Source organism: Hippopotamus amphibius, chromosome 3 (genome assembly GCF_030028045.1).
Source record: "Hippopotamus amphibius kiboko isolate mHipAmp2 chromosome 3, mHipAmp2.hap2, whole genome shotgun sequence".
Lineage (NCBI taxonomy): Eukaryota > Metazoa > Chordata > Mammalia > Artiodactyla > Hippopotamidae > Hippopotamus > Hippopotamus amphibius.
In genome coordinates, this window is record NC_080188.1 from 118,508,112 (window position 1) to 118,580,200 (window position 72,089).

The following is a 72,089-nucleotide window of genomic DNA, read 5'->3' on the forward strand; positions in this document are numbered from 1 at the left end:
ATAGTCTTTGAATACACTGGCAGGAAAAGGTGTTTAGAGGCCACAAGCTAGGCCTCAGGATACTTAATGTTATCAAGTTGCCCTTGCTTCTAGGCTTTTCTGTGGTCAGAGCCAAGAGGTACACATTTTGTCTTAAAAAAAAAAAAAAAGATGAAATGGTGCAAAGTTATACTTCCAATTCAAGTTTTAAAACCACAGGATTTTACTTAAGCTATTTGATTGTGTATTTAAAACTCCTTTCTACCTTCCATGCAAAGTCTTGCTTCATAACAACATTAGCATTTATTTACTTACTTGCCTTAACCTGTGACATGGTTGTGATACTTTCAAAATAACAATAGCAATATCACCAACAATAAGGTGTTGAATATAGTTTCAGATTTCTTTGGCCTTTTGTTTTTGGTTTTATTTCAGAGGGAGAGTGTTTTTCTTTGTTTGCCTTTATCCTTAGAGGATAGGCCACACTGAATGTACAGTCAACATTCTGCATTTTCAAGCCACTTAATTAGTGTGTTGTTCTGTGCAGCTATGTCACCAGTGTGATAGAATTGGACTCATTTGCCTTAGTTTTCAATTTTGATAGATATGTTTATTGATCTCTTTTTATGATTCTGTAAGACATTTACATGGTGAAAAGTCAAACTAAAAATCAAGAAAAATCTCACCTCTCTCCTTGCCCCTCCCCCATAAATTATAATTTTTATTACCTTGTGGTTTATTCTTCCAATCTTTCTTAAAGAAAATAGACATATATGTGTATGGAAAAGCAACCAAGTATAAGCAATTTTCTGGTTCCTCTTTTTTAAAAACTAAACAGTACACCCTGAAGATCTCAGACATTCCAAACCTCCCCCCAACCACATTATACCCAATTGTTTGGATGCCCTATTCCTTATTCAACACTTCCCTGTGGATGGTCCCTTCACGTATGTTTATATTTTCCTTTAACAAACAATATTGTAGTGAATAAAGCGTGTATTTTTTTTTTAATTTTGCCAGTGTATCTATGGGATAAATCCCCAGAAGTAGAATTGCTGAGCTAAATTGTATTTGTGTATGTCATTTGCTAGTTCCTGTCACATCCCCTTGGTAGGTATTGAACCAACAAAACTGAATTTTAACAGCATAGCAAAGTGAGTAGGAAAATGCAGCACTTCATCTCTCACCCACCTGGTGACTAGGCCAGCCTCCCATTGTTCCACCCAAGGGACAGGCCTGGATAAATCCCATGCAGGAACACCCAGGCCCTGAGAATCCTGGAATGAGACATAAAACTCCATTGTCTTTACTGTGTCTGGAATAACAGTTTAACAGTTAGCCTGTTCAGTCTCAGCCTGAGCATGAGTTCTGAGTGGTCTTTTCTATCTTCTTTGATGGATAATAAGCTTAAAAATGATTCCTTTGTATGTTTGGTTTGGTAGACAAAATGTTTCAAGGCATGGGTCCTATTGGGGAATTACATTAAATGATCAGCAAGTGGACATTATTAAATGCATTGGTTGATAGGAACCTGGTTTCCTCTTTTTACAAATGGAAGGAAAATTAATATGATTAAGATGCATTCAGACTCATTAATTTGACCAACATGAATTGAACACCCTCGCTCTCCCCTCTGTACTCTCACCTCTAGACCAGAAATAAAAACCTGCACAGCCTTCAGGCTGAATCCAGCACTGAGTTGTTTCAGGTTTGACCCACAGTATGTTTTTTTGTTTTGTTTTCCTCTGTTTTGTTTTTTAAAGAACTTTTATTGAGATACAGTCGACATACTATCAACTGCATGTATTTAAAGTGTACAATTTGATATATATTGTTTGTTATTAGCAATGTATATATGACAATCCCAGTCTCCCAATTCATACCCCTCCAAATCTCCCCACTTTCCCCACTTGGTGTCCATATGTTTGTTCTCTACATCTGTATCTCTGTTTCTGCCTTGCAAACTGGGGGATTTGTACAATTTTTCTATATTCTGCATATACATATTAATATATGATATTTGTTTTTCTCTTTCTGACTCACTTCACTCTGTATGACAGTCTCTAGGTCCATCCATGTTTCTACAAATGTCCCATTTCATTCCTTTTCACAGCTGAGTAATATTCCATAGTATATATGTACCACTTCTTTTTTATCCATTCATCTGCTGATGGATATTTAGGTTGCTTCCATGTCCTGGCTATTGTAAATACTGCTGCAGTGAACATTGGAGTGCATGTGTCTTTCTACACACTACGTTTTATGAAGAAGAGAAAAATATTTACTAACATTTAAAATCAGGGGTGTTTACATAAATATCCACACTTCTGGCTTCTCTTGAAAACTGGGCAAACCAGGCTGCTTTCCAGCATGGCAACTGCTGGTTAGAGCTAAGGAGAGACTGCCCCTCACTGGTAGCCTGCCTGTGTCCATGATGCCCACCCACCCCTTCCATTCATTTCTCTTGCCTCCTGGGCCAGGCATTCATGAAAACTGCCCTAGACTACTAGCTCCCTGATGATAAGGACCACCTGTGTCTTACTCATCTTTGACTTCCTAGCATATAACTCAGAACCCAGCACACAGTGTTCTCTGTAAATATTTGTTGGATGATATAAAGTATCTTGTGAATGCATGCATTGCATTTCTTCCCATAGTGAAACTCTGCAATTGTAATACTATTCTAAACTAGCTTTTTGATTCAGATTGGTATCATAAGTGCCCCTGATCTGTGCCATTTGTCCCTCTACCTAAAGCCACTCACTGGCATGTCACTGGCAGACCCTCAAATCTTCACTTTGCCATTTGGCCTCTTTTCTTCGTAGCAATCTCCTCTCCAACTGAGGACAGCAAGGCACATCTCATGAAATTCTTAGGAAGACCACATAAGGTCATGAATGTCAAGCATGGACCCCAGCATTCACTTTTTTTTTTTATCTCTTTATTGGAATATAATTGCTTTACACTGTTGTGCTAGATTTTGCTGTACAACGAAGTGAATAAGGTGTATTTGTACATATATCACCATATCCCCTCCCTACCAATGACTCCTTCCCACCCTTCCTATCCCAACTCTCTAAGTTATCACCTGTCATGGAGTTGCACTCCTTGTGTTATATAGCAGCTTTCCACCAGCTATCTTACATTTGGTATTGTATGTATGTCAATGGTACTCTCTCAATTTGTCTAAGCTTCTTCTTCAATCCCCATCCCATGTCCTCAAGTCTGTTCTCTACTTCTCAGTCTTTATTCTTGCCCTGTCCTGGATTTAACAGAACCAATTTTTCAGATTCCATATATATGTTTTAGCATACAGATTTTTTTTTCTCTTTCTGGCTTATTTTGCTCTATATAAGAGACACTAGGTCCATCCACCTCACTACAAATAACTCAGTTTTATTCATTTTTATGGTTGAAAAATATTCCATTGTATATAAATGCCCCATCTTCTTTCTCCATTCATCTGTTGATGGGCATTTAGTTTGCTTCCCTGTGCTGGATATTGTAAATAGTGCTACATGAACGTTGAGATATATGTATTTTTTGGATTATGGTTTTCTAAGGGTGTATGCCCAGTAGTGGGATTTATGGGTCATATGTTAGTTCTATTTTAAGTTTTTTAGGGAACCTCCTACTGTTTTCCATAGTAGCTGTACCAATATACATTCCCACTAACAGTGCAGGGGGGTGGTTCCCTTTTCTTTGCACTCTCTAGAATTTACGTTTTTGGATTTTCTGATGATGGTCATTCTGACTGGTGTGAGGTGATACCTCATTGTGGCTTTGACTTGCATCTATCTGATGATTAGTGATGTTGAGCATATTTTCATGTGTTTGCTAGCCATCTGCATGTCTTCTCTGGAGAAATGTCTATTTACATCTTCCACCCATTTTTAGAATGGGCTATTTGCTTTTTTGATATTAAACTGCATGAGCTGCTTGCACACTTTGGAGATTAAACCTTTGTCCGTTGCATTGTTGGCAAATACTTTCTCCCATTCTGAGGGTTGTCTTCTTGTCTTGTTTATGGTTTCTTTTGCTGTGCAAAAGCTTTTAAGTTTCATTAGGTCCCATTGGTTTACTTTTTGATTAAATTTCCATTATTCTAGGAGGTGGGTCAAAAAGGATCTTGATTTAATTTATCTCATAGGGTGTTCTGCCTATGCTTTTCTCTAAGTGTTTTATAGTGTCTGGCCTTACATTCAGCTCTTTAATCCATTTTGAGTTTGTTTTTTTGTATTGTGTTAGGAAGTGTTCTAATTTCATTCTTTTACATGTAGCTGTCCAATTTTCCCAGCTGCACTTGTTGAAGAGGCTGCCTTTTCTCCATTGTATATTCTTGTCTCCTTTTTCAAAAATAAGATATCTATATGTACATGGGTTTATCTCTGGGCTCTCTATTCTGTTCCATTGATCTATATTTCTGTTTATATGCCAGGACCATACTGTCTTGATCACTGTAGGCTTGTAGTATAGTTTGAAGTCAGGGAGCCTGATTCCTCCAGCTCTGTCTTTCCTTCTCAAGATTACTTTGGCTATTGGGGTCTTTTGTGTTTCCATACAACCGTAAAATGTCTTATTACAGTTCTGTGAAAAATGCCATTGGTAATTTGATAGACCTTGCATTGAATCTTTAAATTGCTTTGGGTAGTGTATTTTCCCAAAGTTGATTCTTCCAATCGAAGAACATGATATGTTCATCTATCTGTTTGTATCATCTTTGATTTCTTTCATGCGTCTTATATTTTTCTGCCTACAGGTCTTTTGCCTCCTTAGCAAGTTTATTCCTAGGTATATTATACTTTTTGTTGTGATGGTAAATGGGAATTTTTCCTTAACTTCTCTTTCTGCTCTTTCATTGTTAGTGTATAGGAATGCAAGAGATTTCTGTGCATTAATTTTGTATCCTGTTAGTTTACTGAATTCATCTATTAATGCTAGCATTTTTCTGGTAACATCTTTAGGGTTTTCTATGTATAATATCTTCTGCAAAGAGTGACGATTGTACTTCTTTTCCAATTTGGATTCCATTTGTTTCCTCTTCTTCTCTGATTGTTGTGGCTAAAATTTCCAAAACTGTGTTGAGTAATAGTAGTGAGTGTGGGCACTTTTGTCTTCTTGCTGTTCTTAGAGGGAAACCAGCATTTACTTTTATCACGTTAGTAGCAGTAGGTCATCTCCAAGTTGGCAAAAGTCTCTCCCCTCTTAGTTAGTCTGTGTGGTTCAGTTGCAGTTTTGCAGTCAAGCCCCAAGAAAGACATTTCATTAGAAATCTCTGTATTCTGAGAATTTTCTAAGTCCACAACTCACTGACACTAATGAGGGTAAAAATTGTATTGAGAGTTTCATATTTCTTATCAGTTCCATTACTTTCCTAAAGGGGAACATTAGGGAAGCTCAGAACTTATATAATTAGGAGCTCTTGGCCACCATGGCATGCTCAGAACGCGCTCTTTCTTGAGTACTTTGTCCCAGGAATGAAGCATGAAGTGGCTTGGGATCCACAGATTGGTGGGCCTCCCAGAATGCATAGTCATGTAAGTATGGGGACTGTAAGTGTCATCATCTCTCTTTCTGGAGTTTTTCTTTTCCTCTTATTCTTCCACTCATCAAGGATAGAAGGAACTATAATCATTCCTTGAGAGCCTTAAAATTCATTTTCCACATATTGATGAGTATCTTGCCATGGAAACAAGTATCTTGGGGTCAGCCTGCAGGGTTTCACAACTCTGTGGGTGCCAGTCACATCATGAGTAATGTGAAAATAGCGCTCCTTGGAATTGTTCAGTTCACAACCTCTGCACCTGTAGCTGTGCTCCTATGGAACAGCATTCCTCCTGTATTTGCATCTAGGTCTTCTTTGTGCTCTCTCTCCATTTCAGTGTGAATGTGTTTGTATCTTCATCTCTGTGTCTCTCTCTCTTTTATCTCTTCTATCATTTTGATGTCTCTGTGTATGAAGAACTCTCTGAGTTTCTGTTGGTTTTTTTGTTTTCAGTTTTGACTCTTCCTTGTCTCTCTAACCTCTTAAATTTATCTAATTTATACCATATCTCCTGGCTTTTTCTCCCATCCCTCTCTTCTTCCTGAGCCCTGGGGAAAGATCAGGAAGGCTTCTTCTGGGCTGTTTTACCTCTAACAAGCAGTGTGACCACAGCCAAGTCACAACCTCCCTACATGTCAATTTCTCACCTCTAAAAAGAAGATCACAATCCCCATTCTACCTGCTTCTCAGAACTTGTTTGAAAAAGATACAGTGTGATGGCAATAGCAATGGTAATGGCTGTCATTGTTGAGACTTCCTACATATCAGGTATATTATATCCAGCATCTCACTTAATACCCACCACATCCCATATGGGGGATAGGGGTTATTATATTCCACACTTTACCGATGGGGAAACTGAGACTCCAAGAGGTAATATGACTTACCCAAGATTACACAACAGAACCTCTATTCAAACCAAGGTCTTTGCCCTAATCTTTACATGACATCCTGATAATATCAGGGAACTCATATAAATGCTGAGAAGATACACAGCGTCATTAGAATGGAAGGTATGAAAGTCATACAATAACACAGATAACTGATTGCTGCCTCTTGTTTGTTTCCTTCACCATGTGAAAGACACTCAAGGAAAAAAAAAAAAACAAAAAAAAACTTCTGACAAATTTCCTAAAGGAGGACACTGACAACACATCCCAGAATACCAATGGTGATCAGAAAATTTCACTTCCACTCTTGAGGAACACCCTGGATGTGTTTTGGGAGGATTGTGCTCCACAGCTCCTGCTGGTGCTCTGGCCTAGCCCTGGGGTACACCTGGAGGGTCTAGACTGGCTGCTGGGGCTGGGGCTCCTGCAGGAAGCAGAAACATTGGGAGCAGGGACACCATTCCCAGAAGAGAAGGCACTCTCATCCTCAGCTCTTGATCTGTGGTGACTGGGAGCAGGAATACAATTACACACACACAGACACACTCAGAAACTTACAGAGACAAACAGGCATGGGCATTCTGTCTGATATCACAAACAGGGATTCTGTCTGATACCCTCAGACAAGATTTCTGTGCCCTTTAATGGCCACCGGCCTAGCGTGGGCATCACATGGCTGTGGTCTTAGTGTCAGTACCCAGTAGGGGGCCATGCTGGGAAACAGCTTCTCCCAGTTTAGCCCATGTCACCCTCCCAACCACTCTGAGCATCTGCTGCCCCAGAGAACCTCCATCTTCACTGTGTGGGTTGAAACATTGCTTGTCAGACACCAGACACAGGTCTCTGACTATTCCTCATGCATTTATTCACTCATTTATTCATTTATTCATTCACTCAGCAAACATATATTGTGCATCCACTGTGTGTCGGTTACTTGAGGGAGGCACTGAGGATACAACTTGCCTTTACATCTAGTGAGACAGACATACATGAAATTAGTCACACACATAATGAATTAGCACTTCTGGGCTTGCTACAATGTGGAAGAATCTAGAGCAAGTGACCAAGACAGGAACCTGATCTATTCTTGGAGGAAGGCGTCCCTGAAAAAGTGACATTTAAGCTGGAATGTGGAAGTTGAGAAGTAATTAACTGGACAAAGGGGATGCGGATCTTCTAGGAAGGCCAACCAGCACATGCCAAGGCCCTGAGTCACAAAAGAGCCTGGTGCATTCAAGAACTGAATGGAAGTCAAAGAAGGTTACATGAACAGAACAAAGGAAAACTGAGTCAGAGCATGAGCTGAAGGGCTGTTCTGGAGAGTCAGAGAGGGGCGCAGTCATGGGGGAAACTTCAGAGTGATCCTGGTGACTAATTGTCCCACTTTCTCTCAGCATCTTCATGAACGGGGTGGTTGTTGGTTGTCTCCATGGCTGCCAGGCCATTGTGGGTACCCCGTTGCTGCTTGTGCCAACTAGACAGGTCACCACCATCCAGAAGCTCATCCCTGCCAGGACTGTCAGTCAAGAGGTGAAGGGACATTCAACATGGTCACTCTGGGGCCCTCTACACATGAGGGATCAGCTGGGAAAACCTCTCTCTTCTTTCTCTAACATGGTTCCATGTAGCAACATTAATGGAAACTACTACACAGTGCCCTCTCAAGCCTACATCTGGAAGGTGAGAGGCCAACTCTGGGGGCTGGTTCTCAAATCTGGTCCTTACAGGAACCCTTGGGCTGATTATGGAATGAGGGGAACATATGCAGGCAAAGCCACACCACTGCAGATGGTGTTGAGTCCCTGAGGCTGGGCCAGTGCCTCCCACAAACCAACCATTTGAGAGTAAAGAGCAGTCTGGGATATCCATTGTCCTGGAATAGATGGAGACATCACCCCATGCTGGCATGGTGCGATGCACAAGAACAGGGGAACATTAAGGGCCTTTGTCCTCAAAGAGCTTCAGTTCCACCAGAGCCCTCAGATGGGTGAACACAGAAAGTCAGCTCTAGCAATCCCTGAAATAGGCCAAATGACCAGGTGGTTGGCTAGGGACAGTCTCAGTGGGTTGTCCCACCATAGTATTTAAAGTACTTCCTTCCCTTTTCAAAAGAATCCTGGTTGGCTGGTCAGTTACATGCTCCCCCACGTACTAAGCAGCAACTTCTGGATGCTCAGCTCCATTTCCCCCTCTGTGAGTTGGGCTACCAGACTGCTCTGTGGGGAGGTTGGATGCTCACATGAGTAAAGGGTGCACAGTGATGGCACAGCCCTGGCAGAGGGTTTAGACTTAATGTCAGCTCTCTGTGGGATTTTAGAGGAGGCTGATGGACATAAAGAAGGCCTTGAGGAAGACAGGGAATTTCAGTAATTCAAAACCTCCAGTCTCAAAGAGGCATGAGTAGGCCTGCTTGTTTTAAGGTAAAGTTACACTGGACTCTATGCAAATGGTATCCCTGGGGGCTTTGCCAATGGGTGTCAGGCCAGATTATGGGTGATGAGGGCTACAGACAAGAGAAGCACCAGGGTAAGTCATCCAGCCCAGCCTGGGGTGGGCATGAAGGGTGATCGTGGGTCCAAGGAACCTTTCTATAGGGGCTGAGCTCAGTTCGAAAGAACAGGCGGCTGTGAGGAAGAGGGGGAAGAAACAGCATTGTGTGCAGAGAAAACAGCGAGCATGGTTCAGAAGGAGAGAAATAGGGGAACTATGGGCCATTTTTGGTCTTTTTTTCTTTTTTTGGTTGCATTGAAGTAGAGTTGATTTACAGTCTTGTGTTAATTTCTGCTGTACTGCAAAGTGATTCAGTTATGCAGATATATATATATATATATACACATTCCTTTTCCATTATGGTTTGTCACTGGATATTGAATACAGTTCCCAGTGTGATGCAGTAGGATCTTGTTTATCCACCCTCTATATAGTAGTTTGCATCTGCTAATCCCATACTGCAATCTTTCCTTCCCCCACTTCCCTCTTTCAGGGAAACGACATGTCTTGGCCATTTCTGTTCTTGGATGGACACCCCACTTCTGCCACTGCTGAAAAAGCCACTTGGTTCTTATCAAAGGAGGGAAATAAAACCAAGAAGTCACTGGCTCAGGATACTCTGCGGAGCTGCAGGTAAGGAATCATACTGACTGGGATGTATTGCATCTCCTCTAGAGTCTTCCAGACCACTGCCTCAGCAACTTCCAAGGGGGCACACAGAACTTGAACAGGTTGGAGATTTGGATCCTCGGTGATGTCTTCCTGAGGCTGTATATCTTGGTTTTAAAACAGGGAAACAGCAGGATTGGCATGGCTCCCACCGTGTAAATGCTGGGGCAGCTTCAGGAATCAATCAGGTCCATTCCAAACACATACTCACTCACATGGAGGGCAATAGCAGCCAGGCATGGTGGTTGACTGTGTTTGTTGCTCTGCAAAGCCCTATTCTCAGGAAAGAATAAAAGACTCCGTTAACAATGTTGCTAATACAAATGCCTGCCTTTCTTTGGACCAAGGAGGTGCTTCATAATCAGGCAGCATCTAGAACCTTATGTGAACCACAATGGAGGAGCCCAACACCAGCAGGGTTCAAAGATGATGGAGATGTATTAGAAAGATATTGGGAATCTGGGAAGCAGGAACCAGAGCAGATCCAAATATCTCCATGACTGGGCCCAAGAAAGCATAAGCCATCTGCTCACTCTTTCTTCCCTCACACTTTCCCTTCTCTCATCTTTGATTCTCTTCACCTGACAGCTTTCTTCCATTAGGTTTCTACACATATATCCCTAAGGCATCTATCCTGAAGGAAAGAAACTCAGAAAACATCAGGTACAAGGGAGGGTTTTTATTGGTTCACCTCAGATCATGTGTTCAGCCCTGGCCCATCCAACCACGAAGGATGGGATACAATGATTGGATTTTCCTGGACCTGTCCTCCTGACCAATGTGGTTGACAGTTTATTCTAGCAACATGTGACTGGACCTGGTGAGGGTTAGCCCAATGGGACTGGCATGGTGGTGTTCTAGACCATGGGGGAGTTGGTTTTGGCCCATTGAATTCCACAACCTCATCATTCAGAGGGATAGTAAGGGGGTAAGAAAAATGGATTATATTCTTTCCATCTCAGAGGAACTTTGGCAATGGACTTCTACTCCAGGGGGTTTGGGGTGAGGCCTTTCCTCATGAGATGTTTCCACTTTGTCCCCACACCCCAAACACCTTCTCTCTTCCAGCCTTACCCGCAGTGTCCTTTGCAGTCCCACTTCCCAACTGACATGCTATGAGCACCCCTGGGCCAGCCCGACCCCACCAGGGCCCAGCATGTTCCTTCCCGTGGGCTCCAGCACTGTTGGGGAGGGTGTCAATCATGTAAATGGGGAGCCAGCGTGCACAAAGCCTTCAGCCTTTCTGAGCTTCTTCCAAGGCCTCAGCTACAAACCACTTGGTTTAAGCTGCCATGGTTTGGCACATTTGGAGTGGAAGCATCACTTCTTCCCACCTGGAGACAATAGACAGTGGTCTAGGCTGGGGACAGCAAGGGTCAGAGGTGCAGGGAGACCAAGAGGAGAGAAGGAGCAGGAAAAAGTAAATACGGTGGAAAACACACCCCAACACAATGCATAGTATGGGCCTTTACTCAGGCAAGACAAACATCAGCAAAAGGGATGTCTTGCTTCCTTCCTCACCTTTTCATTCAGTACAAATTTACTGAGCACCTACTGTGTGAAAGGTGTGGTGGTGGACCCTAGGGATAGAGGGCTCTCTGAGGAATGCACCACTGGTTCATCAGGACAGATAAAGAGACACCCCTCAATGGGGAGGGCCAGATAGAGAAAACAACAGAGGTGTGGGTCGGAGGTCAGAGGAGTGAGGGGCTTCCTATTCAGGGATTCAGGGAAAGGGTGGGGTAGGGCAAGTAGAGGACATTGACTTCAGTCTTGCCACCCCACCCTGAAACACATCGCTAAACCCTGCAGGTATCATGTGTGTGCAAATGTGCTCTATGACCATGGTTACTTGTGTCTGGGCCCTTTAAGATGGCACTGGATTATGACTGGCTTTTAGAGAGTGAAAGAGGACCAGTTGCAGAGCTGATAAAGGGAGGAAGGGTGGGAACTGAAGCAGTATTTTTTTTAACAGCAAATATTATGATCTGGGTTTAAAGGACTGTCAAACAAACAGTTTTTCCAACTCACTTTTCAAATTTTCTTCATGAAAACATAAGCAATGTCTCTGTGTTGGTGAGAAACCACCAAAAAGAGTAAGAATAATAGCTCAGGTTAATTACATATGCCATTTCACTGTCTCTCCATGAGCCCCTACAGGGCCATGACACCCATTGTACAGATGAAGGAAGTCTCCACCTATCTTCTGGCCCCAGTACTGGTGACAAACACAGTGTAGGCCCTCAATAAATACATGTTGAATAATTGAATGGATGAATTGGTAGATGTTTCCACTAGAACACATTACTGCATCCATGTTAGGACACATATGTTGTCAGAAGGGCTTACTGCCATAATATCAGCCAGCAAATCTCAGGATTTGCTTCCCTAGATGAGCCTAAGGCTGGAACTGGACCTGTGTCTGTTAATGAGCCCACTCTTCTTCAGGCTGTGTGTGTTTACAGTCTCTGCTACAAACATGAGGACAAATTCTGATCTTCATCAATCTTTTTTTTTTTTTTTATGTTTTATTTTCTGGCCACACCACACAGTATGTGGAATCTTAGTTTCTGAGCCAAGGATCAAACCAACATCCCCTGCAATGAAGGCACAGAGTCTTTACCAATGGACTGCCAAGGAAGTCCCAAAGTCTGATCTTCAAAGAAACAATTATCCCCCAGCTTCAAATTTTATCCATTAGCCATTGCAGACCATAGAGATTTATAGCCACCAGTGAGAGAAAAGTTTGAAAAAAACTGAATTATGTCTGTTCTTGAACACTTCTTGAAAGAGTGTATATTGGCACGTACTTTTGGAGATGACAGTTTCTTAGATTGTGTATGGTCTTTGTCCCAGGAATTGGGCTTCTAAGCTTTATGCTAACATGAAAATCACAAAATTTAATTAAGCAAAGGATTAGGCCTCAGACTCTCTTACAAAAGGCAAAATCTGGGACATCCAATGTCCCAATAAACAAAAAGTGTCCACATCACGAATAGGCCATCATGCAAACAATTGCCTGGAAATTGTATTTTTTTGAGAATATTTAGTGTTATAAGACATCATTCCAATATGTCATTGAGAGAAAAAAACAGAATACAAAACAGCATGATCCCACATTGGCTAAGCACATGGAAGATAGGGCAATGTACTCAACAGGCATGTACATCCTGGAGATTTTCTGCCTCAGTTCAAATTCCACCTGTGACATTGACCAGGCATGTGACCTTGATAAGTTCATTTCTGGACATCATTTTGCTATTCTGTAAATTTGGGATAAGGATAGCTCCTCCCTCACTGATCATCAAGAAAATGCAAGTCAAATGACAATAAGCATGTCCATTAGGAAGGTTGTTATCAAAACCAAAAGATAACAAGTGTTGTTGAGGATGTGGAGCCCCGTGCAGTGATGGTGGGGATGTAAAATGGTGTAGCCACTGAAGAACATAATGGAGGTTCTTCAAAAAGGTAAAAAGAGAATTCCTATTTGATCCAGCATTCCCATATATGGGTATTTTTTCCAGAAACTTAAATCATGATCTCAAAGGGATATTTACACTGTTGAGGTAGGCAATAGATGGGCCCTGGGCTGGACAGCTGGTGTTTATCAAGTGGAGTCAAATTGTAACTGTGTTCTCACCCAGACACTCCAAGGAGAAATCTAGCAGCAAAGGTGAGCTCTGCTGAAGTATAGAGATCACGTGCCCACTCCTGAGTTCAAGGAAATTTTCCCTGTCTACACATGCATAGGAAGGCTTCTTGGGGGTTAAAAAGAGAGGCAGCACAACCCCACAATAAGCTGGACATGAATCCATAGGACTCTTCAGTGGGATACATCTTAACAAAATATTGTGTGCCCATCTTGGAGAGAATCCTGGACCAGTCAGGTGTGGAAAATAAAGATATGTAGCCAAAGGCAAGCAAAGACTCAGATGGACTTTCCTATAAATGTAATTTAAATCAAAAATTTCCTGCACTCCTTGTTCAGAAAGCACAAACTCCTCCCTGGGTGTGTCTCTCTGCCTAGTTTCTGACCTACTGTGCTCCTTCTCATTAAAGAGGATGTCCATACCCTTTCTCTCTTGGTGTGTATTTCTGCCTTGCTTCTGTCTTAAAACATAAACTAGTTCTCTGAGTGCTCTTCCTTACATGGTGCTGTCTCTAATAGTAAACTTTGTAACTCCTTGTTCAGTTTTTGCTTCCTTGTAACATTTTTGCTTTCACGTGCTGTAAAGAGATAGGGAGACTTTGTTTCTAGCCTCTAACCCCTATTGGTCTACAGGTTACAATTCCTGGTTTGTCATCCAGGCTACCCAGGGTCAATTCCTGGGCAGGAAATTAAGACCTCTCTTCAGAACCACGCATGGCTGTCTCTCTCAGGTCATTTGGTGCCAAAACCTGGGAGTTCAAGGTAATCTACCAGTCTCACCCACACCCTCTCACTCAAGACTCCTTACTTTCACACTCTCTCCCACACCTCTGTGTTTTTCTTTTCCCCATATTACTTGCACAATAACTTTTCTTTTTACCTAATACTTTAACAGCATATAGGAAGGAGTAACAGCACCCTCTCTGCAGCCAAGCCCATTGTTTTCAGTGTCAAGTACAATGCTCAGGTCCTGACCCCCGTGAAAATTTCCCTTGTGGTCAACTCCAATTCCTCCCAGAGTTCCCTCCTTCACTCCAGACCTTGGCAGCCCATCAACTGTAAAGGACTATTTATTGGGCTGGCCATTTCCATGCAGCCAGCATCCCAGGCTTTATCTGTTGTCTACAGACCTTAAGGAAAAGTCTGGTGACTGCTCTGCACTGGTCTGGATGACCTATCCAGGTATGAAATGAGGACACCATGCACATGGTACCAAGAACAACCTGAGACCTCTGGTTAGAAATTGGTGAGGGGAGTAGAGGACCTCAAATCCCCATCAAGCAGTAAAATCCAAGGGAATTCGGGGGATGCTCTGAATCCCCTTCAGGTGACTCCTTAATATATCCAGGATGCTGGCTTACATTTCTAGGAACACACTTTGTTCTCAGTTGCAGGTTACTCAACATGGGAAAATGCCTGTCTAAGCCAGAAGAAACACCTCTGGAGTGTATCCTTAAGAGCCAGAAACTTCTTAATGTAACACTACCTGGCTTTATTTAAATTGGGGGATGGAAATTAGCATGAAAATATGACTCTTGTTAATAACAAGATCTTTATTGCCACAGGATGGGAAAATGCCTTGAGGTCCCCTTATGTTTAAGACTTGAGGTCATTTTATCAGAATCCTGCTCTATGTGGCTCCAAAATCAACCGCCTGAGGAATCAGAACAACTCTCCTAACCTTCTAAATGATCCCTTCTAACTTCTCCAAACTCTCAGGGAGCCACCAAGCTTCTACCACTCCTGCAAGTTCCCTTACTCCTCCAAATTCTTCTGATCAAATATAGACACCACCTCCCCAGAGGAACAATCTCTACTGGACAACCTTTTATCAGCCAGTCTACCTCTGTTATTAGGGTCAATCTGCACACTATTTGGTCTATCTTTTAGCTATGAAACTATGACTGCTAAAAGGAAAGTTTATGTTTTTGACACAGGATGGCCACAGTCTTCTTTAGACTCTGGAGAAATTTGGTTAAAATAAAGCGGTTTATGTTTTCTTGATTTTTTTGTTTGTTTTCTGTTTTGTTTGGTTGTGTTTTATGGCCAGACCATTTTGTATGTGAAATTAGAGAAAGCTAGCTTGTTAAGATATTTTTTTTTTCAAAAATCTGACCCTGAAGTAACAAAATTATGCCTAGGAGAAAGCTTGAAAGTAACTCTTATCATGTCCTTGGGATACAAACACAGTCCACTTGCCTGAGTCTTCAGCTTTGGGTTACTTAAAGAAAGAAAGAAAGAAAAGAGAAAGAGCTAAAGAGACATTTTACACATCATGTGAGAAAGTATGTCATCTCTGTTTCTCTGAATATATATTTCTCAGTATGTGTCTTTGTTGTTTGATAATATTGCTGAGGTTAATTTGTAAATGAACTCTAATTCATTCACTTTAAAAAAAGTAAGCACTTGCAAATCAAACAATTCTAAATGCCAGAGGAGTAACTAAAGATGTTTGTGATTCTTAGACACACGGCTCATATCAAATTGTAAAAAGAAATTGAGCTTTGGGAACCTATATATTTTTAGAGTTTATGAAATGTGTTCTTGAGCTTACTAATCAGAAAATGCCTATGTGACAAAAAGTGCACAACTGCTGTCTTCTTGATTTTCACTAGAGGTTAAGATTTTTTAAGGGGTAATATTTATGCTATACAATCAAAGCAAGTAAAGTTACAAGGGAAGCATTTCAGTGTGTAAATCAGGTAGGCTATATGTGGTCAAGGAGAGAAGACATAAAGGCCGGAAATGTTGCTGAAGAAAGTGATGATAAAAACTTATCCTATGGTTAATTGTTTATAGATGGGAAAAAATAGGACAAGTTCATATGGATCCAGAAAGTGATAAAGTTTTGTGGAAAAGTAATAGTGAAAAGAATTTAGTACATTCTTAAAACTGATTGAGACTAAATTAAAATTAATCAGGTAAATAAATTTTGTTATTAATTGTGAACTGATACCAGACTGAAATCTGGTTTTCTCTCTCTGTTAAGAGAACAAGTTTTTTTCTCTCTGTCTCTTCCCCCCCCCGACACACCATTTATCTTTTTCTTGATTGTTTTCGTTTAGAGAACAAACTTTTCTTGAAATGTTGCTTTTGATAACAAACGGTGTGAATTTTTTGCCATTAAGTGATTTATATTTCATTTTGAAATTTTTTATTACTTTGCTTAATGAAGTAAGTATTCTTTTTTTTTTATAATGACCTATAAAGATTATGGCACATTTAAGTAAAATTCATTTTGCTTCTACTGGAGTCACCCCTCATTGCGAGAGAAGACGGCCACTTGGCTATTCCTGGCTCCCTAGCAAAACTCATTTTTAGTTGATGGGATAATACCTTTCCCAGCTATATGACCAATGCTCTCACAGTGAAAAAAATGACCAAAAATTGCCTTCCACTTGGAGTATACATTCTACATCCTTCAGTGATTAAGGCACCTGCTTCTCAACAAATCATACACCCTCGAAACAGACTTCAAAAACTTCTTAAAATTATCACTGTCTCTATCATCCTGAATCATCAGGCAAGGTCAACAGAATGAATGGGAAAAAAATTGCACTCAGCACAAAAATTATTACATGCGATTAAATGAACTGCTAAATATGATTATATTTTTATGACTTGTTCTCTGACATATTACTGACTTCCTATCTTTGTTTTTCAGATATAGGGAAGCTCTTCTCATCAAGCTACTTATGGTTGACAACAATTCAGTAATTTACATGTGGGGTAAATTATTTTTTTTTTCTTTTCTGTTGACCTGGTCCCTCTAGAAAATGGAGACCACTGGGTTATGGCCACCCATTTCACATAAATAATTAAAAAAAACTGACTCCTGAGATGTACAGAAATCATAAAATATTTGGGGGAACTCTAGAAGATAAAAAATTCACATAGAAAAATGTGATTCAGGTCTTTGGCATGCTTTTCTTGGCCTTCAGAGGACTTGGGAAATTTAGTGTGAGACTACTTCTGAGGAGTTAGTCCAGAGACAGTATGGAGGCGCCTATGTAGTCAACAGAATAAACGTGTTGTAAAAACAAATTAGTCTTTGTTGTTTGATAAAATTTTTTTTAATTATGTTTCACTAAATATTATCTTAGTTTCATTAATTAAGGTCTGTGTTTACTAAGACTCACTTCCCAGGTAGTTCTTTCCTGTTTATGTCATAGTGTTAGAAAATTTAATTGAGTTATTAATGGGGCACTCTATGTTTCTTTCTGAAGCCTAACTTTGTAGTCAATCCTTTGATAAAGATCTGCTGCTTCATGATCTACAACCTGGAGAATAACACCAAGCTGTACTCATTCAAGTGTAAAGAAACAATTAGACTATGCCACGGTGAACTAGCCTAGTCATACTAGGAAATTGGCTAAATGCCTTATGGACAATGCCAATGTGTGCAAATTCCCTTAAAGATAAGGCTTAGGAGAAAACACACTAAGCCAGACAACCTGGCAATGTACTGGGTTTGCACATAGTCAAAGTTCTTAAATTCTTGGTTAGGACTTTACTAACACTACTAGCTAAGGATTGTTGTGTTTTTTTTTTTTTGTTGTTGTTGTTGTTGTTGTTTTCTTTTTTGCCTGTTGTAGAAAATCATTGTTTCTTACATTACAAAATGTGTGACTGAGCTTCTGATAAAATGATGATATACAGTCCCATATGAGATCAATAACTTTAACAATGTAACTCTAGATAAGGGAAGAAGAAACAATTGGGAATATTTTCCTAGACAATAAGACACTAGTAAGGCAGGAGGTCCAGAGACTTTAGGCTACTCACAAGGCCTAGTCCAGTAATAGTACATTGAGAGACCTATCCGTGGACTCTTCACTGGACCTGGGAAGGAGCATTCCTGACACCATGGGGCAAAATGGACATGAAATGGCTCCAAGTCAAGGTCGAATGTATGGCCATGAAGTTTCCTGCCAACTGGAAACTGGCACTTGCCGTCTGCCTCTACAAAGAATAAATAGGGAGCCACTGCAGCTGCTGACCCTCAACACGTCCTGAAAGCAGTTCAGGGCAAAGATCAGAAACATGACACTCTGTGCTTTAGGAAAACTGAAAGAACAGGGCTTCCGATAGTTAGATATTTCTGGGTAGGGATTTTTATGAGCTCAATTTCTTGCCTGTTCTCATACCTAGAGAAACACTAAAATCATTAAGAGTGACAACTGCTTTGGTTTATGTGTTAATACCGCATTACAAATTAAAACCCTAGAGCTTTCTGGCCTTTGGTTGGATTTGGGGCTTGGTGAAGAGTATGAGACTCTGGGGGAGCTCTTGATAATTAATGTTCCATGGTGTCAGGAGTTCTCAGTGGCCCAACATCCTGGACACTGCTCTGCTGTGTCAGAGGTCCTGGTTTGACCCTCAGCCAGCACACCAAGACCCTGGAAGCTGCACAGGATGGAGAAAAAGGAGGTAGAAGGAGAGCACAGGAAAAAAGGAAGAAAAAAAGGGAAGAATGGCAAAGGACAGACAGAGCCCCAATATTGGTGATAAAAGCAACTTTAACCAGTGAATATCACACAAGGAGATGTGCACACTTGCACTTGCAAAAACAGAAGAGGGAAAGAAACCAAAGAGAAGAAGAAAAGAGAGAGAAAAGAAAAGAAAAAAGGGAGTACTCATACAATTATAAGCAAATCTACATTCAGATATATACACTAAAGATTTAACTAACAAATACCTAAAACCAGAAACAAGACAAACACACCAAGAAGTCCTCCAATACTTCCAGCTATGGCGCTGCACCTGCTGTAGAGAAGACTGTGGAGAGCTCAGAATGTGACCTGGAATTTGTCCTGTGTGTATTTGTCCCAAGTCCCCAGTAGCCCCTATGTCTACACTGTCTGTTGTAGAAACACTCATCTATTCAGGTGATCCACAGGTTTAGTTTCTCTCAAGCCTGTTGTGGGTATTAAATCTGCTCCTCCTGCAGCTGTTTCCCTTTCTCATCTTGGTCCTTCAGTCCTCAGTGATCAGTTTGGGTTTTGGTCCCTTTTTTGCATATGAGTTGGTCTCCAGAGTTCATATATTCATTGGAATATTACTCAGCTATGAAAAGGCATGAAATTGAGTTATTTGTAGTGAGGTGGATGGGCCTAGCATCATTCATACAGTGCAAAGTAAGCCAGAAAGAGAAAAACAAATACCATATGCTAACTCATATATAGGGAATCCAAAAAAAGGTACTGATGAACCCAGTAACAGGGCAGGAATAAAAATGCAGCTGTAGAGAACAGACCTGAGGACACAGGGTGGGGGACAAAGGAGAAGCTGGGATGAAGGGAGAGAATAATATTGACATATATACATTATCATATGTGAAACAGGTAGCTAGTGGGAAACTGTTGCATTAAAGGGATATCAACTTGATGATGATGCGACTAGTTGAAGGGATGAGATATGGAGGCTGGAAGGGAGCCACGGGAAGGAGTGGATATGGAGATATATATATATATATATATATATATATTATATATATATATATATGCAAATACAGATGATTCACTTTGTTGCACAGCAAAATAATGGCACAATGTAAAGCAACTATATTCCAATAAAGAGCTTTAAAATGTGAAAAAAAAGAGAAAACTAGAAAACACTGATGAAAGAAATCAAAGATGAAACAAACAGATGGAGAGATATACCATATTCTTTGATTGGAAGATTCAATATTGTGAAAATTACTATACTACCCATACCAATCCACAGACTCAATGCAATACCTATCACGCTATCAATGACATTTTTCACAGAATTTGAAAAAAAATTTTAGAATTTCTATGAAAAAAGAAGTCCCCAAGTGGCCATAGAAAACCCTGAGAAAAAAACATGGAGCTGGAGAAATCAGGATTCCTGACTTCAGACTATATTACAAAGGCACATTAATCAAGACAGTATGTTACTGGCAAAAAATAGAAATAGAGGACAATGGTACAGGATAGAAAGCCTAGAGATTAACCACAGATGTATGGTCACCTAATCTATGACAAGGGAGACAAGAATAAACAATGGAGAAAAGACAGTCTCTTTAACAAATTGTGCTGGAAAACTGGACAGCAACATTTAAAACAATGGAATTAGAACACTCCCTAACACCATTCACAAAAATAAACTCAAGATGCATTAAAGACCTAAATGTAAAACTGGACACTGTGAAACTCTTAGAGGAAAACATAGGAAAAACAGTTTTTGTCATACATCACAGCAAGGTTTTTGGTCCACCCTGTAGAGTCATAAAAATAAAACAAAAATTAAAAAATGGGATCTAATGAAACTTAAAAGCTTTGCACAGGAAAGGAAACCATAAACAGGAAGAAAAGACAACCCTCAGAAAGGGGGAATTATTTGTAAACAAAGCAATAGATAGTGGATTAATTTCCAAAATATACAAACTGTTCATGCAGCTCAACATCAAAAACCCAAACAACCCAATCAAAAAATGGGCTGAAGGCCTAAATAGACATTTGACCAAAGAAGAGATACAGATGCCAAAGAAGCACATGAAAAGATGCTCAACATCACTAATTAGACAAAAGCAAATCAAAATTGCAATTAGGCATCACCTCACACTGGTCCAAAAGACCACCATCAAAAAACTCTATAAACAGTAAATGCTGGAGAGGGTACAGAGAAAAGGAACTCTCTTGCACTGTTGGTGGGAATGTAAAGTGACACAGACGCTATGGAGAACAGTATGGAAGTTCCTTGAAAAGCTAAAAATAGAAATAGCATACCACCCAGCAATCCCACTACAGGGCATATACCCAGAGAAAACCGTAATTCAAAAAGACACACGTACCCCAATGTTCATTGCAGCACTATTTATGATAGCCAGGACATGGAAGCAACCTGTATGTGCATCAACAGATGAATGGATAAAGAAGAAATGGCACACATATACAGTGGAATATTACACAGCCATAAAGAGGAACAACATTGGCTCATTTGTAGAGAAGTGAATGGACCTAGCGTCTGTCATATCAAGTGAAGTAATTCAGAAAGAGAAACACAAATATCCTATATTAACACATATAAGTGGTGTCTAGCAAAATGGTACAGATGAACCTATTTCCAGAAATAGAGACACAGATCTAAGAACAGCCATGTGAACACTTGGGGGAAAGGGAGGGTAAGATGAATTGGGAGATTAGGATTGACATATATACACTACCACATGTAAAATAGATAGTGAGTTGGAACCTGCTAAATAGTATAGGGAGCTCAGCTTGGTGTTCTGTGATGACCTAGATAGGTGGGATGGGAAGGAATGGGAGGGAGGTCCAAGAGGGAGGGAATATATATATATATATATAGCTGATTCATTTTGTTGTACAGTAGAAATTAACACAACATTGTAAAGCAATTATACTTCAATAAAAATTAAAAATGTTAAAACCTACTTCTATAAAACTAGACAAGTACTTATCTGGCTACAGGTCTCCTCAAAGTGCCAGGTGTCGACTGGGATTCAGGCCTATTTTCTTGAAAAACAAAATGAGATCTCTTTCTCTATTAATCCTCAGGTTGTCCTCCCCCAACTATTTCTAAATGAGTCTTTTAAACCTACATCAACCCCGATGGGCCAATAAAAAAAGACATTAAATATATACATGACCATGCCCAATGGCTCCGTTCCTTTGGACAGGATAACTGAAGCACTGACTCCATCTGGACCAGGATCAAAAATTGTTACCATAGGTAACTTGGTTCTTACTCTTGCTTTGGACCCTGGTTTCAATAATTCTTTTACTGATCTTTGGCCCCTTCCTTTTTAAAATTCCTGCCTAAGCTTTTCTCTGTCAAATTGCAACAGTTTCACATCAAGATGATGCTAATACAGAAACTCCAGCCACTGCTCAGTACAGAAACTCCAGCCACTGCTCAGTACAGATCCTGTCAAATTAACAACAGAAAGCACCCTGAGGCCCCTTAATAAGAAAGGGTGAGAGACAATGACCCCAGCTACGTAGGGTTTATGAGGCCATTGCCAGCCTGAAGGAAGTACAGAAGGTGGATCATCACCCTTCATACTCCCAATAAAGATTTGTTGGGGTTCATGTCTCTCGGAGGGTATTTGAGATAGGAGGTAGATGGGCCCCTGTGCTGGACAGCTGGTGTTTGTCAAGGGGAGTCAAACTGAAGCTTTGTTCTTACCCAAACACTCCAAGGACAAAGCTAGTGGCAAAATTGAGCTTTGCTTATGTAAAGAGGTAAGGTGCACACACCTTCGATCAAGGAAAACTTCCCCAACTGTACATACTTAGAAAGGCTTCTTGGTGGTCAAACAAGGAGGGAACTCCACTCCATAATGTGTGGACATGCGCCCAGAGGTCTCTGCAGAGGGATCTATCTTAGCAAGATATTGTTCATGCATCTTGGGGATAGTCTTAGGAATGATCAGGTATTGAAAAGGAAACAGGATATTTGGCCACATGTAAACAAAGTGAGGGAAACACTATCCTATGTAAGTAATTTAAATCCCCTCATTTCTGCACTCCTTGTTTGGGGCCCCCACTCTCCTCTGGGTGTGTATTTCTGCCCAGTTTCTGACTTATTACATTCTTTGTTCAAAATGCACACATTCTTCTCTGGTGTGTTTCTTTAACTAGTTTCTGTCTTAATGTGCTCCTGTTCATTAGAGAGGAATCCCATACCCTTTGTCTCTGGGTGTGTGTTTCTGCCCTGCTTCTATCTTAAAAAAATAAACCACTTCTCTATGTGCTCTCTGATATGTTGTGTTGTGTCTCTAATAATAAACTTCATACCTGTTTTCACAGTTTTTGACTCCTTGAAACATTCTTGCTTTCAAATGGGGGAAAGAGCTAGGGCAATTTTCCTACTAGCCTCTAGCTCAAGTTATCTGGATATTAGAATTCCTGGTTTTTGATCCAGTCTACCCAGGAACAATTCCTGGGAAGGAAATGAAGCTCTAACTTCAGGACTGCTCACTGCTGTCTTTCCGAGATCACTGTCATGTACATTGCTAGATCATTCACAATAGCCAAAATGTAGATAAAAACTTAGATCCATCAACAGTTGAATGGAAAAAGAAAATGTGGTGGAGACATACAATGGAATGTAATTCCAGATTTAAATTACAAAATACATATATTTTTTTAGCTGTCCCAGGTGGTATTTGCACCATGCAGGATCCTCTGTTGTGACATGCAGGAGATTTAGTTGCAGAATGTGAACTATTAGTTGTGGAATGTGAAATGTAGTATACTGACCATTGATTGACTCAAGGCTCCCTGCCTTGGGAGCAGAGTTTTCTCTACTACATGACCAGTGAAGTCCCAGTCATGGCTGTTTATATATTTAATTTGTTTCAATTGATTTGATATGATGCTAAAATAGCAACCTTGCACCTCACATTGGGATTTGAAGCCTGTTGTCTGGGACTCAAACCCTGCCAAATCCTGATTGAGATATGAACCCAGGCCACTGAGAATCAAAACCAGCCAAAACTCAGGCTGAGGCTTGAAACCATGTGACTGGGACTCAAACCCGGCCAAAAGCATGATTAGGACTTGAACCCACATTGCCGAGACTCCACCCCAGCCAAAACCCAGATTCTTCCAATTGAGACCACACATCTGGTTTCAGGACTTAAGGAGGCTCAGGTGCTTGGTGTCTCATCCCAGAAAGAATAGAGTGAGAGACAAACTGAAAGGTAAGAAGTGGATTTATTTAGAGAGAAACACACTGCAAAGACAGACTGTGCCAACACAGAAAGGGAGAAAGGCACCAGGGTATAGGGCTGTCAGTTTTTATAGGGTCGGGTACTTCCATAGGCTAACGAGTGGGAAGAGTGTTCCAGCTATATCAGGAAGGCATACTATTCATAGGAAATGGGCCACCACCCACTTTTTGATCATTGTGCTTATGTTACTGAAGCTCAAGGTCTAGTGGAAGTCAACTTGTCTGCCTTCTTGGACCCATTCGGTTCTACTCAGTTTATGTCATCTCCTCAGTCTATGCCATTCTTTCAAAGGTAGTGCCCTGCCTCCTTCCCTCCTGTTTCAAAAGTGTCCCACTTTTGGTCTCTTCAAATGGATTCCTAAACTTTTTGTCTGCCCCTGTTGGGCTTTGAAGGTGTTCAATTATGTGGTCTTTCAAGATTCCTATGCTTATCTTGTGCATTTCTTGATCCAGCCCTGGAATCAGCTGTCTCTTCAAGAATTTCTACATCCTCTGGTAGAAAATGGTATTTAGAGCCACAAGCTATGCCTCAGGATAGTCACTGTTATCAAGTTGCCACTGCTTCTAGAGTGTTCAGTGGTCAGAGCCAAAAAGTACATATTTTCTTTTAAAATAAAAGGAAAATAATTCATTGATACAAACTTGTACTTTCAATTCAAGGATTAAGACCACAGGGTTTTAGTTAAGATTTTGGTAGTAATTTTAAACCTCTTTTTTCTCCTTTACTGAAAGTGTTGCTTCATAACAAAATCAGCATTAATTACTTACTTGCTTTAACTTGTATGAAAATACATATGATACCTTCAAAATCGCAGTAGCAGTATCACCAACAGTAACCTGTTGCATATACTTTCAGATTTCTTTGGCTTTTGTTTTTGGTTTTGTTTTAGAGGGAAGGTGGTTTTGTATGTATGTTTGTCTTTGTTCTTCAAAGATATCCCACTCTGAATGCAAAGTCAAAACTCTGCATTTTAAAGCTACTTAAGTAATCTTTTATTCTCTGGGGTAATGTAACCAACAACATAGAATTAGGCTCATTTGTCTTAATACTCAATTTCGACAGATGTTTTTATTTATCTATTTTTTGATTCTGTAACACATTTGCATGGTTGCAATGTCAAAGTATAAAACAGGCAATATTTACCTTCTGTCCCTGTCCCTCCCCCATAAATTATAATTTTTATTAGCTTTTGGTTTATTCTTCTACTTTTGCTTATTGAATATGTGTGTGTGTGTGTATATATATATATACATATATATATATATATATATATACATATATATGAAAAACAACAAACTATAAGCAGTTTTCCCAATTTTGAAAAATCTAAATAGTATAACCTGAAAATCACACTCATTCCATTCCATGCCTCCCTGCATCCCCATTTTACCAGTTATTCATATGCCATACATCTTATTCAAAACTCCACCCTGGATGTTCATTTCAAGTGTTTCTAATCTTTTGTTTTTACAAACAAGTTTGGAATCAATAGCTTGTGCATATGTCTTTTTGTATTTTTCCCAGGGCATCTTTGAGATAGATCCCTGGAAGTAGAATTGCTGAGCTAAATGTGTTTGTGTGTGTCATTTGCTAGATGCAGTCAAATCCCCTCCAGAGCGACTGAACAGGCAAACCTGAATTTTAACAATGTGCCAAAATGAGTAAGAAGACTCAGCACTCCATCTACCTCTCACCTCATGTACAGGGCAGACTCCCTTTGTTCTACCCAAGGGAAAGGTCTCCATAGATCTCAGATGGGAACACTGGGGCACTGGGATTCCTGGAATGAGCCATTAAACTCCATTGTCTTTACTTTGGCTGGAATAACAGTTTTACAGATAGCTATTCATCTCAGGCTGAGCAGGAGCTCTGAGGGGTCTTTTCTGAGAGATAAGAGGCTTAAAAATTATGTCTTTCTATGTGTTAGGAGAGAAAATGTTTCAAGGCATGGATCCTGCTAGGGAATTATATCAGATGCCAGCAAGTAGACACTATTAAATTTGCTGGTTTATAGGGCCCTGGTGATCTTTCCTTACAAATGGAAGGAAAATTAATATGGTTAAGATGCAGTCAGTCTCTTACTCATTCACCCAGCATGAATTGAACCCCTCTCTTTTCCCTCTCTACTGGCACCTCAATTCAGAAAGAAAAAAGCTGCACACCCTATAGGCTGAATTCAGCACAGAGTTATTTCAGGTTTAGGTTACACAAAGTTTTGTGAAGAGAAATGAGTTAGTTGCTAACATTTAAAACCAGGGGATTTTACATAAATATCCAGACTTCTGACTTCTCTTGAAACTTGTCCAACCAGGCTGTTTTCAACCATGGTTGGTTGGAGCTGAGGAGAGGCTACTCCCAATGGTAGGGCATTTGCTGCCTGCCTCTTGACCATGATGCCCACCTAGCCCTTCCGATTATTCATCTTGCCCGATAGGCCATGGGTTTGTGAGAATAGCCTGCCAGCTCCCTAAAGATAAGGACCACCTGTCTCTTCCTCGACTTTGAAATTCCGGCATCTAATCTAGACCCCAGCATGCAGGGTGCTCCGTATACATTTGTTGGATGATAATATCTTGTGGATGTATGCATCACATTTCTCCCAATAGTGAAACTCTGCAATTGCAATATTACTCTAACCTAGATTTTGAAGCAGATTGGCATCATAAGTGCCCTGATCTGTGCCATCTGTCCCACTACCTAAAATGTTAGCAACTAATCTTTTTCTCTTCACAAAACTCACTCATAGGTCACTGGGCTGCCGCTCAAGTCTTCACTTTACCATTTGATCACTTTCTCTCCTAGCTATCTCCTCTCTTTTGAGGACACCAATACACACCTCATGAAGTTGTATGGGAGACCACATGAGATCACACACAGCAAGCATGGCAGCAAGTGTTTACTTTTGTCAGGTTAGTACCAGTGATTTGTCACCAAGTCGGCAAAAGTCTCCCTCCTCTTAGTTAGTCCACACAGTTCAGTTTTGGTTTTGCAGCCAAGCTCCAAGGAAGAGATTATAGTAGAAATCTCTGTGTTCTGAAAATTTTCTAAGTCCACTCCTCAGAGACAATGATGGTGGTAAAGATTTTATCGAGAGTTTCATATTTCTTATCTGATCTATTAGTGGCCTAAAGGGGACAATTAGGGCAGGTCACGGCATATATAACTAGGAGATCTTGGCCACCATGGCATGCTCAGAACTCACTCTTTCTTGAGTTCTTGGGTCCAGGAAAGAAGAATGAAGTGGCTTGGGATCCTCAGGCTGGTGGCCCTCTCAGAGTGCCTAGTCATGTAAGTATGGGGACTGTAAGTGGCATCATCTCCCTTTGTGATTTTTTTCTTGTCCTCATTCTTCCTGTCATCAGGGTTAGAAGGATATACAATTATTCCCTGGCAGTCTTAAAGTTCAAATCCCACTTATTGATGTGTACCTTCCCATAGAAACAAAATGTCTTGGGGAGGGAGGGCAGGGTTGCACAACTCTGGGGTGCCAGTCATGTTATGATCTATGTGAAAATGGCACTCCTTGGAATTGTTCAGTGCACAACCTCTGCAACTCTTTATGTGCTCCTATGGAACAGTATTTCTCCTGTATTTGCTTCTAGGTCTTCTCTCTGCTCTCTCTCAATTTCAGTGTGAATTTGTCTGTGTCTTGATCTCTGTATCTCTCTCTTTTATCTCTTCCATCACGTTGGATGTCTTTGTGCATGCAGCACTCGGAGTTTTTGTGTGTTTGATTGTTTGTTTTCTGTTTTGACTGTTTCTTGCTTCTCTAGCATCTTCATTTCCTGGCATCTCCTGGCTTCTTTTCTCATTCCTCTCTTCTTCTTCAGCCCTCGAGAAAGATCAGGATGGCAACTTCTAGGCTGTTTTACCTCTACTCAGCAGTGTGACCATAGCTAAGTCACAAACTCCCTGAATGTCAAATTCCTCACCTGTAAAAAGAAGAAAATGATTCTCCTTCTACTTGCTTCCTGGAGCTACTTTGAAACAGATAGCATGGGATGGCAATAGCAATGGTAATGTCTGTCATTGTTGAGACTTCCTGCATATCAGGTACATTATATCCATCATCTCACTTAATACTCACCACATCCTTTATGGGGAGTAGGGGTATTATATTCCTTCTTTTTACCAATGTGGAAACGATTTCTCCAAATGGTCATATGACTCACCGAAGACTCCACGACAGAACTTGTATTCAAACCAAGGTCTTTGTCCTGGTCTTTGCATGGTGTCCTGATAGTAACAAAACACTCATACAAATGCTGGGAAAATACACAGCGCCATTACAGTGCAAAGTATGACAGTCAGATGATAGCACGGGCAGCTGATTGTTGTCCCCCCTTTGCTTCCTTTATCCAATGTTTGGTTTAAGAATCCCTCTAACGAAGATCAAGACCATGCGTGAAACCTTCAGAGAAAAAAACCTGCAGACAAATTTCCTGGAGGAGAACACGAACAGCAGCTCCCAGAATGCCAGTGATGACCCGAATATCACTCTTCTACCCCTGAGGAACTGCCTGGATGTGAGTGTGTTGGGAGGATGGTGCTCCCCTGTGCCCCCTGGTGAGCTGGCCTAGCACTACGGTTCATCTGGAGGGGTCAGGCTGGATTTGGGGGCTGGAGCTCCTGCAGAAAGCAGAAATATTGAGGAAAAAGGACCCCATTTCCTTAGGAGAAGGCACTCTTATCCTCAGCTCTTGGCCAGTGGTGACTGGGCCCAGTCATAACCAGATGGCAGGTAAACCTCCATTTCTGTGTCAAAGATATATCATTAGTTCAAGGGAGATTGTTCTTTCAGAACTGAGCCACAGAGAGACAGGTGAGAAGTGAGCCTTGTGTGATCAAAAGATAATCCAACTGCACATTTAGTTTGAAACCCCAGGCAGAGGACGTTCAGCACCTTTATATCCAAGAAGATACCAGAAAAAAGTATTGAACACTATGGCCTGTGATACTATAAAAATCTAACACTCTGATTATTTTTATTGATTTTGTTTTATTTATTTTTTCTTGTTTTAAGAATTTTTATTAACATAAAATTGACATACAATAAACTGCATATATTTAAAGTGTACAATTTGATATTTTTTATTGGTGATGTATATATAGCAATCTCAATACTATTAATGATTTTAAAAAGGTCTCATCTCTCCTTCCACAATGCGTAGGCCAGCCTGAATGATAGGCAAAAAGTGAATACATGTCCAATAAAAGGGCCAACTGTGAGGTATTGATAGCAGATGGTCTAAGTTTAGAGGATGTGGTCTGGGGTTACCTAGGAGGGCCACCTGGAGAAGAAAACACTGAAGCTGGGCCTTGCAGGGGAGACTGGAGAGGATCTTAAATGAAGGCACGAGGACTTCCCTGAAGGTCTAGTGGTTAAGACTCTGTGCTAATATTGCACTGATGCAGTTTCAATCACTGGTCGGTTAAAAAAGATCACAAACAGATAAAAAAAAAATGAAAGGAAGGTACCATTCTGAGCAGAGGATGTGAGGTGTAGTGGTTGAGAAATGATTTCAGGACACATGAGATATCTTGAGGAAGGCAGCAGTCCAGGAATCAAGGGTGGCCAGCACAGCCAGTCCTGTCCTAATCATCCATCCCCAACCCCCGTAGGTGGTCTATGTTGGCAACATCACCATTGGAACACCCCCTCAGAAGCTCAGGGTCGTATTTGACACCAGCACAGCTTACACGTGGGTGCACGCCTCTCCGTGCTCCAATCCCTCCTGCCGTGAGTACCTGCCCCAATTCACACTGCATCTTATACTCCCCTCTCATCCATTACTCCTTCCTTGGCACCTGAGGGAAACTCATCACTTGCATCTACAGGTAGACGTAATCACTTCAACCCTCATTTGTCCACCACCTTCCAGCTCATAGGCCAGACCTTCAACATCAACTATGGTGCTGGGAAGATTGTTGGATTTTTTGGCTTTGACACTGTTCGGGTAAGTGGAAAGCAGAAGGTGAGTCAGGGCTGGCCCTGGGAGCAACTGCTGCTTCCAAAAGAGAAGCAGGACCAACTGGGAGGGCCTGTCTTTCCCAACATCCCCTAGTGGCTGTCCACTGTCCCCACAGGGAATGTCTCTGGGGATACAGCTCCCCTGCTTACACACAGACTGCCAGAATAGCTGACCCAGAGAGTGGCCTGGGCTGTGGATTTGCAGTTCCTTTGCCCATGAGCAGCTCAAGGTTCATTTTCTGGGAGCAGGGAGAGAGCAGAACAAACAACCGACTTTCCTATTCACAGAGTGTACTGGGCACTTTCATGGTAAAAACATGTTTAATCCTGCAACAACCACACACAGCAAGTACTATGATTAGCTCCATTATACAGAAGAGGGAACTAAGGTGCAGAGAGCCAGGGCCTTGTAACGATCACACATATAGTAAGCAGTGGAGCTGGCCTGAAGTCAGGATTCATGCAGGTATGAGATATTTGGGGAGAGGATAAAACTGATGTTGGGCCCCTGGGGTCAGCCAAAGGCTTCAGGCATCTGGGCATGGAAAGCAGGGGACCACAAATGTGGGAAGGGCCTGATGAATGGATTTTCACTGTAGGGGGCCTTTGAGAGTCCAATAAAATCTATGACCTTCCTCCCGCAAAGGGCCTGAGTACTCTCTCTCTCTCTCTCTCTATCTATCTCTAACACACACACAACCCCAAAAGCATTTGCCCAGGCAGAAATTTCATGAGAACCCTGGCACCGACACTGTACAAAAGGTTTATGTCTTCCTGGGCAGATGCAGGATCCACAATGCTTTGCAGTGAATTCAGTTCAGTTTTGTCATCGGATCATAGTGATGCCAAAGAGAAGACTACCCTGCTCTCTACTCATTTTGTCCTTAATTGGGAACCATTTGGTCCTGTCCTGAGTCTATGTTTCCCCACCTGCACAGAAGGCATGAGGCCAAAGTGACTCACTTCAGATGGTGTGTACAGGAGGAGCAGGTGTTGTTTAAAATCCATAGCACTGCACAAATGGAACCAGGTTTCCTGTCCCTGCTTGGTCTAACCATCTGAGGTCAACCAGGGCACAGCCAGGTCTCAGGTCTTCTCTGAGGTGTTAATAGCTTCTCCATCCCAGTCCAGTCCCAGATCCACATCCCAAACATTTATGTGGAAACACTCACCCCTCCCACAGATCATGAACCTTGTCAACATGCACCAAGAATTTGGGTTGTCCGTGAAAGAGACTGGGCTCAGTAGTCCAATCTCTGATGGCGTCCTGGGCCTGGGCTTCCCCAGCCTCGCCCCCAAAGGCATCACCCCTATCTTGGACAAGCTGAAGACACGAGGCCTCATTTCTCATCCGGTCTTTGCCTTCTACTTGAGCACGTAAGTCTGAGCCTGACAAGACCTCTCTCTAAATCAACTGAAAGATGCTTTCAGAGGCATGAAAAATTATAGACCACTTAATCCAGAAGTTTCCTGAGAGACTCTTTAGCCCAGCGTAACTATGGCCCCAGAGCCACCACCTGCCCTACCACTGGTTCCTCTAAGTTAAGTTTTACTGGAACACAACCACGCTCATGGGTTTAAGGACGGCTGCTTAGTCCAGGGGGGCTGAGGGAAGAGGGAGAGCAATGGAAGGTGTCAGGGTACAGGTTGGAGGAAAAGGCAGCAGGATTTGCTGAAGGATTTGCTATGAAAGGAAGGAGAGGCATGACAGGAATGTTTTCTTCCTGATGAACATTTTACTGGGAACCCAGGACCAGCTACACGATTGGCAGGAGCCAATGAAAAATGAAAATGTGGGAATTCCTGCTCAAAATGTATTAAGAAATTCAAGACAGGGATAGCAGAGGTGTGGTGCCCTTTTGAGGGCAGGACTCCATGGATGGCACAGGTCACCGTCTGGTGAAGCCAACCGTGGGTGAGCCTGAACTCATGCACTTAGTGCACTAGGGCCTCAGCTTTTCTGAAAAAATGACAGGCTACACAAAGTAGAAGACAGAAGCCTCAAATATGGTGTCCTCTGAAGGTATCTTTGAGCACTTTGCTTGGGGAAGGGAAATATGCCCTCTTCAGAAGGGTGGTGGTAGGAGCCCAACAGGCTGTCCAGCTTTGAACCTCTTGTGTGCCACTTATTATATGGTGACCCACCCTGGTCATGTAATCAATCCATCCATGCCTCAGTTTCTGCATTTGTAAAATGAAGACCCTTTTAGTGTCTCTGATGGGTTGGAAAAGCAGAGCCCTCAGACAGTGAGTGGCATTATTCTCTGACAAGGAGCACTCCCTCTCTCCTCAGCCGGAAGGTGTATGGCAGTGTGATGATGCTTGGCGGGGTGGACCACAGATACCACAAAGGAGAGCTCAAGTGGATACCAGTGTCCCAAACCCACTTCTGGCAGATAACCATGACCAAGTAAGCCTCTCCCTCTGAGGGTTACCCCCAGTGATGCTCCCATAGGTAAACACGGACACATGCAGGCACACACAAATGCTTACACAGACACACAGTCACACACAGACATATATGCCCCAACCACAAAAACACAGATATAAACACACAGACACACATATAAACACACACATTGGCACACATATAAACACGCACAGGAACACAGATACACACACACACACACACACACACACAGATATACATACAGACACACACCCAAACAAACACATAAACACACACATACACGCACCACCTATTGGCTCAAAATCACACCAGGCCTCCTGACGAGGGCCCTGACCAGGAACTTGGACAGGATTCTGAGAGGTGTGTGCAGCCCAGAGAGGGCTGCACCTTCTGGACTGGGAGGCAGATGGCAGGCTTTTAGGAACATAAAGAGCAGTGAAAAGAGGATCAGGGAGAATTCTACCAGCCTGAACAAGGTTGAGATAAGGTGACCAGCTCTCCAGGGCTACCCAGGACCAATGGAATTCTTAGTACTCAATAATGCCAGTTTAAAAACAGAGAAAGTCCTTGACAAACTAGGAAAACTGGTTTCCTTAGGGAAAAGATTAACAGCAGTGGAGAGAGGTTGGCTGCATTCTTGAGACTTGAAAGTACCCATACAAAGAGACACGCCCCCTACCCATTGCCACCCAACCCCACGTCCCAGGAAAACAGTGGGGCAGAGGCTATGGCAGAAAGCATCAGGATGCTGGGATAGAGCAATGGCCTGAGAACGAGGTTAAATAACTGATGGGAATCTGGCCTGAGAACAAGGTTAAATAACTGATGGGAATCAGACAGAAACATATGGGTCCTTTGGGGGGCCCTGGGCTAGCTCAGGCATTCCCTGGCCGGTGGCCTTAGTGTCTGAGCCGGGTAGGAGTCCATGCTGGGAAACAACCTCTCCCAGGGCAGCCTGTGTCTCCCTCCCCACCACTCTGAGCATCTGCTGCCCCAGAGAGCCTCCAGCTTCACTGTGTTGGATGACGCATTGCTGGTTGGACACCAGGCACAGGTCTCTGGTTATTCCTCATGCATTGTCTCACTCACTCACTTATTCATTCATTAATTCTCTCAAAAGAGATACATTGTGCATCCACTCTGTGCTGGGCACTTGAATGAGGCACTGAGGATACAATTTGCTTACATCTAGTGAGGTAGACATACATGAAGTGAGTCATACCCATAAGGAATTAGCACTTCTGTATTTGTTGCAAATGAGGAAGAGTCTTCAGAGAGAGTGACCAAGACAGAAGCCTGATCTAGTCTGGGGGGGTGGGGAGTCTTACCTGAAAAAGGGACATTTAAGCTAGAAACTGGAAGATGAGGAGAAATTAGCTAGTCAAAGGGGATGGGAGTCTTCTAGGAAGGGCAACCAGCACATGCGAATGCCCTGAGGCACACAAAAGCCTGGTGCATTCAAGAACTGAACGGAAGTCAAAGAAGTTTAGGTGACCAGAGCAAAGGGAAACAGAGTCAGAGCATGAGCTGAAGGGCTCTTCTGGAGACAGTCAGGGAGGGGAGCAGTTAATCGTGGAGACTTCAGAGTGATCCTGGTGCCCACTTTGTCTCACTGTCTCTCAGCATCACCATGAATGGGATGACTGTTGCTTGTTTCAACGGATGCCAGGCTATTCTGGATACTGGGACTGTGTTTCTGGCTGGCCCAATTAAATATATCGGAGTCATTCAGAAGCTTATCAGCGCCATGCCTTATCATCAACAGGTGAAGGGACATGCCACAGGGTCACTCTGGGGCTCTCCACACTTGAGGTATCAGCTGGGCCAACCTCTCTCCTCTTTATCTAACAGTACCTGGTTCCATGTGACAACATTAGAAAACTGCCTAAAATCATCTTCACCATCAATCACATTGACTATCCAGTGCCTGCTGAAGCCTACATCCAGAGGGTGAGGGGCTAACCCTGGGGGCTGGTTCTCAACTCTGGGCCTTGCAGGAACTCTTGGGCTGCTGTTGGGAGGAGGGTGCCCTCTGGAGTCCAAGTCACACCACTGCAGATGCTGCTGAGCCCCGGAGGCTAGGCCAGTGCCTCCCATAAAACTAATCACTTGATGGACTCAAAGAAGGCTTTGAAGAAGAGAGGGAACTTCAATAATATGAAACCCCCAACTTCATGGAGGCATGAGGAGGCCTGCTTGGGGTGAGGCAAATCTATACTGGACTCCATGCAAATGGCACCCCCAGGGGCTGTGCCAAGTGGTGTCAGATCTGCATTAGGAGTGATGAGGTCTAAGGACAAGAGGAGCACAAAGGTACGTCACCCAACCCAGCCTGGAGAGCTGGAGTGGCGAGAGAGGGTGAAGCTAGGTCCAGGAAGTCTTCCTAGAGGGGCTGAGCTCAGTCTTAAAGAACAGGATGTGGGGAAGAGGGAGAAGAAAAGGCATTCTCTGCAGAGAAAACAGTGAGCCTGGGTCAGAAGAAAAGAACAGGGAATATATGGGCCATTCTTGTCCTTTTTACTTTTTTTTTTGGTTGTGTTGAAGCACACTTGATTTACAATGTAGTGTTAATATCTGCTGTACAGGAAAGTGTCTCAGTTATGTATATATATATATATATATATATATATATATATATATATATATAGTTGTTTCTAGTATTCTCCATTACCATTTGTCACAGGATACTGAACGCTGTGCTATACAGTAGGACTTGTTATTTATCCATTCTCTATATAGTAGTATGCATCTGCTAATCCCAAACTCCAAACCTTCATTCTCCCACCCCTGTTCCTCAGGGCAACCACATGTCTTGGCTGTTCTTGCTTTTGGATGGGCACCTCACTTCCCCAACTCCTGAGACAGTAATTTGGTTCTTACTAAAAGAGGAAAATAAAACTGAGAAGCCACCAGTGCTGGATACTGAGGGGGGTGGCAGGTAAGGGATCTGGCTGACTGCAGTGTATTTCTGTCTTCCCCAGGGTCCTCATGGCATTTGTACCAGCTTGTTTTATGGGGACACTGAGACCTGGAACCAGCCCGAGACCTGGATCCTGGGTGAAGTTTTCCTCAGGCTGTATTTCTCTGTTTACGATCGGGGAAACAACAGGGTTGGCCTGGCTCCCGCCGTGTAAATCCTGGGGCTGCTTCAGGAAACAGGCAGGCCCACTTCAAACACACACTCACTCACACATAGGTCAGTCCTGCCCAGGGATGGTGGTGGACTGCATTTGCTGGTCTGCAAAGCCCTATGCTCAGGAAAGAATAAAAGATTCCAACCCAATGGTGCTAATATGAATGGGCGTCCCTCTTTGGGTTGGGGAGTTGCATCATAATTGGGCAGGATCTAGAACCTTTCCTGAACCAATGTGAGAGGAGCCCAACTCCAACTGGCTCCAAAGAAAGAGGAGACTTACTGGAAGGATACTGGGAATATGGAATACAGGAATCAGAGCAGATTCAAACATCTCAGTGACTGGACCCAAGAAATCAGAGGCCATCAGCTTACTCTTTCCCTCCCTAGCTCTTTCCATTCTCTCATCTTTCATTCTCTTAGCCTGCCAGCTTTCTTCCCTCAGGCTTCTACATGTTTGTCTCCTAGGTGTCTAATCCATAAGGAAACAACCTCAGGAAACTGTGGTGCCAGGGAGGGCTCTGATTAGTCCAGCTCAGATCATGTGTCCAGCCCTCGACCATCCCTCCTCACAGGCACATGGGGTGCTATGATTGGCTTTACTTGGTCACGTTGCCCTGCTCCACATGATTGACAGTTTCTTCAGCAACCTGTGACTGCAGCTGGGGAGAGGCAGCCCCAAAGGACGTGGCAGGGTGGGGGGGAGGTCTAGACCATAAAGAATTGGCAACAGCCCCACAAACTCTACCACCCCCTCATACAGAAGGATAGTAAAGGGTAATAAAACAGAGTCTTTTCTCCCATTCTGAGTGGAACTTTGGCACTGGTCTTCTCCTCCACGGGGGTTCTGGGTGAGGCCTTGAAGCTGAGATGGTCCCCCTTTGTCCCCTCACCCCAGTCAGAAGCTCTCTTCTACCCACACAGTGGGTGTCCTTTCTAGCCCCACTTGCCAAGTGATGGCCCCTGTGGATCCTTAGCCAGACCCACTCCTCCTGGGCCCAGCGTGTTCCTTCCCTTGGCCTCCAAGGTTGTTGAGGAAGATGCCACTCATGTAAAGGGGGACCCAGGGTGCACAAATCCTTCAGCCTTTCCAGGGGCAGATCGACAACACACTTAGTTCATGTTGCCATGGTTTGGCACAATTAGAGTGGAAGCAGGTATTCTTCCCAGCTGGAGATCCTTTGCAGAGGCCTAGCCTGGGGACAGCAAGGGCCAGAAGTGGAGGGAGACTGAGAGGAGAAAAGAAGCAAAAAAGAATAAATAAGGTGAAAAACACACCCCAGTGGAATGCATTGTATGTGCCTTTACTCTGGCAAGACAGACGTTAGTGAAAGGGATGTCTTGCTTCCTTCCTCATCTTTACATTTACTACAAATTTACTGAGCACCTACTGTATGCCATGTGCTGTGGTGGACCCCAGAGACAGAGGGCTATGTTAGGAACTCACCACCACTTCAGGGAGACATATAAGGAGACAACCCCCAATAGGAAGGGCCAGATGGAGAAAACAGCAGAGGTGTGGGTAGGAGGTCAGAGGAGTGAGGGGCTTCTTCTTCAGAGTTGCAGGGAATGGTTGATGTAGGGTAAGAATTGGGTCACTGAGATGAGACTTGCCACCCCACTTTGAAACACACCCCTAAGCCCTGCGGTTATCACGTGTGAATAGATCTGCCAAATGTCCAGTGTTATGTGTGCCTGATCAATTGGGGATGACACTGGATTATGATCAGCTTGAGGGGAGTGTAAGAGGATTGGTTGTAGAGCTGATAAATGGGGGGGGGGGGGGGAAGGTGAGAGTTGAACTGTTTTCTTTTTTTTTTGCTTTTTTTTTTAACAGCAAATATCATGATCTAGGCTTAATGGAGATTTAAGTCAACAGTTTGTCTAACTCATTTTCCAAGTGTTCTCCAGGAAACCATAAGCAAAGTCTCAATGTTTTGAGAAGCCACCAATAAGAATAATAATAGTGGCTATGGTTAATTGCATATGCCATTTCCCTGTCTCTGCATGAGCCCTTGCAGTGCATTACCACCGCAGTACAGATGTAGGAAGTCTCCTGACATCTTCTGGCCCTAGTACTGGTGACAGGCACATAGTAGGCCCTCAATAAATACATGTTGAATAAATGAATAGATGAATTTGTAGGTGCTTCCACTAGAACACACTGCTGTGTCCATATTGGGAAACATATACTGCCATCAGGGCTTACTGCCATAATATGAACCAGGAAAATTCTGGCTTTGTTTCCCTAGATGAGCCTAAGGCTGGGGCTGGAGCTGTGTCTGTTAATCAGCTCAGGGTTCTTCAGGCTCTGTATTTGTAGCCTGTGCTACCAACATGAGGATAAATTCTGTTCTTCATCAACATTTGTTTCTTTGTTTGTTTGTCTGTTTGTTTTTTTGGCTGTACTGCAAGGCATGTTGTATATTATTTCCCCATCCAGGGATCAAACCCACATCCCCTACACTGAAATACTGGAATATTAGCACAGGATTACCATGAAGTCCCAAAGTCTGATCTTCAAGGTAACAATCTTCCCCCACCTTCCACTTTATGATTTACCCACCGTGGACCAAAAATATTTATAGCCATTGGTGAGAATAAATATAGAAAAAAATGGAAAATGATATATATTGAACCCTTCTTAAAAGATTGTAAGTTGGTACAATCTTTCTGGAGATGACTTGTTCTTAAAATGTGTATGGCCTTTCTTCCAGAAATTTTGCTTCTAAGGTTTATGCAAAAGCAATGAGCAGAAGCACCCAGAAACTTAAATAGCAAGGATACAGTCCTCAGAGCCGCTTACAAAATGGAAAGTCTGGGACATTCCAAAACTCAATAAACATAGATAGTCCACAGCATAGATAGGCCATCATACAATCATTCACTTTAAAATTGTGTTTTAGGAGAATATTTAGTGTTATGAGAAATCATTCCAATATGACATTGAGAGAAAAGAACAGAATACAAAACAACATGATCCCACATTTGCTAAGCACATGGAAGACAGTGCAGCATATTTGCTGGCATGTACATCCTGGAGCTTATCTGCCTGGGTTCAAATTCCACCTCTGTGTCCTACCAATTATGTGACCTATATAAGCTCATTTCTGGACATTGATTTCCTATTGTATAAATTTGGGATAAGAATAGTTCCTCCCTCTCTAATTTACAGGAAAATGCAAATCAAATGACAATAAGATACCATCTCACATCCATTAGATGGTCATTATCAAAAACAAATTATAACAAGTGTTAATGAGGATGTGGAACCCTGTACACTGTTGGTGTGGGTGTAAACTGGTGTTGCCACTGGCAAACATAATGGAGATTCCTCAAAAAACTAAAAAGAGAATTCCTCTTTGATCCAGCAATCTCAAATCTGGGTATTTATCCCAAAAAATGAAAATCATGATATCAAAGGGATATTGGTGCTGTTATGTACATTGCAGTATCATCACAATAGACAAGATGTAGAAACAACATATATCCATCAATACTTGAATGGATAAAGAAAATATGGTAGAGACATACAGTGGAATACCATCTGGGCTATTTTTTTTTTTTAATATTCCATTATTTGGCTGTGCCGTCTCTGAGTTGCAGCATGTGGAATCTTCAGTTGGGGCATGCAAGGTCTTTAGTTCAGGCATGTGAACTATTAGTTGTGGCATGTGGGTGCTAGTTCACGAACCAGGCATCGAATCTAGATTCCTGCATTGGCAGCATGGAATGTTCTTCACTGTGCCACCAGGGAAGTCCCAGTCATGGCTGTTTATATATTTAATTTGTTTCAGTGGATATCCTGTGATGCTAACCTTGAAACTTTGCACCTCAGATTGAGATCTGAACCCTGGCGGCCAGGACTCAAAACCCGCAAAATCTCGGACTGTGACTTGACTCATGTGGTCGGGTTGCTAACCCGGCCAAAACACTGATTAGGACTTGAAGCCATGCTGCTGAGACTTGAACCAGGCTAAAACCCAAAGTCTTCCAATTGAGATCACACTCCTGATTTCAGGACTTAAAGAAGCTTGGGTTCTTGATGTCTAATTACAAAAGGAATTCAGTGAGAAACCAGCTGATAGGTAAGAAATGATTTATTTAGAGAGAAACACACTCCAAAGACAAACTGTTTGCCATCTCAAAAGGTAAGAAGTAGCCAGGTGTGGGGTTATCAGTTTTTACTGGGGTGGGATATTTCTTAAGCTAATGAGTGGAAGGAGAATTTCAGCTATTTCAGCAAGGGGTGAGGATTCCAGGAATTGGACCACCACCCACTTTTTGACCCTTATGGTTTTAATGCTGGGGCCCAAGGACCAGTGGAAATTGAGTTGTCTGCCATCTTGGACACTTTCAGCTCTACTCAGTTTATGTCATGCCCTCAGCCTATTTCATTCTTTCGAAGGTTGTGTCCTGCCATCTTCCCTTCTTTTTCATTCCCCTCCTCAGAGATTTTAATCCCATTTTCTTAGGGGATGAAGAAGGACAATGATCCATCTTCTGTAACCACTTCAAGGCTGAGTCGGGATGTCCACCCTGCCTCTCAGGGATTAATAATCTTTGGATGCATGATCTAGGGCTCCCTGGGTAGGAAACCTCCTTGTTTTAAGTCAGCATGGGCTAGAAAACTTACATAGCCATCATCTTGGTGTGAAATTGTTTAAATTGCTTCCATCATTTTTCTATGACTTTCCCTGATGAGGAAACACTTTTCACAATAGCATCAGAGTAATATATATATATATATATGTATATATACACATACACACACACACACACATACATATATATATGTATATATATATGTATACATATATATATGTATACATATATATGACTCATATATATATGACAGAAGACTTAGAAGGCATTGTTAAACATTTCATTACAGTATAGTCAATATACTTGGTTACAATAAGCAGAATTATGTTTGATTACATTAAACTAAATACACAAAATGATTCTAGTTAAATATTTCTCTTTAAGATATCTCAGGGGTCCTCTAAAGTACCCCAGAATTACCTGGAAATCAGAAGAAACAATTAAAATTTCATATTTGGTAAGATGGTCATAAAGTTTTAAAACACTTCGTCAAATGAGATCATAGGTCACTGTGAGACACTACATATTTATTTACTAATGTAACAGAAGGTCTGAAAAACAAATACAGATCACTTAATGGCAAATAAATTCATACACTTGCTTCCTCTTTCCAAGAAAGAGAAGATGATTTGGACTATTAATAAATATGCTTGATGTCATGTGCTCTAATGTAAGCCACTGTCTTAGAAATGATCACTGGTATTTATGTTCACCAATCTACAGAATGATATCATAAAGGACAGTTCATCATTGCTTAAGGAAAATAGGATGTGCTTCTTTGAGAAGGGATGAGGAATGGAATTACATTTTAGGGGAAAAAAAGTAAGTCTGATTTACAGGAGGCTGTTTTTGAATGGGAAAATAAAGAATAGATATAGTAAGTGATAAGAATGTTTGTGAAAGGAGCAAGATAAAAATCCACAAGGCCAAATAAATGAAGATGGAATGGGCACATTGCCTGAAACAGAATTTAGAGTAATGATAGTAAAGATGATCCAAAATCTAGAAAACAAAATAGAGAAAATACAAGAAACATTTAATAACGATCTAGAAGAACTAAAGAGCAAACAGTAGTGAACAGCAGAGTAACGAAAAGTAAAAAATACTCTAGATGACATCAAAAGCAGAAAAACTGAGGCAGAAGAATGAGAAAGTTAGTTGGAAGAGAGAATGGTGGAAATAACTGTCAGCAAGCAGGATAAAAGACAAAGAATCAAAAGGTTGGAAGACAGTCTCAGAGACCTCGGTGACAACATTAAGCACACCCACATTCAAATCATAGGCATCTCAGAAGAATGGAAAGGAAAGCATCTGATAAATATTTGTGGAGGTTATAGTGGAAAACTTCCCCAACATGGGAAGGCAAATACTTAATCAAGTGAAAGAAGCACAGACAGTCCCATAAAGAATAAACCCAAGGAGAAACACAGGGAGGCACATATTAAATTAATGCAAATTAAATACAAAGAAGAAATATTAAAAGCAGCAAGAGAAGAGGAGAAAATAGCATATAAGTGAAAACCCTTAAGGATAACAGCTGATTTTTCTGCAGAATCTATGCAGGCCAGAAGGGAGTGGCAGGGTATATTTAAAGTCTTCAAAGAGAAAACCTTACAGCTAAGAATACCCTACATAGCAAAAATCTCATTCAGATTCAATGGAGAAGTCAAAAGTTTTACAGATAAGCAAGATTTAAGAGAATTCAGCACCATCAAAACCAGCCTTACAACAATTGCTAAAGGAAAGTGTTTAGGCAGGAAACACAAGGGAAGGAAAAGACCTACAAAAAGAAACCCAAAACAAATAGCAAAATCATAATAGGAATGTACATGTCAATAATTACCTTAAATGTAAAAGGATTCAGTGTTCCAACCAAAAGACACAGACTGCCTGAATGGATACAAAAACAACCACTTATATATGCTGTCTACAAGAAATCGACATCAGACCTAGAGACACATTCAGACTGAATGTAAGGGGATAGAAAAAGATATTCCATGCAAATGGACGTGAAAAGAAAGCCAGAGTAGCAATACACATATCAAAAAGATTAGACTTTAAAGTAAAGACTATTACAAGAGAAAAGGAAAGACATTCCATAATGATCAAGGGATGAATCCAGGAATAATATATAACAATTGTAAATCTCTATGCAGCCAACATTGGAGCCCCTCAATACATAAGGTAAATGCTCACAGCCATAAAAGGGGACATCAACAGTAATACAGTAATAGTAGGAGATTTTAACACCTCACTTACACCAGTGGTCAGATCATCCAAACAGAAATAAATAAGGAAACACAAGTTTTAAATGACCATTTTTATTTAATTGATATTTTTAGGATGTTCCATCTAAAAACTACAGAATACTTTTTCTTCTCAAGTGCACAAGAAACGGTATCCAGGATACATCATATCTTGGGTCAAAAATCAAGCCTCGGTAAATTCAACAAAATTGAAATCATATCAAGCATCTTCTCTGACCACAGCACCATGAGACTAGATATCAATTACAGGAAAAATAAAGGTAAACATACAAACACATGGAGGCTCATGTATATACTATTAAACAACAAAGAAATCACTGAAGAAATCAAAGAGGAAATCAAAAATATACCTAGAAACAAATGACAAATGAAAACATGATGACCCAAAACCTATGGGGTGCAACCAAACAAGTTCTAAGAGGGAAGTTTATAGCAATAAAATCCTACATCAAGAAACAAGAAAAAGGTCAAATAAAAAACCTAACCTTACACCTAAAACAATTAGAGAAAAAAAGAAAAAAAAAAAAAAACACTAAGTGAGCAGAAGGAAAGAAATCTTAAAGTTCAGATCAGAAAAAAAAAATGAGGGAAGAAAGAAAGAAATGAAGGAAACAATAGCAAACATCAATAAAACTAAAAGCTGGTTCTTTGAGAAGATAAATAAAATTTATAAACCACAAGCCAGACTCATCAGGAAAAGAAGGGAGCAGATGAAAATCAAAAGAATTAGAAATGGGAAAGAAGTAACAACAGACATGGCAGAAATAGAAAAGATCATGAGAGACTACTACAAGCAACTATGTGCCAATAAATTGGATAACCTGAAAGAAGTGGATACATTCTTAGAAAAGTACAATCTTCCAAGACTGAACCAGGAAGAAATAGAAAATATGAACAGACCAATCACAAGCACTGAAATTGAGGTTGTGATTAATAATCTTCCAACAAATCAAAGCCCAGGGCCAGATGGCTTCACAGGAAATTCTATCAAACATTTAGTGAAGAGTTAAGACCTATCCTTCTCAAACTCTTCCAAAATATAGCCAAAGGAGGAACACACCTAAACTCATTCTGTGAGGGTACCATTACCCTGATCCCAAAACCAGACAAAGCTGTTACAAAAAAAGAAAATTATAGGCCAATAGCACTGATGAATACAAATGCAAAATCCTCAAGAAATGCAAGCAAACAGAATCCAACAGCACATTAAAAAGATCATAAACCATGATCAAATGTGTTTTATCCTTGAAATGGAAGGCTTTTTCAATATACACAAATTGATCAATATGATACATCATATTAACAAATTGAAGGATAAAAACCATATGACCATCTCCATAGATGCACAAAAAGCTTTTGAATAAATCAACATATATTTATGATAAGAAATTCTCCAGAAAATGGGCATAGAAGAAAATTACATCAACATAATAAAAGTCATATATGACAAATGAACAGCCAACATCACTCTAAAGGGTGAAAAAATGAAAGAATTCCCTCTAAGAACAGGAACAAGACAAGAGTGCCCACTCTCATCACTATTATTAAATATAGATTTGTAAGTGTCTGCCAGAGCAATCAGAGAAGAAAAGGAAATCAAATTGGAAAAGAAGGAGTAAAATTGTCACTCTTTGCAGATGACATAATATTACACATAGCAAACCCTAAACATGCTACCAGAAAACTGCTAGCACTAATCAATAAAGTAGCAGAATACAAAAATAATGGACAGAAATTTCCAGCATTCTTATACACTAACAATGAAAGAGCAGAAAGAGAAATTAAGGAAACACTCCCATTTACCATTGCAACGAAAATAATGAAATGCCTAAGAATAAACCATCCTAAGGAGGCAAAAGACCTGTATGCAGAAAACTATATGACACTAATGAAAGGAATCAAATATGATACAATCAGATGGAGGGATATACCATGTTCTTGGATTGGAAGAATCAACATTATGGAAATGACTATACTACACAAAGCAATTTACACATTCAATGCAACTCCTATCAAATTAGCAATGGCATTTTTCACAGCACTAGAACAAGAAATTCTATGATTTGTATGGATACCAAAAGACCCCAGATAGCCAAAGTAATCTTTTTTTTTTCTTTTAAGCTCTTTACTGCAATATAATTGCTTTATAATATTGTGCCAGTTTTTTTTTCTGTACACCAACTTGAATCAGCTGTATTTATACATATATGCCCACATGTTGTCTCTCCCGTGACTCCCTCCCAACCTCCTTATTCCAGCCCCCTAAGTCATCACCCATCATCGAGTTGATCTCCCTATGTTATGTGGCAACTTCTCACTAGCTATCTCTTTTACATTTGGTAGTTTATATATGTCAATGCTTCTTTCTCACTTCATCCTAGCTTCCCCTTCGCCCCTCCAACCCTGTCGTGTCCTCAGGTACATTCTCTACATCTCCATATTTATTTTTGCCCTGTAAATGGGTCCATGAGAACCATTTTTTTGTTTTTGTTTTTGTTTTGTTTTGTTTTGTTTTAGTTTCCTCATATATGAATTAGCATATGGTATTTTTTTTTTCTTTCTGGCTTACTTTGCTCTGTATGACAGTCTCTAGGCCCATCCACCTCACTACAAATAACTCGATTTCATTCCTATTTATGGCTGAGAAATATTCCATTGTGTACATGCACCACATCTTCTTTATCCATTCATCTGCTGATGGGCATTTAGGTTGTTTCCATGTCCTGGCTATTTTAAATAGTGAGCCAAAACAATCTTGAGAATGAAAGAGCGAGCTGGTGGAATCAAGCTCCCTGACTTCAAAGTATACTAGAATGTTACTGTTATCAAGACAGTATGGTACTGGCACAAAAACAGAATTATAGATAAATGGAACAGAATAGAGAGCCCAGAGACAAACCCATGCACATATGGGCACCTTATCTTTGACTAAGGAGTCAAAAATATATAATAGTAAAAAGACAGCCTGTCAATATGTGGTGCTGGGGAAATTGGACAGCTACATGTAAAAGAATGAAATTAGAACACTTGCTAACACCATACACAAAAGTAAACTCAAAATGGGTTAAAGAGCTGAATGTAAGGTCAGACAGTATAAAACTCTTAGAGGAAAACATATTCCGAACACTCTATGACATACATCAAAGCAAGTTCATTTTTGATGCAGCTCCTAGGATAATGGAAATAAAATTAAACATAAACATATGGGACCTAATGAAACTGAAAAGCTTTTGCACAGTGAAAGAAACCATAAACAAGACAAGAAGACAACCCTCAGAATGGGAGAAAATATTTCCCAATGAAGCAACTGACAAAGGATTAATCTCCAAATTATATGATCAATTCATGCAGCTTAATACCAAAAAATCAAATAAGTCAATCCAAAAATGGGCAGAAGACATAATTAGACATTTCTCCATAGAAAATATGCAGATGGCTAACAAACACATGCAAAGATGCTCAACATCACTAATCATTAGAGAAATGCAAGTCAAAACCAAAATAAGGTATCTCATCACACTGGTCAGAATGGCCATTATCAAAAAATCTAGAAACAATAAATGCTGGAGAGGGTGTGGAGAAAAGGGAACCTCCCTTGCACTGTTGGTGGAAATGTAAATTGGTACAGCCACTACAGAAAACAGTATGGAGGTTCCTTAAAAAAACTAAAAATAAAACTACCATATGACCCAGAAATCCCACTGCTAGACATACACCCTGAGAAAACCATAATCCAAACAGAAACATGTAGCACAATGTTCACTGCAGCACTATTTACAATAGCCCAGACATGGAAGCAACCTAAATACCCATCAATGGATGAGTGGATAAAGAAGATGTGACACATATATGCAATGGAATGTTACTCAGCCATAAGAAGGAATGAAATTGAGTTGTCTGTAGTTAGGGGGATGCAGCTAGAGTCTGTCATAGAGAGTGAAGTAAGTAAGGAAGAGGAAAAAAAATACCATATGCTAACTCATGTATAAGGAATCTAAAAAAAATGATACTGATGAACCAAGTGACAAGGCAAGAGTAAAGATGCAAATGAGAACAGACTTGAGGACATAGTGTAGAAGGTGAAAGGGAAGCTGGGATGAAGTGAGAGAGTAGCATTGACGTATATACACTACCAAATGTAAAATAGAAGCTAGTGAGAAGCTGTTGCATAACACGGAGATCAACTCAAAGATGGGTGAAGACTTAGAGGGCTGTGATAAGGAGACTGGAAGGGAGTCTCAGGAAGAAGGGGATATGGATGTTTATGTATAAATACAGCTGATTCACTTTTTTTTTTTCACTTCACAAACTAGTTTATTAAGTTGAAGGTTGTGCCTAAACTTGCAATAATGACAATTCAAATGACGTAAACAGAATAGACCATTTATTAAAACATCATGTGATAAAGTTTTTGACTCAATGCTACAATGGTAAACATTTTCCCCTCATTAATATTCCACCTAAAAAACAGTTAAATTACAACACAATATTACCAGAACTTGAAAATATTTCTGTCCTCTACCACTTAATGATTGAACAGTGAGGTGAGTGCAGCGCTAGGTTTTCTTGATGAGCCAGAGATAAAGGATGATAACCTAAAAGACAACTGACATCCCTTACACCCAAAGGTTAAATTTTATTTACCCTGTTCACTGGCCCAAACTTAAAATTCTCATTATATCAAAGATTTCATGAATCATCCCCCTCCCTGCCAAAAATAAATATTAGGAACAGATTAAGGATGAGTTGGGTTTTAAACTGCACTTTATTTGTTACTATAACATTGTCTTTTTTTTAACTGATCAACCATAAGCATGCAAAAAGTTCTCTTCTGAACGGAACTGCTTCCATAGCTCCTTGGATATCAGTGAGTAAATTATAAAGGTCGTTCAATTTACAGTTCTCTCCTTTATAGCACTTCTAAGCAGTGTGTGAGACACATACCACAGAGGTAGGAAAGACCATCTTTAATAAATTATCTTCTTAGTTGTTGAGGATTTCTGAAAATAAAACTGAAAAACGTTAAACCATGCCTTTGATGAATCTCAGAAGACCACAGATCCATTGTCTCCTACTGGAAGAATTAGGCCCCTGGAGAGTTCTAGCCTTCATAGGGCACTTGATAACAAGAGCCAGCAGGACTCTGAACACCTGCACGAAGGACACCTTCCATGGTTCTCATTTGCCAATTCTCTGGACCACCCAGTCCTGCTGGCAGAGAGGGCAGCAATTGTTCTGTTTCACCGACAGGGACATGCAGCAGGACGGAACGATGGCATTCTCCCCAGACCACAACACAATCCTCTTGTTTGTTTTCAGCTTGACATCTGACAGGCATCCATCACCTGGACCCGACAGATGGCGCACGTATCGCACTCCAGGTCCCAGCTCCACATGGACACCGCGTTCCACTTCTTGAGAGAGAACATTTTGTCGCCTCCCGACTTGGATCCTGCGCTCCCGGAGTGAGAGGACAGGGCGCAGGGGTCCTCACAGTCTTCCACGTCGGCCATGGTGGCGGTGCGAAGCCAGCGGCGGAGACGCTGGATTGCGGGAGGTGGGCGGCTATGGCGGCTCGGTGTGGCCGCCTGACAGGCCACAGCGCCGCCCACAGGCCACACGGGCCACGGCCGGGACGAGGACTGAGGCTCCCCGTGATCGGCTGGCCTGATTCACTGTAATGTATAGCAAAAACTGGCACAGCAATATAAAGGTATTATATTCCAGTAAAGAGCCTAAAAAAAAAAAAAAAGTTTGTGGAAAGTGGGCCCTGAGAAAAGAGATTTGTGCATGGTGAGGATTGACTACATGTAGAATAAATTTAAAGAAATGAATTTTCAAACTACCTGGTGCAAAACTTGAATTTGGATTTTCTCTCTGTTAACAGGACAAGTTTTCTTAGAATGTTGAACTGCCTTTTGATAATAGATTTTAAGTTTCCTTACACTTTAAGTGATCTGTTCTGTATTTGGCTTTGAAATCTTTTATTGTTACTTTGGCTAAGTGAATAACTATTGTTTCACAGTGACCTGAGATCTTTTCTGACTGAGGGATCTAAACCATTTTTGATACGTTTGATAAAGCTTCCGGTATCAAATTCTAATGAAGTCCTTTGATGTCTAGCTACCTTTGGGATGCTTCAAAGGGCCCCTGAAACATCTGAAAGAGGGATATAACTAGGTTCATTTGGTATGTTAAAGGTGCATAGGAAGTGTTGTCAAATGAGTAATGAATCTTCTTAGGCTTTAGTGTGTTTTAGAAATTATATGAGTTCCTAAAATCGTGATATGTCCTATGTTATCAGTCACAATTCTAGTTTTTATGTTAAAGTGTTGTATGTCACATCAGTAACCAGATTCCTTGCTGATTACATTGCAATTAGATTTTAGTCATGCCTTCTTAAGCCCTATGTCATTATAGACAGTTACAGTTTTATTCTGATGCCTTTGCAAAAATGCTTCCTGTTCAAGAAGATGTATAAAAAGGAATTTTGGATAAACACAAGATTCTGACTTTCAGACCATAATGCTGAACTGGGTAAGAAATTGAAGAATTCTAATGAGAAACCTGATGTCTTCATACAGCTGTTAACAAAAAAGGATTAATTACATAAGGACGAGCAAACTGGTGAGCATGGTCATAAATTTTATGGTTTCTATCTGAAAAATTACTTGTTTAAATCTGTGTTTTGTGGGTATAAGGAAAACCTTCCCCTCAAACTAGTTACGACTCACATCAATCCAGCAAATTATACCTTTGTAAGCAGGATTGAAACATTTATCTTTTCTATCTGTTCCCTGTAGACATTGGAAACTTAGGTTCCCAGCAGCTTTATCAGATAAATTAGAAAGACTACCTCACTAACAGATATAGAAAACTCAAGGTACTTTGGGGACTTTACAAATGGAGGGATTCACCTAGATCTGTTAAGCAAAATCTATGATAAGTAGTTGGCTTGACTTTCCTAGCCCTGAGAGGTCTTAAAAATTCAGTCTGAGACTACTTATAAAAGTTTCAGCAAAGCAAAAGGCCTATATGATCAATTATAATTACATAAATTATCATCAGGCCAAGGTATTCTTTTTTGAGAACAGACATATTTTGCAAACAAATTAGTCTTAATCTGGTTATATTTGGTAAAAATGAGGGTAATTTCAGAGAAAGAAAAGATTATGTTTCAATAAATATTGAGTCCGAATTTTGGTGATGGAGATCTCTATTTACTAAGATTGTTTTCCTGGATAGTTTTCTGCTCTTATGCTATACTAATGTAAAGTCTGATTGACATTTTAAAAGGACACTCTACCATTGTTTCTGAAGCTTATCTCAGTAATCTATCTTTGCATGAAAATCACATGCCCCAGGACATGGCAACCAGGAAATTTTGCATAATGGAAAGGACAAAATTTAATCATCTTCAAGCCAAATGGAAGAGCACTTATCGGAGGAGAATCTACACCCACACTAGGATGAGAAGAAGCCGACATCAGAAATAGACAGGTAGCCCAAGTTCTTGGACCTGACTTGTATGAGCATTTATAATGTTTTCTTGACTTCTTAGAGCTTTGTATATATTTTCCTGTCATGGATACAATCCTATCCTAATTTAAACATCAATCCAATTCTTGAGTTTGTGGTACTTTTGGGTTACCTTGGAGGATTTCTCCCCTCCAAGTCTCTAATTGGATGGCCTTTAAGAATATACTCTAGGGAAAGAAGAAAAAATATAGTCCTGTTCATGGGATCCCCTCACCTGGCCAATTAATAATAACTGCTCTGACCCTGGCCATAAAACAAAGAATTTTCCTCAAAAGTTACTCAACCTCAATCAGAGCAACAAGCAATATTTCAGCCAAGGAATAAAATGTCCCACAATTATGGGATGGTTTTAGGTGGTTAATAACAGGCTGTGGTCATTTTAACACTCCACATTATCTTGGGAACAATTAAATTATAGTGAGGATAACCAGTCCCCTAACCCTAGGAAACTGGGCTGGGGGCCTTATGGACAATGTCAAAATATAATTTCTCTGAAAGATAAAGATTGGTATTGGTACAAAATAGACTCAGTCAGGCGAGCTGAGGGTATACTGGGCTACATCTAATGGAAGTTCTTTACTTAAATATTTCCTTACAACTCTATTAATGTTATTAGCTATATTATTTGTACTTTGCCTGTTTTCCAAGATTATTGTTTCTTGTATTACCATATTTGTGACTGAGCCACCAACAAGAATAATGATGACTAGGCAACTGGAAACAGTTGATCAAATATATAGTTCTGTATGTGATCAATGATTGTAATAGTGTAACTCTAGGTATGGGAAGACAAAACAAGAAGGAATTTTTCCTGTACCATAACAGACTAGAAATACAGGTGGCCCAGAGACCTTTGACTTTTGTTAGGAAGATCTAGCCAGTAATAGCACAGTGAGTGGCCTATCAGTGAATTCTCCACCAGACCTCAGAATGAGCCTTGCTAGCACTGACGGGCAAAATGGTCATGAAATGCCTCCTAAAGCATGGTCGAATTTATGACCATGAGGGGGCCCTTGCAACTACAACGGGAACTTTCCATCTACCTCTTAGAAGATTATATCCTGTGTTGTTGTTGCAGCTGCTGACTGTCAATGCCCCCCTGAAGGGGTTCAGGGTGGAGAGCAGAAATGAGGCACTCTGTGTTCTGTGAAAAACTGCCAGAACAGGTCTTTAGATAGATAGATATTTTGAGGAGCCAACTTGATGGGCCCAGTTCTTGTGTCTCCTCATATGTATAAAAATAGTAAAATCCTTCATGGTGATGACTGCTCCTTGTGACTAGCAGTAATCTTCTGTAAATAATATGTGCTTGATTGCATGTTTTTCCTTTTCACCAAAACCACAAAGATACTGGGCTTCCCTCTTGCCTCTTTGGAACAGTTTCTCAGAGCTATCTGGGATGCTGTCTCCTGGGCTGCAGTCCTCATTTTGCCCCAAATAAAACGAAAATCACAACTCTCAAGTTGTGCATTTTTTTGTCAGTAGGTTCAACATCAAACCCCTCATTTAAAAGAGCTTGGATTCAAATTGGGGTTCCTGCAGATGGAACAAATCAAGGTCAGCTATCTAGATAGCTAAACCCTTTTTACTAGTGTTTTCAGAAAAAGACACTTAGAATTTCTATTTATCCTTTGCAAGTCAAGTTCTAAATTACTTTACCTTCTTTGTTAAAATTTGCATTTTAAAACATGGCAGACAGAAGCCTTCCTGAGAAGGCCAAATAGAGCATTTGCATCTCAAAACTACAGGCAAGGTCCTCCTAGTTTGTTTTCCTCTCTGGAATACATGCAAGACTCTTAAGAGAGTTAGGGAAGGTTTTGGGGGTGGCAAAAGGATTGGCAGGCTTTGGATTACTTTTGGAGCCACACCTCAGGTCCTATGAAGACTACATTTGGAAAACAAAGACAGCTTTGTGTTCTTTTTCAAAGTATTGTATGGTTACCTCAATGATAATAAAGGCCTGACTTACCAATTCATGTATGTTGGTAAGCTTTACTTTTCCTCATGTAGCCTGGGATTGAACACCTCATGCAAAATTCACATCAGGCACTGAATATCAGCTATGGTCAGTTTAGTCAGACCAGTGGCCTCCTATTTTGGGAATCTATTTACAAACATTTTTAAGGAGGTTCGCTAGGTTTAGGAAATCTGTACCTTATATTTAGACACTATACAACCCTTTTTACTTAAAAGTGACTGGTTGGATATCTTTGGCCAAGCCCAGAACCTTGATATTCCACATTTCAGAGTCTTCATTAATGCTTCTATTTTAGCTTCAGATTATATCTGTTCATTTTTGCTTTTTGTTAGGACCATTTGTTGATGAGGGTGGTTCCCTTGTCCCTCAAAAAACAGAATGGTCCCTACCTTAGTTAATAAATCTCTTCCCATTAAAGAGAAAACACAGTCAGACACACAGAAAATAATGTAAAAACAACTCGCCACTGATCCTGTGCAACAGGGTTTCCATGAAAGGGGTTCCCTGTCTCTTCCCTGACAACCCCATTATGTCTTTCTTGTGTGTGCTAAGCTTTCAATCCTTTGGGTTTAGACTGAGAAGTTTGCACCATTTTCCAGGAGGAATTCCATCAAATGGACCACCACATCATTGACTACCTGATGTTCCACATTACTTATCAAGATGGTATCTCTAGGCAGAGCCACGATTGTCCTTGGGCCCCAACAATCTTCTGATTGTAAAACCATCAATGACTGAGGGGCACACATCACTCTCTGGCTTCTGGAGCATTGCCTCTTCCTATGCTCTGGCTGTTTGCAAAGGGCACATCAGCCACAATCCTCCCTCATTTCTGCTTTTGTACACACAGGTTACACTGGCCTTGTATAGGTACCCATGAACCTTGTGGTCTCCCAGGGCCAGATTGTCCAGGAAAAGCAAGATTCCCATTTGGTAGTCTCTGAGCAGACAAAGCCACTGCCATCAAAAGGGCCTTTTGCATATTTCTCTGGATGTGTTCAGCCTTTTCTACCATATCCCTGTTACAGAAAACAGTAAGTCAATTACAAATAAGCCAATTACAACAAATTATTCATCAGAGTTTGAGAACAAGCCACTGTTTTCTGCCTTTTGTGCCTGATGTCTGGGGCAGACTGGGTTAGGAATTTAATAGGAAAGGGGGCCCCAAAGGTTTTGACAATGAGCAGGAGTTGGTCTAGCTCTAATTTGGGAATAAATGGTCAGAACTTTAAGTGTCAGAGTGAGGGGAGTCAAAGAAATAAAAGTACACCTTTGTGGTCACACAGGTCTTCCAGGGTTAACAGAACAAAAGAAAGAAAGAAAGAAAGAGAGAGAGAGAGAGAGAGAGAAAGAAAGAAAGAAAGAAAGAAAGAAAGAAAGAAAGAAAGAAAGAAAGAAAGAAAGAAAGAAAGGAAGGAAGGAAGGAAGGAAGGAAGGAAGGAAGGAAGGAAGGAAGGAAGGAAGGAAGGAAGAAAGGGAGGAAGGAAGGGGAAGGAAAGATGGAAGGAAGGCAAGAAGGAAGGAAGGAAGGAAGGAATAGAGCAGGAATGAATAAGAATGTAAGAATGTAAGAGAAAAAATGCAGAGTCAAGGATAAGAGTATATAAATTAACAATTTTGTCCTGGACTTACTGTTGAATGTGTATAAGCATGGATCACTGAGCCACCAGTCAAAATGAGCAGACATCAGCAGAGTGTCCTCCCCAGTAAACCTGGATCATGTTGCTCTATGGGCCTCTTTAGGACCAAGACCTAACTCTCCACATTTTCTTACCTTATCACTGTCCCTTCATGGTCACCAGCTGAAACTGAGCACCTCAGATTGGAACTTGAACCGACATGCCAGGACACAAACCTGGCAATACCGTGATCGGAACTTGAACCCATGCAGCTGGGATTCAAACCAAGCCAAAACCCAAAGTTTTCCACCTGAGATCACACACCTTGGTTTCAGAACATAAGGAAGCTCAGATTCTTGATGGCTCATCCTAGAAAAAATTCACTGAGAGACAAACTGATAAGTAAAAGGTGGATTTATTTAGAGAGAAACACAGTCCACAGACAGACTGTGGGCCATCTCAGAAAGTTGAAAGGCACCAGGGTATGGGGTTTTCAGTCTTAAGAGGGTGGGTACTTCCATAGGCTAAAGAGTGGGAAGAGTACTCCAGCTACATAAGATAGTGGTGGGGATTTTCAAGAATTGGGCCACCACCCATGTTTTGATCCTTATGTTTGTATTACTGAGGCTCAAGGTCTAGTGGAAGTCAACTTGCCTGCCATCTTGGACACATTTGGCTCTACCCAGTTTATGTCATGTCCTCGGGTTATGTCACCCTTTCAAAGCATGTGCCCTCTCCCCTACCCTCCTGTTTCAATATTGTCCCACTTTTGGCCTCTTTATATGTATTGCTAAACTTTTGTCTGTTCCCTGGTGATCTTTGAAGTCCCTCAACTTTCTGGTCCTTCAAGATTCCCTGGCTTATCTTGGGCATTTCCTGGCCCAGCCCTGAAATCAGCCATCTCTTCAAGAATCTCTGGATCCTCTGGTGGGAAATGGTATTTAAAGGCCACAAGGTAGACCTCAGGATAATCACTGTTATCAAGTTGCCATTGTTTCTAGGCTTTCCAGAGGTCAGAGCCAAGAAGTACAGATTTTCTAGAGAAAAAAAGGAAAATAATTTATTGGTACAAACATACTTCCAATTCAAGGTTTAAGAACACAGGGTTTTACTTAAGCTTCTTCCTTGTGTTCTTAAATCTCTTTCCACACGTCTCCTGGAAATCTTGCTTCATATCAACAAGAGTGTAAATAACTTACTTGCTTTAACTTGCAAGCACATACATATAATACTTTCCACATAACAGTAGCAATATCACTAACAATAAGGGTAGATTGTTTTAGAAATGGTTTTAGATTCCTTTGGCTTTTTGGTTTTGATTTTATTTTGGAGGCAGGGTGTTTTTGTTTGTTTGCCAGTCTTTGTCCTTAGGAGATATCCCACTCGGAATGTAGTGTCAAAATTCTTCATTTTAAAGCCACTTAAGTTATGTTTCGCTCTTGCTGCTATGTCACCAACCTGATAGAATTAGATTCATTTCACTTAGATGTGAATTTAGACAGATGTGTTTATTTACCTATCTTTTGATTCTGAAAAACATGTATATGGTTGCAAAGTCAAAGTATAAAACAAGAAAAATCTCACCTCTATCCCTGCTCCTCCCCTATAAATCACATTTTTTATTAGCTTTTGTTTTATTCTTCCACTCTTTCATATTGAAAATAGACATATATGTGCATGGAAAACCAACAAACTCTAAGCACTCTTCTGGTCCCACTTTCTTAAAAACTAAACTCTGTACCCTAAAGATCTCACCCATTCCATGCCTCCCTGTATCCCCATTATACCCAGTTATTCAGATGCCCAATGCCTTATTCAAAACTCCCCAATGGATGATCACTGTTTCTAATCTTGGCCTTTGTCAAACAATGTTGCAGTGAATACTTTGTGTGTATGTCTTTGTATTCTTGACTGTATTTTTCGAATCTATTCCTATATGTAGAATTGTAGAGGTACACGGTAGTAGTGTGTGTCATTTGCTAGATACTGAAAATTTCTTTTTTGATGATTGAACAAGAAAAACTAAATTTTAACAAGGTGCAAAAATGAGTAGGAAGATGATCACCTCATCTATCACACATCTGGTGACCTGGCCAGGCTCCCATTGTTCTAGCATAGGATAGGACTGAATAGATCTCACAGAGGACCACCCAGGCCCTGGAATCCTGGAAGGAGCCATAAAACTCCATTGTCTTTACTTTGGCTGGAATAACAGATTAAAAGCTAGCCTATTCATCTCAGGCTGAGCAGGAGATGAGAGTGGTCTTTTTTGCCTTCTTTGAGAGAGAAGACTTTTAAAATTATTTCTTTCTATGTATGTTTTGGTAGACAAAAATTTTCAAGGCATTCATACCAGATGCTCACCAAGTGAGCATCATTAAAGCTGTTTTTGTACATGACCTTAGTGATCTCTCTTTACAAATGGAAGTAAAATTTACATGGTTTAGGCGCATTCAGTCTCTTACTCATTTGACCAACATGAGTACAACTCCCTCTCTGTCCCCTCCCTACTCCAAACTGTAGGTAAGAAATAGAAACCCGCACAGCCTACAGGCTGAGTCCAGCACAAAGCTGTTTCAACTTTGGCTCACATGATGTTTTGTGAAGAAGAAAAAAAAATATTTGCTGACATTTAAAATCAGGGGATTTTACATCAATATCCAGACGTCTGACTTCTCTTGAAAAGTTTGCCAACCAGGCTGCTTTCCAGCATGGCAGATGCTCATTGGTGCTGAGGAGAGGCTGCCTCCACTGGTAGAGTATCTGCTGCCTCTCCTGGGTCCATAATGCCCACAAATCCATTCCATTCATTTCTCTTGCTGCCTGGGCTATGAGTTTGTGAGGACTGCCCTACACTGCTAGCTCCCTGCAGATAAGGGCCACCTGTGACTTACTGGACTTTGACTTTTCAGCATCTAACCCAGACCCCAGCACACAGGGTGCTCCGTATATGTTTGGTGGATGATATAGAGTATCTTGTGGATGCGTGCATCATATTTCTGCAACAGTGAACCTCTGTAATTGTAATACCACTCACTCTAGCATAGATTTGGATGCAGATTGGCATCATAATTGCCCCAGATCTGTTCCATCTGTCCCATTACCTAAAGCCACTCACTCCTATGTCAGTGAGCTGCCCCTCATGCTTTCACTTTGCCATTTGACCTCTTTTCGGCCTAGCAATTTACCCTCCGTTGAGCACAGCAATGCGCATCTCATGACACTGCTAGGAAGACCACATGAGATCACAAATGTCAAGCATGGCCCCTAGCATTTACTGTCATGATGTTAGTAGCTATATTTTGTCTCAGAGTTGGAAAATCCCCTCACTCGTACTTAGTTTGGGTGGTTCTGTGTCTTCATCTCTGAATCTCTCTCTTTTATCTCTCCATCGCTTTGGCTGTCTCTGTGCATGCAGAATGCTCTGTGTTTTTTTCTTCCTATTTTGCATCCTTCTTGCTTGTATAGCTTCTGAATTTCCGGATTTATACCCCATCTCCTGGTTTTCGCTCTCACCCCTCTCTTCTGCTTGAGCCCTGGAGGAAGGTCAGGAAGGCTACTTCTAGGCTGTTTTACCTCTAACAAGCAGTGTGACCACAGTAAAGTCACAAACACCCTGCATTTCAAATTCCTCTCCTGTAAAATCATTTAATCCTCCTCCTCCTACATGCTTCCCAGAGCGACCGTGAAAAAGATACAGTGGGATGGCAATAGCAATAGTACTGACTGTCGTTACTGAGATTTCCTAAATATCAGGTACATTATATCCATCATCTCACTTAACATTGATGCCATGGAATTTGTCTAGGGAGTGGATTCATGAACTTCAAAGGAAAATAATTGCTTCTCAGGATCAATAACAAGCCACCACTCAGGTTTAAGTTATAAAATAACAGTTTGTTAAGAAGAAAGTACAACAGCTTCTGGCACAGACACCAGAATGGGGTGGAGAGACCCGAGAAGGGGTCTTACATGAGTGGGTTTTATACCTCTAGAGCAGACTTAATTACAGTCCCCACCTTAGGATTGATTACGAGGGTTGATTGTTAGGATTGATTGTTTCTTTAGAAACATCTGGGATATTCAAAGAATTTCATTACTCAGTGATCTTGTGAAGTCCCAGGTAATCCCCACCATAGAGTCATAAGAATCAGTCTTGAATGAGTGAGGTTAAGTCATGTTTTTGCAGTTCTTCCACCCCTCCCCTGGCCAACTCAGTCCCTGGAACTCTCAATAAACACAACATTCTCTATGGGGGATTGGGTTATTTTATTCCACCTTTAAAGCGATGGGAAACTGAGATTACAAAGGGTCATATGACTTCTCTACAATTATACAACAAACCTGTATTCAAACTGAGGTCTTTGCCCTGGTCTTTGCATGGGGTCCTGATAATGACATGAGGCTCATAAAAATGCTGGGAAAATATGCAGCCCCGTTACAATGCAAAGGTATGCCAGTCATAAAAGAATGTGGACAGCTGAATGCTGCCCCTTCTTTGTTTTCTTTTCTTAATGTTCTTTGAATCAATCCCTCTAATGAAGATCAAGACCATGAGAGAAACTCTCAGGGAAAAATAAAACCTGCTGACAAATTTCCAGGAGGAGAACACTGATGACACATCCCAGAATGCCGCTGATGATCTGAAAATGTATCTTCAAACTTTGAGGAACCAGCTGGATGTGAGTGTGATGGGAGGATGGTGCTCCGCAGTGCCCCCTGGTGCTCTGGTCTGGCACTGGGGTTCACTGGAGGTGCTTGCCTGGATGTTGCAGTGGGGGTCCTGAAGGAAGCAGAAACACTGGGGAACAGGGACTCCATCCCCAGAGGAGAAGGCACTCTCATCCTCATCTAATGGTCTCTGGTGACTGGGCCCAGGAATACAATTACACATGCACACAGACACACTAGACATAGACAGAGACTAACAGGCATGAGCATTCTGTCTGATATCACAAACAGGGATTCTGGGTGATACCCTCAGACAAAAGTTATATGTCCTTTGGAGCCCCCGGGCCCGCATGGGCATGGTCTACCTGGGCTGTCAGTGTCAGAGCCAGGTGAGGGTTTGTACTGGGAAACAATCTCTCCCAGTTCAGCCTGTGTGTCTCTCCCAGCCTCTCTGAGCATTTTCTGCCCTGGAGAACCTTGATCTTCACTGTGTGAGTTGACCCATTATTGCTCAGATACCATACAGTGGTCTCTGGTTATTTCTCACATATATATTCACTCATTCATTCACTTAACAAGCATACACTGTGCATCCAGTGTGTGCTGGGCACTTGAGGGAGGCACTGAGGATACAACTTGCCCTCACATCTAGTGAGGCAGACTTATTTGAAACATCACATGTATAATAAACTACCAGTTCCGTTCTTGCTACAATGAGGAAGTCTAGACAGAGTGACAAAGACAGGAGCCTGATCTAGGCTGGGGGAAAGACTTCCCTGAAAAAGTGACATTTAAGATGGAATCTGGAAAATGAGGAGAATTTAGCTAGACAAAGGGGATCAGGTCTTCTAGGAAGGGCGAACAGCATAAGCCAAAGTCCAGAGGCAGAAAAGAGCCTGGTGCATTCAAGAACTCAAAGGAAGTCAAAGAAGTTTACATGACCAGAGCAAAGGGAAACAGAGTCAGGGCATGAGCTGAAGGGCTGTTCTAGAGACAGTCATGGAGGGGGGCCGTAATGGAGGGAGATATCAGTGCGATCCTGGTGCCCACTTTCTCTCACTGTCTCTCAGCATCACCATGAATGGGGTGGTTGTTGGTTGTTTCCATGGCTGGAGGCCATGGTGGATCCTGGAAACACATTGTTGCTTAACTCAAAAAGCCTGGTCAGCACCACCATCCAGAAGCACATCAACACCAGATCTGTTGGTCAGGAGGTGAAGGGACATGCCACAGGGCCACTTCAGGGCTCCCCACACATGAGGGATCCCCTGGGCCAACCTCTCTCCTCTGTCTCTTACAGGAAGTGAATCCACACACCGATATCAGGTCTCTGCCTAGTATCATCTTCACCATGAAGGCAACCACTGCCAAGTGCCCACTCGAGCCTACATCTGGAAGGGGAAGAGACAAGCCTGGTGACTGGTTCTCAAATCTGGATCTTCCCCAAACCCTTGAGCTGCTGATAGATGAGGGGGTCTTCTGCAGGCCAAGCTACACCACTGCAGATGCTGCTGAGCCCATGGGCCTCAGCCAGTGCCTCCCACAAAACCAAGCACATGAGAGTAAAGGGCAGTGTGTGACATCCATCATCCTGGAATAAATGGAGACACCACCCTGTGCTGACATGGTGCGAGGCACAAGAAGAAGGGAACACAAAGGGCCTCTGACTTCAAAGAGCCTTAGTTCCACCAGAGCCCTCAGATGGATGAATATGGAAAGTCAGCCCTAGCAATCCCTGACATAGGGAATGTGACAGTTGGGGTTGGCTGGGGTCACTCTCAGTGTGTTGTCCCACCATAATGATTAGCAGTCTCCCTTCCCATCTTGGGAGTGTCCTGGTTGGATGATCAATTTCATGGTTCCCCTAGTCCTCACCTGCAACTTCCCCTTGCTGAGCTCCAGTTCCCCCACTATGAGTTGGGCTACAAGACTCCTGCTTGGGGAGGTTGGATGCTCACATGATTAAGGGGACACAGTGACTGCACAAACCTGGTATAGCATTGAGGCTTAAGATCAGCTCCCTGTGGGAGTTCAGAGGAGGCTGTTGGGCTTGAAGAGGGCTTTGAGGAAGACAGGGAATTCCAGTAATTCAAAACCCCCAGCCTCATGGAGCCATGAGGAGGCCTCCTTGGGTTGAGGCAAATCCTCGCTGAACTCCATGCAAATGGCACCCTAGGGGGCTGTGCCAAGGAGTGCCATGTTCAGATTAGGGGTGATGAGCACCACAGACAAGGGGACCACCTTGGTAAATGACCCAAATCAGCCTGGAGTGGCCAGGGAGGCTGTGCACAGGTCCAGTAAGTCTTCTGAGAGGGCCTGAACACTGTCTTAAAGAACAGGATGTGGGGAAAGGGAGAAGAAAGGGCATTCTCTGCAGAGAAAACAGCGACCATAGATCAAAAGGAGAGAAACAGGGCAACTTCGAGCCATTCTTGTTCATTTTTCTTTTTTAGATTACGTTGAAATATAGTTGTTTTACAATCTTGTGTTAATTTCTGCTGTACAGCAAAGTGACACAGTTATGCATATATATGTGTGTGTATATATATATATATATATATATATATATATATAGACACACATTCTCTTTCCTATTCTTTTCCATCAAATTTTGTCATGGGTTATTGAATATAGTTCCCTTTGCTATACACTACAACCTTATTTATCCACTCTCTATGTAGTAGTTTGCATCTGCTAATCCCATGCTCCAATCTTTCCCTCCCTGACCCCCTCCATCAGGGCAACCACATGTCTTGTTCTTGGATGGAAACCTCAATTCTACCAATGCTGAAAGAGTCACTTGATTCTTACTAAATGAAGAAATAAGGCCAAGAAGCCACTGGTTTAGCATACTGGTGGGAGTGGCAGGTAAAGTCTCAGGCTGACTGGGGTATGTATCCACCTCCTCCAGAGTCTTCAGGACCACTGCCTCAGCAACTTTTGAGGGGGAGCAGAAAACTGGAACAGGTCTGAGATTAGGATCCTGGGTGATGTTTTCTTTAGGCTGTATAGCTCAGTTTATGCTTGGGGAAACAACAGGATTGGTCTGGCTCCCACCGTGTAAATGCTGGGGCTGCTTCAGGAATCAATCAGACCAATCCAAACACCCACTCACTCACACATAGATCAGTCCTGCCCAGGGATGATGGTGGACTGTGTTAGGTGCTCTTCAAAGCCCTATTCTCAGGAAAGAATAAAGGATTTCATTCCCAATGAAATGGTGCTAATACAAATAGGTGCTTCTCTTTGGGTGAAGGAGCTGCTTCACAATCAGGCAGGATCTAGAACCTTGTCTGAACCACAATTGAGAGGCCCCCCAAACCCACCTGGACGCAAGGAAAGGAGAGACTTACTGAAAAGATACGGGGTACTGGGACAAGGGAGCTAGAGCAGATCCAAACATCTCAGTGAATGGACCCAATGAATCAATTGCCATCAGCTCACTCTTTCTTTCCCTTGCTATTTCCTTTCTCTCATCTTTGATTCTCTTAACCTGACAGCTTTCTTCCCTCAGAATTCTACACATATATACCCAAGGTGTCTAGACCATAAGGGAACAGGCTCAGGAAATATTGGGGTACCAGGGAGGGCTCTGAATTTACCACCTTAGATCATGAGTCCAGCCCTGGATCAAACATCCTGGGGGGTACAGGGTACTATGTTTGGCTTTACCTCTTCTCATGGCCCTGAGTAATTTGATTGACAATTTCCTCCAGCACCATGTGACTGGAGCTGGGGAGAGGTAGCCCCAAGGAAGTGGCAAGGGGGGTTCTAGACCCATCTCAGAGGAACTTTGGCAGTGAGCTTCTACTCTGAGGGGGGTTTCTGGGTGAGGCCTTTCAACCTGAGATATTTCCACTTTGTCCCCACACCCCAGTCACTAGGTATCAGGACTCTCTTCCATACACAACTGCAGTGTCCTTTCCAGTCCCACTTCCCAAGTGACAGGCCATGATAATCCCTGAGCCAGCCCCACTCCTCCAGAGCCCAACATGTTCCTTCCCTTGGGCTCCAAGGCTGTAGGGGAGGGTGTCACTCATGTAAAAGGGTGCCAAGGGGCACAGAGCCTTCAGCCTTTCTGAGCTTCCTCCAAGAGCAGAGCTACAAACCATTTGGTTTGAGCTGCCATGGTTTGTCACAACTGGAGTGGAAGCATCACTTCTTCGCACCTGGAGACCCTAGACAGAGGCCCAGGATGGGGACATCAAGCTCAGAGGTGGAGGGAGACCCACATGAGAGAAGGAGCAGGAAAGAATAAGTAAGGTGGAAACACACCCCAATGCAATGCATAGGATGGACCTTTACTCAGGCAAGACCAACATCAGTGAAAGGGACATCTCCCTCCCTTCCTCGTCTTTTTTTCAGAACAAATTTACTGAGCACCTACTGTGTGCCAGGTGCTGTGGTGGTTCCCAGGGATAGAGGGCTGTGTTAGCTCCCCACCACCGGTTCATGGAAACAGATAAAGAGACAACCCCCAAGAGGGAGGGCCAGATGGAGAAAACAAGAGTGGTGTGGGTAGGAGGCCAGAGGAGTGAGGACCTTCCTCTTCAGGGAGCCAGGGAAAGCCTGGGGTAGAGCGAGGGGGGCACTGACTTGACTTGTCACCCCACCCTGAAACACACCCCTAAGCCCTGCAGTCATCATATGTGTGCAGATCTGTCGCATTTCACGGTTAGGTGTACCTGGTCCCTTTGGGATGGTACTGGATTATGATTGGCCTGAGGCGGGTGAAAGAGGACCAGTTGCAGAGCTGATGAAGGGAGGATAGATGAGAGTAGAACTGGTATTTTGCTTTTTAACAGTAAATATCATGGTTGTGGCTTAATGGATACTCAAGTGAACAGTTTCTCAGACTCTTTTTTCCAAGTGCTTTTCATGGAACCATAAGCAATGTCTCTCTGTTGCTGAGAAACCACCAATAAGAGTAAGAGTAATAGCTCTGGTTAATTACACATGCTATTTCACTGTCTCCCCATTAGCAGGGCACGACCTCTAATGTACAGATGAAAGAAGTCTCTTCCAATCTTCTGGCCCCAGGGCTAGTGACAGGCACATAGTAGACCCTCAAAAAGTATATGTTAAATAAATGAATGGATGAATTTGCAGAGGCTTCCACTAGAACACACTGCTGCATCCATGTTGAGGGACATATGGTGCCAGCAGGGCTTACTACCATAATATCAACCAGAAAAAGTCAGGCTTGCTTCCCTAGATGAGCCTAAGGCTGGGGCTGGAGCTGTGTTGATTAATGAGTCCATTGTTTCTGAGGCTTTATATTTGTAGCCTGTGCCACCAACATGAGGATAAAGTCTGATCTTCATCAACTTATTTCTTTTCCCTTTTTTACCATACCACACAGTATGTACAATCTTAGTTCCCCCACTGGGGATCAAACCCCTGTCCTCTTCACTGGAAGCACAGAGACTTAACCACTGGACTGCCCCAGCAGTCCCTTAGTCTGATTTTCCAAGCAATGATCTTCCCCATCCTTTATCTTTTAACCATTGCAGACCAGAGAGGTTTATAACCACCAGTGAGAGAAAACATAGGAAAAAACAGGGATAAGATAGATGTTGAAAACTTCTAAGTTGGTACAGTCTTTTTGGACATGAATTGTTCTTTAAGAAAAAAAAATTATTTTAATTTATCTTATTTATTTTTTTATTGGCTGCATTGTGTCTCTGTTGCTGCATACGGCCTGGGTCTGTGGAGAGCAGGGGCTACTCTTCATTGTGCTGTATGGCCTCCTCACTGGGGTGGATTTTCTTGTTTTGGAGCTGGGCTCTAGGTGCATGGGATTCAGTAGTTGTGGCACATGGGTTCAATAGTTGTGCACATGGGCTTAATTGCTCCATGGAAAGTGGGATCTTCCTGGTGCAGAGGTGGAACCCACATCTCCTGCATTGGCAGACAGATTCTTAACCGCTGCATCATCTGGGAAGTTCGGACATTACATCTTCTTACAATATATATGATCTTTGTCCCAGCAACTTTGTTCTAATGTTTATGCTAAGGGTATGATCAGAAGCACCCAAAAATTTCAATAAGCAAGGATGTAGTCCTCAGAGTTTCTTTCAAAAGGGAAAATCTGGGGCATCCCAAGACCCATTAAACATAAAGTGTCCACAGCATAGATAGGCCATCATGCAACCAACCACCCTAAAATTGTGTTTTAGGAGAATGTTTACTGTTATTAGAAGTCATTCCAATGTGTCATTGAGGGAAAAGAACAGAATACAAAATAACATGACTCAGGTTTCCTAAGCACGTGGAGGACAGTGCAGGGTACTCACCAGGCATGTACATCCTGGAGTTTTTCTGCCTGGATTAATATCCCACCACTGACACCTACCAGTCATGTGACCTTGATAGGTTCATTTTTGGACATCTGTTTCCTGTTCTGTAATTTGAGATAAGGATAGTTCCTTCTTTATTAATCATTAGGGAAATGCAAATCAAATGACAGTAAAACAACATCTCACATCCATCAGGTTGGTTGTCATCAAAAAACAAAAGATAACCAGTGTTGATGAGGATGTGGAACCCTGTACAGTGTTGGTGGGGATGTAAACTGATTTTGCCATTGGAGAACATAATGGAGATTCCTCAAAAAATTAAAAAGAGAATACCTATTTGATTCAGAAATCCCATTTCTGGGTATTTATCCCTCAAAATTAAGATAATGATCTGAAAAGATATTTGTCCTGTTGAGGTAGGAGATAGATGGGCCCCTGAGCTGGACAGCTGGTTGTTGTCAAATGCACCAAACTGAAGCTTCGTTCTCACCCAGATGTTCCAAGGACAAAGCTAGGGGCAGAAGCTGAGCTCTGCTGAAGTAAAGAGATAAGGTGCCCACACCAGAGGGCAAGGAAAATTGTGCTATTTGCACATGCTTAGGAAGGCTCCTTGGGGTCAAAAAGGGAGAGGGCCGCACACCACAATAAGTGTGGACATGCACCCGTAGGCCTCTGCAGGGGGAGCCATCTTAGCAAAACTTTGCACACACATCTTGGGGAGGGTCCCAGGACCAGTCAGGTGTGAAAAAAGAAACAAGATAGTTGGCCAAATGTTAACAAAGATCCAAAAGGTCTGTCTCGTATAATTAATTTAAATGATCTCCTTCCTGTACTCCTTGTTCAGGATGTGCACACTTGTTCAGAATGCCTGCACTCCTCCAGGTGTGTATCTATGCCTAGTTTCTGACTTACTGCTCTCCTCCTTATTAGGGAGGAATCCCAAAACTTTTTCCCTAGGTATGTATTCCTTCCTTGCTTCTGTCTTAAATGAATATATTGCTACTCTGTGTGTTCTCCCATACATTGTTTTGGTCTCTAAAATAAAACTTGTCTGTATTTTTGCATCCCTGAAACATTCTTGCTTTCCAATCTGGGGAAAAGCTAGGGTCACTCTGCTTCTCACCTGTAACACCTAGTTGTCTAGCAGTTAGAATTCATGGTTTTTCATCCAGCCTACCAAGGCTCAATTGTTGGGAAGGGAATTAAGATCTATCTTCAGGGCGGTTCTCTGCTGTCTCTCCAATTCACTGTCATGTACATTGCAGCATCATTCACAATAGGCAAGATGTAGAAACAACTTAGAGCCATCAACAGTTGAATGGGTAAAGAAAATGTGATAAAGTCATACAAGGGAATATTCAACATTAAAAAAAAAATATTCATTTACTTGGCGGCACTGCCTGTTAGCTGTGGCAGGTGGGATCTTCCCTTGCAGCATGCAGGAATTTTAGTTGCAGCAGGCAAACTCTTAGTTTTGGAGTGTGGGATCCAGTTCTTGACCAAGGATTGAACCCAACACTCTGTATTGAGAGTGTGGAGTCTTGTCCAGTGTGCCACCAGGGAAGTCTCAGTCATGGCTTTTTATATATTTAAATTCTTTCAATCAATTTGATGTGGTGCTAAAATTATCCCACATTTGGCCTCTTCATATGGATTGCTAAAATTTTGTCTGGCCCCTGACAGTCTTTCAAAGCCCTCAACTTCCTTGTCCTTCAACATTCCCAGGCTTATCTTCTGCATTTCATACCCCAGCCCTGCAGTCAGCCATCTCTTCAAGAATCTCTATATCCTTTGGTGGGAAATGGTATTTAGAGGCCAGAGACTAGGCCTCAGGATAGTCACTGCTAGTAACTTGCCATTGCTTCTGGGCTTTTCAGTGTTCAGAGCCAAGAAGTAGAGAATTAAAAAAAAAAAAAAAGATGGAAAAATAATTAAATGGTACAAACTTATACTTCCAATTCAAATTTTAAGACAATAGGGTTTCACTTAAGCTTTTTGGTTGTGTATTTAAACCTCCTTTCTCCCTTGCACAGAAAGTCTTGTTTCCTAACAACATCAGCGTTACTTACTTTATTTTACCTGTAACATACATGGGATACTTTCAAAATAACAGTAGCAATATCACCAACAATAAGGTGTTGGATATAGTTTCAGGTTTCTGTTCTTTTGTTGTTGGTGGTGTTATTTTTGTTTTTTGTTTTGTTATGGAGGGAGGGTGCTTTTGCTTGTTTCTCTGTCTTTGTCTTCAGAAGATATCCCACTCTGAATGTAGAGTTAAAATTCTACATTTTAAGCCCCATAAGCAATGGTTTGTTCTGTGGGGCTAAGTCACCAGCTTGATAGAATGAGGCTCATTTACCTTAGTTCTCAATTTCGATAGATGTGTTTATCTTTTGATTCTGTAATACATTTACATCGTTGGAAAAGCAAAGTATAAAAGAAGAAATATCTTATTTCTATTCCTGTCTATCCCCTATCAATTATTATTTTTAATTTGGTTTTTTCTTCCACTATTTCTTAATGAAAATAGACATACATGTGTATGGAAAACCAACAAACTATAAGAAATTTTCCAGTCCCTCTTTTTTAAAAACTAAACAGTATAATCTGAAGATCTCACCAATGTCACTGTTCTCTCCATCCCCATAATACCCAATTGTTTGGATGCCCTTAGCCTTATTTAACATTCCCCTGTGGATAGTGACTACAGCTATGTTTCTAATCTTTTGTTTTTACAAACAATGGTGCAGTGAATACCTTGTGCCTATGTCTTTTTTATTTTTGCTAGTATAACTTTGGGACAGATTACTGGAAGTAGAATTGCTGAGCCAAACGGTATTTCTATTTGTCATTTGCTGGATGCTCTCAAATCCCCTCTGTAGGGACTGACCCACCAAAACTGAAATTCAACAATGTGCAAAAATGAGTAGGAAGGCTCAGCATCCCATCTATCACCCACCTGGTGACCAGGCAAGTCTCCCATTGTTCTACCCAAGAGACAGACTTGGATAGCTCTCATGCAGGAACATCCAGGCCCTGGGAAACCTGGAAGGAACCATAAAACTCCATTGTCTTTGCTTTGGCTGGAATAATTGTTTAACAGGTAGCCTGTTCATCTCAGGCTGAGCAGGAGCTCTGTGTGGTCTTTTATGTCTTCTTCAAGAGATAAGACCTTAAAATAATTCTTCTTCTGTTCAGTTTGGTAGATGAAATATTTCAAGGCATGGATCCTATTAGGGATTATATCAGATGCTCAGCAAATGGACATAATTAAATTCATTGTTTTACATGACCCTGGTGATCTTTCTTCAGAAATGGAAGGAAACTTAACATGGTTAAGATGCATTCAGTCTCTTATTCATTCGACCAACATGAATTGAACATCCTCTCTTCTTCCTCTCTACTCCCAACTATAAGCCAAAAATAGAAAAGTGCAGAGCCTGCTGGCGGAATTCACCACATTGTTGTTTGAGGATTGGCACACACGATGTTTTCTGCAGAAGAAAAAGAAAATTAGTTCCAACATTTAAAATCAGGTAATTTTACTTGATTTTTTTAAGAACCTGTTTTGAGATGCAGTTAACATACAATAAACTGCATATATTTAGAGCGTACAATTTGTTATCCAAATCTCCAAATTCATTGCCCCCAACCCTCTGTGCTTTCCCCACTATGTGTCCGTGTGCTTGTTCTCTACATCTGAGTCTCTATTCCTGCCTTGAAAACCAGTTGATTTGTACCGTTGTTCTATATTCTGCATATATGTGTTAATATAAGGTATTTGTTTTTCTCTTTCTGACTCTTCATTCTGTATGACAGTCTCTATGCCCATCCATGTCTCTACAAATGTCCCAGTTTCATTGCTTTTTAGAGCTGAGTAATATTCCATTATATATATGTACCACATTCTTTTTATCCATGCATCTTTTCATGGACCTTTAGGTTGCTTCCATGTCCTGGCTATTGTAAATAGTGCTGCAATGAACATTGGGGTGCATGTGTCTTTTTGGATTATGGTATTCTCTGAGTATATGTCCAGCAGTGGGATTGCTGGGTCATGTGGTAACTCTATTTTCAGTTTTGCAAGGAACCTCCATACTGTTCTCCAAAGTGGCTGTATCAATTTACATTCCCACCAACACTGCCAGAGCGTTCCCTTTTCTTGACACCCTCTCCAGCATTTACTGTTGTGGATTTTCTGATGATGTCCATTCTAACTGGAGGGAGGTAATACATCACTGTAATTTTGATTTGCATTTCTCTAATAATTAGTGATGCTGAGCAGCTTTTCATGTGCCTTTTGGCCATTCGTATGTCTTCTTTGGAGAAATACCTAGTTAGGTCTTCTGCCCATTTATTGTTTGGGTTGTTTGTTTTTTCTGATATTGAGCTGGATGAACTGTTTATATATTTTGGAGATCAATCCTTTGTTGGTTGATCACTTGCAAATATTCTCTGCCAATCTGAGGGTTGCCTGTTCATCTTGCTTATAGTTTCCTTTGTTGTGCAGAAGCTTTTAAGCTTCATCAGGTTTCAACATATTCATTTTTGTTTTTATTTCCATCACTCTAAAGGGTGGGTCAAAAAAGATCTTGCTGTGGTTTATGTCCAAGAGTATTCTTCTTAAGTTTTCCTCTAGGAGTTTTATGGTGTCTGGCCTTACATTTAGGTCTTAATCCATTTTGAGTTTATTTTGTGTATGGTGTTAAGGAGTGTTCTAACTTCATTCTTTTACATGTTGCTGTCCAGTTTTCCCAGCACCACTTACTGAAGAGGCTGCCTTTTCTCCATTGTATATCCTTGCCTCCTTTCTCATATATTAGTTGACCATCATTTATCTCTGGACTTTCTATCCTGTTCCATTGATCTATATTTCTAATTTTGTGCCAGTACCATACTGTCATGATTACTGTAGTCTTGTAGTATAGTTAGAAATAAGGAAGCCTGATTGCACCGATTCCATCTTTCCTTCTCAGGATTGCTTTGGCTATTCAGGGTCGTTTTTGTTTCCATACAAATCATAAAATTTCTTGCTCTAGTTCTGTGAAAAATGCCATTGGTAATTTGATAGGGATTGCATTGAATCTGTAAATTGCTTTGGGTAGTATAGTCATTTTCACAATATGAATTCTTCCATTCCAAGAGCATGGTGTATTTCTCCATCTGTTGCTATTGTCTTTGATTTCTTTCATTAGGGTCTTACAGTTTTCTGAGCACAGGTCTTTGACCTCCTTGGTTTGGTTTATTCCTAGGTATTTTATTCTTTTTGTTGCAATGGTCAATGGGATTGATTCCTTTATTTCTCTTTCTGATCTTTCATTGTTAGTGTATAGAAATGCAAGAGATTTCTGTGTGTTAATTTTGTATCCTGCAACTTTACCAAATTCATTGATTAGCTCAAGGAGTTTTCTGGTGACATCTTTAGGATTTTCTGTGTATAGTATCATGTCATGTGCGAACACTGACATTTTAACTTCTATTTTTCCAATTTGGATTCCTTTTATTCTTTTTTTTCTCTGATTGCTGTGGCAAGGACTTCCAAAACTATGTTGAATAGTAGTGGTGAGAGTGGACATCCTTGCCTTGTTCCTAATCTTAAAGGGAATGCTTTCAGCTTTTTGCCATTGAGAATGATGTTTGCTGTGGGATTGTCATATATATCCTTTATTATGTTGAGGTTGGTTCCCTCTATGCCCATCTTCTGGAGAGTTTTTATGATAAATGGGTGTTGAATTTTCTCAAAAACTTTTTCTGCGTATTACCTGTTTTTATGTACAAACTTCTGACTTCTCTTGATAACTTGGCCAACCAGGATTTTTCCATCATTGCAGATGATGGTTGGAGGTGAGGAGAGGCTGTGTGCAATGTTAAGGCATATGCTGCCTGCTCTTTTCCATGATGCCACCTAGCCCTTCCTTTCATTTATCTTGCCTCCTGGGCCATGAGTTTGTGAGAACTGCCCTAGAATGCTAGCTCCCTGAAGATAAGGACCACCTGCCTTTTACTCGACTTTGACTTTCCAGCCTCTAACCCAGACTCCAGTACACAGGGTCCTCCATATGTGTTTGTTGGATAATATAAAGTATCTTGCAGATGCATGCATCACATTTCTTCCACTAGTGAAACTCTTCAATTGTAGTGCCACTTTAGCCTAGATTTTTGATGCAGATTGGTATCATAAGTGCTGTGGATCTGTGCCATCTGTCTCACCACCTAAAGACAGTCATGTTTATGTCACTTGGCTTCCCCTCAAGTCTTCACTTTGCTATTTGACCTTTTTCATCCTAGCAATCTCCTGTCCAATTGAAGAGAAAAATGCACATCTCATGAGGTGGCTAGGAAGGCCACATAAGATCATGAATGTCAAACTTGGCCCCTAGCATTTACTTTTATTATATTAGTAGCAGTACTTTATATCCAAGATGGCAAGAGTCTCCTTGTTCCTAATTAGTCCATGCAGTTCAGTTTGGTTTTGCAGGCATGCCTTGGATTATAGTAGAAACTTCTGTATTCTGAGAATTTTCTAAGTCCACCACCCAGGGACACCAATGGAAGTCAATATTTTATGGAAAGGTTCAAATTTCTTATCAGATCCATTAGTGCCTTGAAGGGGACAATTAGGGCAGGCCATAGAATATATAAGTAGGAGCTCTTAGCCATCACTACATGCTTAGGAACTGGTCTTTCCTTAGTACTTAGACCCAGCAAAGAAGAATGAAGTGTCTTGTAATCCTCGAGTTGTTGGCCCTCCCCGAGTGCCTAGTCATGTAAGAATGGGGGCTGTAAGTGGCATCTCCATTTCTGGGTTTTTTCTTGTCCTCTTATTCTTCCACCCATTAGGGTTAGAAGGAAATGTAATCATTCTGTTACAGCCTTTTTTTTTTAATAAAATAAATATTTTTAAAAAACATTGTTTAAATAAATAAATAAATGAATAAATAAAATTGGCCCACATAGCCACATCTCTGGGTGCATATATATTTATAATTGTTATCTCTTCTTCTTGGATTGATGCCTCGATCTTTATGTAGTGTCCTTTCTTGTCTCTTGTAACATTTTTTATTTTAAAGTCTATTTTATCTGATATGAGTGTCGCTACTCCAGCTTTCTTTTGATTTCCATTTGCATGAAATATCTTTTTCCATCCCCTCACTTTCCGTCAGTATGTTTCCCTAGGTCTGAAGTGGGTCTCTTGGAGACAGCATATATATGGGTCTTGCTTTTGTATCCATTCAGCCAGTCTGTGTCCTTTGGTTGGTGCATTTAGTCCATTTACATTCAAGGTCATTATCGATATGTATGTTCCTATTACCATTTTCTTAATTGTTTTGTTTTTGTTTCTGTAGGTCCTTTTCTTCTCTTGTTTCCCGCTTAGAGAAGTTGCTTTAACATTTGTTGTAAGGCTGGTTTGGTGGTGCTGAATTCCCTTAGCTGTTTCTTGTCTGTAAAGCTTTTGATTTCTCCATTGAATCTGAATGAGATCCTTGCTGGGTAGAGTATTCTTGGTTGTAGGTTCTTCCCTGTCATCACTTGAAATATATCATGCCACTCCCTTCTGGCTTGCAGAGTTTCTGGTGACAAATCAGCTGTTAACCTGATGGGGGTTCCCTTGTATGTTATTTGCCGTTTTTCCCTTGTTGCTTTTAATAACTTTT

The 72,089-nt window shown here is 41.4% G+C and overlaps 2 protein-coding genes across 2 annotated transcripts; one reads left to right on the top strand and one right to left on the bottom strand.

Moving 5' to 3' along the window:
- The first annotated feature begins 27,129 nt into the window (after positions 1 to 27,129).
- LOC130848745 (pregnancy-associated glycoprotein 2-like) lies at positions 27,130 to 35,457 on the top strand. Its single transcript, XM_057727152.1, has 9 exons — positions 27,130 to 27,230; positions 28,318 to 28,468; positions 29,565 to 29,682; positions 29,781 to 29,917; positions 31,097 to 31,290; positions 32,207 to 32,323; positions 33,947 to 34,088; positions 34,175 to 34,273; positions 35,305 to 35,457. The coding sequence occupies exons 1-9, from the start codon at positions 27,130 to 27,132 to the stop codon at positions 35,455 to 35,457; spliced, it is 1,212 nt and encodes a 403-aa protein (XP_057583135.1).
- A 12,049-nt stretch (positions 35,458 to 47,506) lies between these two features.
- LOC130849144 (RING-box protein 2-like) lies at positions 47,507 to 47,841 on the bottom strand. The gene is made up of 2 exons (XM_057727791.1): positions 47,674 to 47,841; positions 47,507 to 47,632 (listed from the first exon to the last, which is right to left on the bottom strand). Exons 1-2 carry the CDS (start codon positions 47,839 to 47,841, stop codon positions 47,507 to 47,509), a joined length of 294 nt encoding a protein of 97 aa, XP_057583774.1.
- Between the last annotated feature and the right edge of the window lie 24,248 nt (positions 47,842 to 72,089).

Bases quoted from the DNA above. Each gene is read 5' to 3' on its own strand.
- LOC130848745 (XM_057727152.1), top strand. From the start codon at position 27,130: ATGCTCAGAACTCACTCTTTCTTGAGTTCTTGGGTCCAGGAAAGAAGA. The intron at 29,918-31,096 runs GTGAGTCAGGGC...CCCCTCCCACAG, and splicing joins GGGTAAGTGGAAAGCAGAAG to ATCATGAACCTTGTCAACAT. The intron at 34,089-34,174 runs GTGAAGGGACAT...TTTATCTAACAG, and splicing joins CCATGCCTTATCATCAACAG to TACCTGGTTCCATGTGACAA.
- LOC130849144 (XM_057727791.1), bottom strand. From the start codon at position 47,841: ATGGCCGACGTGGAAGACTGTGAGGACCCCTGCGCCCTGTCCTCTCAC. The intron at 47,633-47,673 runs GTGATGGATGCC...AAAACAAACAAG, and splicing joins GCGCCATCTGTCGGGTCCAG to AGGATTGTGTTGTGGTCTGG.